Source organism: Rhipicephalus sanguineus, chromosome 11, assembly GCF_013339695.2.
Source record: "Rhipicephalus sanguineus isolate Rsan-2018 chromosome 11, BIME_Rsan_1.4, whole genome shotgun sequence".
In the NCBI taxonomy this organism is placed as follows: domain Eukaryota; kingdom Metazoa; phylum Arthropoda; class Arachnida; order Ixodida; family Ixodidae; genus Rhipicephalus; species Rhipicephalus sanguineus.
Window position 1 is genome coordinate 142,431,964 of NC_051186.1, and position 72,089 is coordinate 142,504,052.

Here is a 72,089-nt window from a genome sequence, read left to right on the forward strand (position 1 = left end):
TGCTTTATTTCGTAGCATGGCACAATTTAGAAGAGGTGCTCTGCTGTGGGGCGTTAGAGGCACACAAAGTGTGACAGTAGCCTTCTGGCGACGAGGGCCCTTGGAAAAAGTGGGCTGCCTTTCATCTCATGCAAGCTATTGTTTTGCAGAGCATTCTAGACTGTGCTTGGCACATTTTATTACAGCTAAAATTTTTATGACATCAAAGCAGCTGCCGATTTTGGCGCCGTAGTTGTCCGCTCCACCGCCGGTGTCCGTAACTGATATAGCGCGAAAAAAGAAACAACCGAAATGAAAAAAAAATTCAATGATCGGATGGAATTTGAACCCGGCGCTCTGCGTGGCAATCGAGTATTCGACCACAGAGACATACTGTTTCTTTTTGTTTGTTTTTTGTTTTGTTTTTATTTGCGGTTGTACGTCACACCAACGGGGACAGCACAAGACATGACAAACACGCAAACACGGATCTGCCGCAAATCACTGCATGAACAACATTGCCATTTAAAATTCCTTCGTAGTAAGCAGGGGTTCTACCCTGGCCAACCACGAAGGAACACAATATTTTGTTTTTTCCACCTAGATAAACCTCGAATCTCTCTTGAAAATACGGTATGCTGGTCTTCTATCGGGGTCACAGAGCCACGCAGGTGCTTGAAACTCCTTCACAAAAAGACCCTCTACAGGCGTCACGTCGGGTGAGGAATGGGGTTAACATATGCAATATAGCGTGGTAGCAGAGTAAAATAACAACCAGACGTCACGCAATATGAATAGCGCAACGAGTCGCTCGTTGAATGCTTCCAACCCATTACAAAGGGCTCAGCCATAATTCTTCATCGTCATCAGCCACAGCACGAAAAAGTGCACGTAATGCCTTACAGATGTATAGCGGGTACCACGTTTCTCCGCAGAATGACGAATAATGGCATAGTGGGTGCTTCCCTACTCCATAAAAATTACGATTATTATTGCGTAGTGGGTACCTTGCATGTGTACTTGAATTAGTTGCCCCAAGACAGTCTACATTGGCTCTAGAAAGGACGCTCTTTCAGCTTTCGCTGTAACTGTAGTGTGCGTTACGCACATGTCTGGTGATTTTTGATATGTATTGCAAATTAAGCCTTGCATGTGATTTCGCTGTAGGCACTGCGGAATGCTGCGAGCCTGATACTGGTGCAGCCCACGAATTTGGACGATCGCAAGGCAACCTGTGGCCAGCTCTATTTTTAATGTGTAAACAGTCACGTATAGCAGAAATTTTCCAGAACTACGGTCACCTCTTTCATACGCACGCTAAAAGAGCTAAATAAAAATACACTTCAAACTTGTTTGAAAAAAATTTGCAGTCGCTTAGCTCGGCTATGCCTGGATATACGTAGCGTTAGCAAAGGTTCAGCTGATTATTCTTAGCTTTCCAGATTGTCTAGGATTATTAGTCTTGTTGTGTTCATTCTTCGTACGCTGAACCGCTAATTGCCAGGCAACTACTTCGGCATTCAATGAGATAAGCTGCTCGGCTCTTCTGCGCCGCTGAGCAGCATTTGCGCTCTCCTTCTCCATGGCGTTGCCCACCTGCAAACGCCAGTCAGAGGCGCTATCAAACGGCTCCAGCGCAGTGTCAGACGGCGACTGCACAGCGAAGGCGAATAGCTGCGCGCGCGCCGGCGCCAGTGTGTCTGCCATGGCTACGACGTCACTCCTCTCGAATGCGCAGACCAGCAGCGGCGAGCCGCGCGCGGCGGTGGCAGAGAGCACGTGAGATGCCGGCTCCGGTGAGCCAGCTGTGTGACATCACTGATCCTCGCGCATGCGCGGCACGGCTCATGAGGATCCACGCGAAATCTTCTCGAAATTTTGCACGCTCGCGAGCCTCCTTTTGTTTCCGGGATGGAGTCCTTTATAAGAAGAACTTCGACCATACGCAAGCTACTTACCTGCTAGTTGCGCCGACCTCACTTCGTGACGATATTTTACATGCTTGTCACGACGAACCATCGTCCGGACACCTTGGCTGCACGCGCACATTGCAACGAATTCGCCGCTCCTACTACTGGCCACGTCTCACGAAGACTGTCAAGCACTACGTTCGCACATGTCGCGACTGCCAACGTCGTAAGACTCCACCTGTCCGACCAGCGGGACTGTTACAACCAATTGCCACACCGAAAGCACCCTTTCATCAGGTTGGTATGGACTTGCTGGGATCATTCCCCACGTCTGCGTCTGGAAATCGGTGGATTGTGGTCGCCACCGATTATTTAACACGATACTGCGAAACAAAGGCCCTGCCCAAAGCTACCGCAGCTGACATCGCCCACTTTTTCGTCAACAATATCGTCCTCCGTCACGGAGCGCCAGCTGTCATAATTACTGATCGTGGAACAGCTTTCACTGCAGAGATGCTACAGGAAGTCTTGAGGCTCAGTGGCACAGAACATCGCAAAACCACGGCTTATCACCCCCAAACAAACGGACTCACTGAACGGCTGAACAAGACCATTGCAGACATGCTGTCAATGTATGTGGCCATTGACCACAAGAACTGGGATAATATCCTCCCTTACGTAACTTTTGCTTACAACACTGCGGTGCAAGAAAGTACAGGTTTCACCCCTTTTCGCTTGGTACATGGTCGAGAGGTCACTACAATGCTCGACGCAATGCTCCTCCCCGACAACCAGGGACTGTTTAACACGGACGCTGCCACGTTCGCTCAACGCGCCGAGGAGGCCCGTCAACTCGCCCGACGCCGTATTGACAGTCGCCAAACTGCAGACGCACGCCGCTACAATCTTCGGCACCGAGATGTTACGTTCAGACCAGGCGATGAAGTCTGGGTGTGGACCCCCATCCGACAGCGCGGCCGGTCAGAGAAGTTACTGCGGCGCTACTTCGGCCCCTACAAGGTTCTACGCCGACTCAGCGACGTAACCAACGCTACAAAAATAACCGTATTGTTTATCACATGTGCAACCATACGATATAAACTGCAGTTACTATTGTTTACAGCATGCTGGAGAGATAGAGAGAGAGAGGGTGAAACTTTATTCAAGAGAAAGGGGAAAGGGGATCTTGGAGCTTCTATGGCTGGGGCCCTACGTCCAAGACCCCACTGGCCTTAGCTGCCCGCCCGACTTGAACCAGGAGCGTGAGCTGCACTTCTGGGTCCGAGCTGGCGAGTTGTGCCTCCCACTGCTCCGTACTAGGTGTTAAAGGCTTGCTGAGAAAACAGGCTAAGGCGCTTGGTTTACTATCGCACCCCCACGAGATCTGGTATAGAGTTGGTCTACCCCCGCACCAACGGGCACACGGCCGGGTAAAGCGTTGGATGTATCGCGGAAGATCCTTGTAACTTCATAAGAGCTGTGCAATGTGTTCAAAGGCAGTTACGTATATATGCTATGCATTAAGCTTCTGTGCCGCCCACGTTCAGAAGCTTGAACATGGGGGGCACAGTATGGATTGGATTGGGCTACTAAAATCTTCGGGTAATTGTAGTTAAAAATCAGTGGATGAACACGAGCTCTGCTATCCCCGCTCATTTTCAGTACTCCAAGAAGAACATGCAATTTGAAAATTTTTAGGTCGTCACAATTTTGTTTACTGTGGTTTATGTTTCACTGTTTTCAGCGATATATGTGGTTTTAGGGATGTAGTCCGGAATTGTATTGGCATATTTAACCTCCAGGCAGCTGAAAGAGTCTGGCAGTTAAAACGGCTAAAAGAGCTGTGTAATTGTGCCCACTATTTTCATCCAATTTTGTGTCAACAAACCACCACAAAGCTTCACGTTTTGACATATTTAACTGTGCTAAATGAAGTCCATTTTAGTTCATTTCAATCCTGATTTGCGCCATTCCTTTGTGCATAAGATGAAAGTTGTAGAACAAGGTTTTTGCAGTATGATACTGCTTAAGTATAGTGTGTTTCGACCTGCGGTGCATAAGCTAAGCGTTATATTTGAATGGCAATCAGGACACGTAACAGTCTCTGAGATACATTTTCAGAAGACCCCTTCTCTGCTGTACCATTTTCCTAAGTTCAGCAGGTTTGTATTTACCTCTATAATTATAACCGCCGCTTTCAAATGACAAAACCACGTGAATAGGAAAAGTCTCCTCGTTTTTTATTGCCAAACAAAATACTTGTGAAAGCTTGCTTGAACGCACCTATAGTAGCAGCAAAATACAAGGGGTACTGCACTGCGGGAACATATTTTCAGGAGGTGACCTAGAAATCACCTAACAGATTTTTCTTATTAGTAGTATGTCATAAAATTTCATACAATAACCTGGAGAAGAAACTGGCGCTGCGATCGTTCAACCACCATGGGAATGATGGGCAGTACAGGCTTCGGATTGGATTCCGTTAACTAGCGAACTGTCTACGGATATTTTTCTACAGTTTCAGTTTCGTTCATTGCGAGGCGTGGGCAGTGGGGTACGTTGCAAAGCACTCACGCAGTGCCTTTGTTGTTTAAAGAGGCTGGCTAAGTTTCTTCGTTTGCTGCGATGTTGCACTTTACAGGTTGTATTTGACCGTTTGAGTAAAGCGTCGTGTATTCACCGCTGCGCATAGGTGCAGCGTCCCGTGCCAGTGCAGAAAATTGCATAGAGCTCAGGTTTTGTGATGAGCGCTACTTGTCAAAACTATTGCAAATCGACTGCAAAACGACGGCGAAGCTAAGTAGACGCACGGTCACGCTCCTCTGACTTCACAAAAAAACGAGAGAGGCGTTGGGGGCGGACCACCTGGTCAGACGCACCTGGCATCGCAGCAGATGATACGTTGTTGCTCACTCAATATGCTGCTGTTATTTCCATAAATAGATAATGCGTACTTTCGGGGGAAAGACAAGCGCGTTTGTTTTAATTGTTGTAAAGAAAATAATTCATTACATTGTGATGCCAAATCAGGAACACAATTGCAGAGCAATGCATACCCTGGTAGTTGAAATTGTCCAGGTTTCAGTTCCATCTCGTGGTCACGCAAACTTTTACAGCGAAAGCTGTTATGAGATCATTTCACCGGCTTTTTGGCGCCGTAGTTGTCCGCCGCCGCCGCCGCCGCCGCCGCCGCCGGTGTCCGTAACCAGTATCGCTCGAAATAAGAAAAAAAACGAAATAAGAAAAAATTTGCAGGATGGAACGAGGTTCGAAGCTGGGCCCTCTGCGTGGGAGCCCAGTATTCAACCTCTGAGCCATGCCGGTGCTTGAAACTGCTTTGCAAAAAGGTCCTATACAGGCTTCATGTCGGGAAGGAACCACACTAGCACATGCAATATAGCGTCGTTGAAGAGTAAAATAAGCACCAAGCGTCGCACAACGCGAATTCTGTAACCAGGCGTCACACAATGCGAATTGCGCAACGAGTAGGTTGTTGAATGCTTCCAACCCATTACAAAGGGCTCTGCCATAATTCTTCATCGTCATCAGGCACAGCATCAACAAAGTGCGCATAATGCCTTACATGCGTTTAGCAGGTACCAATGCTCTCCGTAGAATGACGAAAACTGGCACAGTGCCTGCTGCCCTACTTCTCAAAAATTACAATGGTTTATAGCGTAGTGGGTTCCTCGCAAGTGCATTTGTATTGGTTGCCAACATGGAGGAAAGAAAAAATATAGGAGGGAGCGCGCCTAGCGTTCACAAGCCAACCTCCGCTGAAGCCGCGCCATCCTCCTTTGAAACCGCGCCAACCTCCTCTGAAGCCGCTGGCTCCTCGCGTTCGAGGCTCATTTCAAATGATGCCCCTGTTTCATTTCCTTTTTTTGGTGGGCTCATGAACAAAAAACAAAAATTGACGAGCGCGCGCGTCTAGCGTCCACAAGCCAACCTCCTTGGACGCCGCTCCCCACCTCTCACCGCTTGCCTATCACGTGAGGGTGCTCATTTCCCAGCATGCCCCTGTTTCATTTCTTTTGGCTGGGCTTCAAAAATGTCACGTGACGCTCCCTCCTGGTTTTTTTTTTCTCCATGGTTGCCAAGGAAGCCCATAAGCGCATGATCCACTTCCTCGGGTTCTCAGTAAAATTACAATGATTTATAGCATAGTGGGTTCCTCGCAAGTGAACTTGTATTGGTTGCCAAGGAAGCCCATAAGCGCATGATCCATTTCCTCGGGGTCTCAGTAAAGTTCTTCGCCCCCCCCCCGTCTCTCTCCCACGTCAACGTATGGTATACAGCATGACGGGAGAAGGACATAGCGACCGGGCGTCACCCAATGCAAATTACATAATTGGTTGGCCGTTTAAAGCTTCCAACCAATTACAAAGGGCTGAGCCATAATTCTTCATCGTCATCAGTCGTCGCGTCAACAAAGTGCACATAATGCCTTACAGACGTGTAGCTGGTGCCTCGCTTCTCCGCAGAATGACGAATAATGGCTTAGTAGGTGCTTCCCAACTTCAGAAAAATTGTGGCTTATGGCGTAGTGGGTACCTTTCTAGTGTACTTGTATTGTCGCCCCAAGAGAGCTTACAACGGGCTCTAGAAACGCCGCTCTTCCAGCTTTCGCTGTGACTGTGCTGCGGTTTCATCGCAGGCCTGGCGTTTTTTTGGAATAAGTTCTACGTACAAAAGAATGAAGCAAAACGAGAGAAATTCGGCCTTGTTGGTAAGACATTGGGAAAAAATTTTTAGCGCAAAATGACTCAAGGACGAGAAGGGAGGACACAACACGTGCGCTAACTTTCAACAAAATTGTTTATTTCAACCGAAGCACAAATATATACAGTGGTGATGCTCAAACGCTACAGCCAGATGGCATGCGCAGAGAAGTACTTTTTGTCATTCTGATTTTAACAGGAGACGTGCAGAGCAGTGATATTTTCTTATGATAATCTTTTATACAAGATATGCGCACCACCACAAAACTAATGCATGCTCAAAAAATGCAATTCTTTTTCTGACAGGGACAGGGACGCCGTGCTTACACAATCGCTACCCAACTTTGCGATTTTGGCGGCTTCTACTATTGGTCTCGTTAGTTCATCACCGTTAGTCAATAACACCTTGGTGTTCTCATAAACCGGAGCACGCCCACAAGCTCTACAGTGCATCGCGAGCCAGCCATCGTTACCCTTCTTTACAAGGTTGAAGTGCTCTCGTAACCTGTCATCAAAGCAGTACGTCGGACAGACGGGGCGCTGTCTGTCAGATGTGCTAGCTGTCTGTTAGCTGGCAGTTAGATGTGTGCTTATTTTCCACAGCTTAATATTTAGATAGGCTTCTGCGAATTAAACCGTGTATTTTCTATTGCCGTTCAGGAGATGCACCACGAATTTACACTTTGGATAAAGAAATACCTCTGTCGCATTGTTGTTGCAAACTAGAAGCGTTTCATTCTAAAAAAAGAGACAGGGCGTGCAAACACGGACACAAGAAAGAAGTCAGGACACCACAAACGCCGACTAACAACTGAAGAGACGCACAACGGCTGAAAAGAAAGAAGGCACGAAAACCTATCTGCGCATGCTCATGCAACAGGTGAACCTATCAATCCGGCACGCGTGGCGGTCTACGTGGAAGATAACTGTTAAGGCATTTGATTTGATCTTTATGCAAGTTAATCGACGGTTGGCTCACGCATGCGCTACCACTATTCTCGATATGTCATGCTTCAATCATCAGGCGCGTTTCTTCATTTCTATGCCGGTACAGCACCGCGCATTCATCGAATTTTAGCGTGCACTTACAATCTCGACAATGTAAAGATAGATTAGAAGGTGAGCCTCCTGTTAGCGATCTCTTATGTTCTAATAATCTCTGGTTAATGCATCGGCCCGTCTGTCCTACGTAGAAGCGGCCGCAGCTGAAAGGGACCTTATACACCACACTCGTACGGCAATCAGTGAATTTGTTGGTGTGTTTTACGAAACAAATATCGGTCCGCTTCTTGTCTTTTACTCGCTCATTCTTCCTCTGCACCGCGGCACAAATCTTACCTAGCTTATTGGCAGCCGTGAAAACAACATTAACGCCGTATCTAGTTCCTACTTTCTTTAGCCTGTGACATATGCAATGAATGTACGGAATACCTACGACACGTTTCTTCCTATCGCTTTCTGCAACCATGTTCGGACTTAACACAACAGACTTCTTTAAACGTTCAGCAACCGTGGCCACTGCATCACGAGGATACCCTACATCTAAAAGACGCGCAACCTGTGCGCTAAAGTTATCACCCATTTTGTGCTCACACGACTTGGTGAGGGCTGACTTAAGGCAAGACATGGCGATGCCGTTTTTTACAACCTTCGAGTGCTTCGACGAAAAATTTAACAGCGGTTTCGAAGATCTAGGAGAATACTGCCAGCACACGTGGTTTTTCTGGAACGTTAAGGAAATGTCTAGAAATTGTATTCCATTATTCCGAGGCACCTCTTTAGTAAAGCTCAGCCCTCCTCCATTTAATTCAAATTTTTCGCTCACGGATGTTACCACCATTTCAATGTCCTCACCACTGCAAAAAATCAAGTAATCGTCCACATAACGAAAAACCTTAATAACCGAATTACCTAAGGCGCCTTCCAAAAGATTGTCAATCTTGCTAAGGTATAAATCACAAAGAACCGGAGCAACCTTAGAACCAATACATATCCCTGATTTCTGCACATAAACGCCTTCCTTCCAACCTACCAGCGTCGACTTTAAATACATGGAAAGGATTTCTAGAAATGCCCCGGTAGAAACACCACATTTATCGGTGAAAACCGTGTGGTGCCCTTGTTCGGTAATGCATTCATTAACACATTTTAACAAGTCCTTATGCGGCAAAGAATAATACAGGTCTTCAATATCCATACTAAAAGCTTTACAACAGCCGGGGTTCTCCTCTGAGAGGAACTGAACTAGCGCCTGGGAATTACGCATACGAAAAGGGTCTGAAAAACTCAAAGAGGTTAAGCAGTTCTGCAAATAACTAGATACGGCGACTTGCCAGGTGCCTTGCTCTGAAACGATTGCTCGAAACGGAATCTCGTTCTTATGTGTTTTGGCTGAAAAAACAATTCTAAAGTAAGTGATTTAGCCTTCTTGACATTACAAGCTATTCTCTCAAGGTTATGTCTTAACAAAAGGTCGACAGCACGCTGCCTAACTACCGATTGCTTAAGTTTTACCGTCCTAAAATTCTTTTCTGTGGCTGTTAATGCTTTTTCTGAGAACAAGCTGTCCGGCATAATTACAAAATACCCTTCCTTATCTGAAATTACTGGCCTGAGTTTCTTCTCGACACAGTAATTAACCAAAGGCCGGATAGGATCAGAACACTTGAGATGCATATTAGAACCCTTGACGCTAGCAACGCAGTCTGAAATGCAGTGGGAACGCTCTTATTCAGGAACAAGTCTAGTGATAGTACGCGGCAAACTTAAAACGTCTATTGGTTTCAGGTTCGGCTTAAAACAGTATTTAGGACCTAAGGCTAGGGTTTTGCAGTGACTATCATCTAAGGCAGCTCCTCCAAGGACTCCGCCCTGTCTCTTTTTTTAGAATGAATACGTACCAACTAGCTCAGCTCTCTGTTATTAGAAGCGTTTCTGTACCTGAAGTTGACTGGACGCAGGAATTCTGCGTTTGAATTTAGTGTTTGGAGCGTGATGTGCTAGTATGTCGGGCCTCTATGCCTTTCTAGAGAAGCATCAGCTGTATCTTTTGCTTCTCGTGCTGATACTGTATTGCATACTAAGTTTATGCATTTGACGCCTGCTTCTACTGGTGCAGGATCTCGAGACGCTGCGGAATCTGCCAGTTGCTGTTGTGTTTCCAGTCATGACATAGCACGTGAACGCAACAGGCATTTTTACTTGTGATGGTCTCATTCTGGATGGTTTCTAAGTGAAAAGCAACTTTTCTAAAGAAGGGATAACGTATGGGCGTGTTTGTTGCTCATCGTTCTTCAGAAACCAAAGCGCAATAAAGAACACGGGACAAGAAAGAGACCAGGACAAGCGCTCATGCAGCGCTTGTCCTGGTCTCTTTCTTGTCCCGTGTTCTTTATTGCGCTATGGTTTCTGAAGAACTTTGCTAAAGTTCATATTGAACAGCGCAACAAACGAGACTCAAAGAGACGGCACGAGCGCAGTCTCTTCTTTGTGTCTCGTTTTTTGCGCTGTTCAATATGAACCCCAACCAACTAGCCCAACTCTCCCTTTTGCTGCAGCTTGCTAAAGTTTTCATGGATATTTAGGCTCGTAGTCAACTGCAAAACTTGCAATCCCCTTGCACATACCCGTTCATGATGATAGTTTTCGGACACGACCACACGTTGTACGCCGAGGTAGAGCAGCTTTGCTGTTAAAATACTGCTCTAATTCAATGATTAATTCATTTCTTATTTCAAGTTCTCTTAGTACGTGAAAATGCACAACACTGGTTAGACCCATGGCCACTGGCTATTAGGGGGCCAAAATAAATATGTATTTAAAGAAACAGATTGTTTTCACAAAGCAGATAATTTATCGGTACACTTCAATCATAACAATAAAAAGAAAAAATATGGAGCAAAATATAAAAAAGAAACATATTTATGATAGTACAATTGCAGTATCGTACAACATCTCACATGCATGCAACGGAGTGTGTGTATACTATACATCAAAAATACAGCGAAGTACGTAAACCATGTCAGGTATGACATGGCTCATCAATATGTAATGAAGCAGAGATGACAGAGAGAGTGTGTGCTAATGTTACTGTTCACTTTTCTGAAGAAAGTATCTTTTAAGCGCACAGGGAAAACTTTTGCTTTCTTTTATTTGACACGGTATATCATTCCAAGTCTTAACGCCTGCAAATTGTACTAATAGTTCTCCATAAGCATTCTTAGTATGTGGAAGATTGGAATTGTGTAATGTGGCGCGTCTCCTAGGCGGGAAGAGGATGAAAATAGTGATATATGAAAGGGCAGGTTAAATTCAATGACATCGTGGACGGCAAGTGCAATTTCTTGCTGTCGTAAATTATCGAAAGGTATTATTACCGTTTCATGAAACAATGGCGCGCTATGGTTATCATATCTAGCATTGTTTATTATTAGAAGTGCTCGCTTTTCCAGTATACCTATTGCTTCTAGATATGTTTTAAAAGTTCATCCCCATGAATCTATGCAAGATGATAAGTGACAATGAAAAAAAGCGAAAGAAATAAGTCTGAGAGTATTACTTTTAAAATAATGTCTAGCGGTTATTAGCGTACTGACCTAGTTTAGCGCATACAGTTAATATGGCTTTGCCAGTTTAAATGGCTATCGAACGTTACACCCAAATATTTTAAATATTTCGTCTGCTCAAGCGCGCAGTTTATTTATTTATTTATTTATTTATTTATTTATTTATTTATTTATTTATTTATTATTTATTTATTATTTATTTATTTATTTATTTATTTAAAAGTACCTTACGGGCCCCTGGAGGCATTGCGTAAGGGGGGTAATGCAAAAAAAAATGTTACGTTTGAACAGTGTACAAAATGAACGCGTATAATGCAAATGGACTAATTACTTATATCTAGATTTCATTAGTAGTATATCATGGTCATCCGTATCGAATGCTTTCTTTAAATGAGGAAAAACTACTGCTACAAGGAGGTTATTGCAACGTTACTTTTTTGTGATAAGATAGAACAGCAGTGGAGGTGGAGTGGTGCGACCTGAATCCATGTTGCTTGTAGAATATTCCACGATAGTTTTCTAGGAGGACGCGCATTCGTTTGGCAAGAATTCTTTCAAATATGCTATTTATTACGCTTAAAACAAATACAGGCCTACAACTCGAAGGGCCCGTTCCATCCTGTATATTTTTTCTTATTTCGTTTTTTAACACGAAAGTGTTTTATTCCGGCGTCCACCACGGCTCCACTGACGTATTTCGGTCACGGATATGACATTGTAAAATGTACACTAACCGAAGGTGTAAGGTCCGGCGTGTCGAGAACGGGGGGGCATGGTTGTGTCTTTCCCCAAAAGGCGGCTTCCAAGAAGCCAGCCTCGGAGTCGAGGCTCGAAGCGCAGCGACGCTCGGTTCGAGTGTAAGAAGCGCGGGGACAAAAGAACACTTGCCAGCTGCCCATACCGTTCGAACAAAAAGACGCGCCCTATTGACCATCGGTTTAACGACCAACGCAGCGGCCCGCAGCCCGCGGGGGGTCCGGGAAGCAGTGCGAAGGGAGCCAAGACTGGGACGTCAATAAATCTCGCATAGGATCCGTGAACGCCTGTCAACAGAGACGAGATGTCGCCGAGGACGGTGCACGTGGCACAGATAAATCTCGCAAAGTGTCTGTTAAAAGCCTGTCAACGGATGCGAGATGTTTCCGAGGAGGGATGGCATGGCTCCGCTAGTTAACCGGCCGCACAGTGTATGAACACGGTCAGGGTAGTTGAACGACGCCACCATCGTGTATGTTTTTCTGAGTGCACTTCTGAGAATGTCGTTTGCCGGACGTCTTCCACGTCTCTCTCTCAGGCTGGTGGCTCAAAAGGCTTCAGAGAGAGAGAGGGGGTGGAGGCCTCCGGCAGACCAATTTACGGTTGGCCCAATAAGCGGGCTGAGTTGTTTTGATTTGCCGTGGGGAGAATTGGGAGGAGCAATCAGGGGGTTAAAACCTGGCTCCCGGCTCCTCACGAGGGTTCTTGTCGCAGGAGTAGTGCTATGCACTTGTCGGCTCTGCCGAGTTATATTGCGAAAGTTCCAATGTACATAGCTGCCATGTAACCTTGTATATACCCTGTATATAAATGTCGTGTTGTTTTGCTGTAAGAAAAGGAGTCGTCTCCATTCTTGAGAGATAGCGGACAACCACGACGAGGCAAGGCAGCTAGGCCAACCTTCCACTCCCTTCTGCAACTGACAGCGGCTACACAGCTGAGAGAGCTCTGCTCTGGAATCAAGAGGGAGTGGGGAGAAGGTTGGAAATTACTAATTTCCAACCTTCTCCCCACTCCTGCCTGAGAGAGAGACGTGGAAGACGTCCGGCAAACGACATTCTCAGAAGTGCACTCAGAAAAACATACACGATGGTGGCGTCGTTCAACTACCCTGACCGTGTTCATACACTGTGCGGCCGGTTAACTAGCGGAGCCATGCCATCCCTCCTCGGAAACATCTCGCATCCGTTGACAGGCTTTTAACAGACACTTTGCGAGATTTATCTGTGCCACGTGCACCGTCCTCGGCGACATCCCGTCTCTGTCGACAGGCGTTCACGGATCCTATGCGAGATTTATTGACGTCCCAGTCTTGGCTCCCTTCGCACTGCTTCCCGGACCCCCCGCGGGCTGCGGGCCGCTGCGTTGGTCGTTAAACCGATGGTCAATAGGGCGCGTCTTTTTGTTCGAACGGTATGGGCAGCTGGCAAGTGTTCTTTTGTCCCCGCGCTTCCTACACTCGAACCGAGCGTCGCTGCGCTTCGAGCCTCGACTCCGAGGCTGGCTTCTTGGAAGCCGCCTTTTGGGGAAAGACACAACCATGCCCCCCCGTTCTCGACACGCCGGACCTTACACGCCCTTCCTAAGATTTACGTACGCGCTCCAATGTAGCTACGTGAATAACACAAAAAAAAGGGACGGCGCTAACACGTCACCCGAGCCCGCGGCCGCACTTCGCGGTTCTCTGAACGCCGGAGGCGTTTCCGCGAGACACACAGCATTTCCTCGGCTGCGCCCCCTAAGCAGTGCTGAACGGACGCCATCATCACGAAACAAACCAAAAATAACCCGGTCACTGAATACACAAGTAAATCAAAAGAAACACAAGCAAATCAAAACAAAAAGAACTTGCGAACGCTTGGGAAATCACCAAAAACATAAAAATAATATACACTTCCACTGAAACACACACACTTCAACACATAGTGCTCATCAAATGTCTCAAGTGTCCCCGCACGACTCATTACACGAGTGTCCACCACGTGCCTAGTCCTCCGGTGTCTCAACCTCCGGAGCACCGCTGCCTACTTCCCAGCACTCGTTAGGCACTCTCGAAAGTGCGTCGGCGTTGCCGTGCTCGACTCCCCTCCGGTGCTGCACTACTACATGATACCGTTGCAGCGCCAAGGCCCAACGGGTGAGCTTAGCCCCCGGCAGAGTGCTTTGCGTGAGAAACGCTAGCGGGTTGTGGTCTGATACCACGGTAACCTGTGCGCCGAAGAGCCAGAAATCAAACTTTCCCAGACCCCAGATGACTGCAAAAGCTTCTCGCTCAATAGTCGACCAACGGGTTTGCGTAGGAGAGAACTTGTGGCTCGCAAATGCGATCGGTGTCTCGGTGCCATCCTCCGCGCGCTGCGACAGGCAGGCTCCAGCACCGACCGCAGACGCGTCGGTAAACAGCCAATACGGCTTTCCAGGGTCCGGGATCGACAGTGCTGCTGCTTCACACAGTGTGGTCTTAAGCCGCCGAAACGCCCCATCAGCTTCCGCGGACCACGGAATCCTGTTCGGAATTCGCTTCCCCGTTAGCTCGGTGAGGGGCCTCGCTACCTCCGCGTAATCTTTTACATAGCTTCGGTAGTAGCCACACAGGCCCAGTACACTACGAAGTTCTGTTTTAGTCTTCGGTGCCTTTAATCCTTCTATCGCCGCAAGCTTCTCGGGGTCAGGTGCGTGACGTCCGGAGCCTACCACATGCCCTAAATATCGTATCGACGGACGAGCTACCTGGCACTTGTCCATCTTGACACTCAGGTTAACCCGCTCTAGGGTTTCAAATACCCGCCCAAGGTGTTCCACGTGCTCCTCGAGCGTCTCGCTAAAAACGGCTATATCGTCCAGGTACGCACAGCAGTACTCGCTGTGCGGCCTTAGCAGCTCGTTCATTGCTCTCTGGAACGTTTGAGCAGCGTTTTTGAGCCCGAAGGGCATTACCGTCCAGGCGAACTGTCCGCGATGGCATGCAAATGCTGTCAGTAAACGCGAAGAAGGCTCAAGTGGTACCTGCCAATAACCCCTCCTCAGATCGAGCAGCGTTATGTATTTCGCCTTCCCTACGCTCATAATGAGCTCTTGCTGAAGGGCCATGGGGAATGCGTCCGCTACTGTCCCCGCGTTCAACGCCCGAAAATCGACACAGAGTCGTACGCTGCCGTCTTTCTTCGGGACGCACACTAGCGGATGGGCGTAAGGGCTTTCGCACGGAAAGATCAACCCCAAGTCGAGAAGCTCGTCTACCTGCCTCCCCACTTCCGGCTGTAAGCTCTTGGGTACCCTGTACGGATGCGGACTCCTGCGGACGAACCCGTCTTGCAACACAATCTCGTGTGGTCTTACTGACGCTACAGTCGGTCGCCCGCCAAACCTCCCTCCGTGCCTCTTGAAAACTCCGCAGATTAACTTGCGCTCCCGTTCTCCTAAATGGGTGACCATATCTTGCGGCGGAAAAACTTCTGCGACATGCGTTGCCGCCGGTTGCGGGGCGCACTCCACCTCACCGAAAGCACCGTCCTCCTCGAACATCACTCCTACCGACATCACCCTCGAGTAATACGGGCGCAGCTTACTCGCGTGCACTAGTTTTCGGTTACCTGCCGGCATCTGCACGAAATATGAATGCTCGCGGTGTCTCTCGGCTATGCTGCCCGGCCCTTCCCATTTCGGAAACATTTTTCCTGGTCGTTGGTCGTCGAAGACCAGCACCAACTCGCCTACCTCGAACTTCTTTGCCTTCGCTCTTTTGTTGAATTGCGCGGCGTAGGCGTTTTGCGATTTCGCGCCGACCACCTCCGCGACTTCTGCCGCGCGCCTCAGCCGCCCCCGCAACTCCTCCATGTACGCTGCTGGCGACGCTCCCAACTCCCCCGGCACTGCAGTTTCCCCCGTCCAAGCCTTCCTAAGTATACTTAATGGGCCGGTCGGTTGCCTTCCATAGAGCATCTCGAAGGGTGCTACTCCGGTCGTGTCGTGCGGAACTTCCCTATACCCCCAAAGCAAGAAGGGCACAAACTGATCCCAATTCCTACCCTCCTTCTCTATTACGTGGTATAACATGTTCTTAAATGTCTTGTTCCAGCGTTCGACCGCCCCGTTGCTTTCTGGGTGTCCCGGCGTGGAAAATCGGGGGGAGCAACCTAGCTTCGCCAAAAACTCTCTCGTCAGTGCCGCCGTGAAATTTGTGCCGCAGTCCGACGCTATAACCTCTGGTATGCCCGTCCTGCTGAATATTGCTAGTAAGGCATCGCAGGTCGCTCTAGCGCTCAACGAACGCAAACACACTACTTCGGGCCAGCGCGTGCACAAGTCGATGACGCACAAGCAGTACTTGTGTCCTCGGCCCGACACTGGCTCTAGCGGCCCGATAACGTCCACGTTAACCTGCTGAAAAGGATATCTGGGTCTCGTCAGAGGCTCTATCGGGATGCCATCCGCGCGACGCAAGTATGATCTTGTCTGGCAACCGTGACAGCTGTTGCAGTGCTGCCGTACGTCGTTTTCTACGCCTGGCCAATAAAAACTGTACTTGACCCTACAGCTTGTTTTACGGCAACCCAAATGCCCTGCCCAGCACGACTCGTGCGCTAGCTGCAAAACCTCCGCTCTGCGGCATTCGGGGAGTACCAGCTGGGTTACCGTCTGTCCTAACATCTTATCCCGGTGATAAAGTAACCCGTCGATTACCAGCATGCCGCCCTTTCCCGTCGCCGCTCTTCCCCACGCTTCCTGCAAGGTTGGGTCCCCCCGCTGTTTCTCGCGGAATTCTTCGGACGCGGACTTCTCCTTCACGCTGTCAGTTAGGGTTCCGTCAGGCGACGCGGTGCTACCCTGCTGATCCCCCTCGTCGAGGCCCGTTACAGCTACCTCGCTGATCAACGTCCCCTCTGTCGCGTGTCGCTCTACTGACTGCGCACGAGTGTTCGCCTCGTCCTGCTGCTGCACAACCACGGCGTTCAGAGGTTCGTGTTCGAGCTCTAGCTGCGCGCCTCCTACTTCTGCATTACCTACCACTACCCCTTCGAAGGCGCCCTCCTCGCTCAGCAACTTCCATGCTTCTTCGGAAAGCAGGCAATCCGTTCGTGCCGTCAGACGATCAGTTAATGCGCACAGCACTGGAACCGGCTCCCTAACGTCGGAAAAAACCCCGCACTCGCGCGACATAGTCAGCGGTATAACTGCGAGCCTGGCCTGTACCTTTTCCCCGAACGCTGAGGTTAGGTTGACCGTTCCATGCGGCTGCACCATATCTGGCGGGATCACGCTCTCACGGACCACTGTAATTTCCGCCCCCGTGTCCAATACCGCTTCTATATGTTTGTCTCTGCAGCCTAGCGACACCGGAATTAACTCACTGTGCGTGGCCACGGGCCCTTCCATTGAAACGCGCGCAGCTAAGCTGTCACCCTTACCGCCTGGGACCCCTTCGGTCGGCTGTTTCGGACGCCGCGGGCAATTCCACTTTTGGTGCCCAGTACTGCCGCAACTGTAGCAAGCCCTGGGCTTGGGCTTTCCTTCCGTACCTAGGCTTTTTCCAGCGCTACGGCCCTTCGTTGTCTCGTTGCCGGGTCTAGCACTGCTCGCGCTTTGCGATTCCGCCGCCTTTAGCTTCGTCTGTCTAGCCGCGCTGTTCGCCCCCTGCGCCTCTTCGAACGTTCTTAGCAACGCGGCCATCTCTGGGGCACTCATCCACTTTCTCCCTTCTTGGAGCGTCACATACCGCGCGGCCTCCTCCGACAAATTCTTCTTTAATTGGTCGGCAACCAAAAGTTTCACCAGGCCCTCGAACGTCGACACCCCCCTTGCGTCAAGGTAAAAGTGGAGGTAGCTCTCTAGACGTGTTGCAAAAGGTCTCCACCCTTCGTTCGCACGCTTTCCTGACCCCGAAAATCTTTTGAGGTACTCTCCTGCCGAAAGCTTGAGTTCGTCGAGCACCGTTTGCTTGATTACCTGGTAATCCTTATGCTCTGTTGGGCTAAGCCGCGTGGACAAAAATGGGACCCTCTCCGCTACCAACGGAAAAACCAATCGTCCCCAAAACTCCCCCGGTACCTCGTACGCTTCTAGGGCACTCTCCACGGACTCGAACCACACCGGTGCCTCAGCTTCTGTCGGAAATTTGGGTAACACCCCGCTGAGGACCTTAGAATAGCGCCTCAGTTCGCTACACGGATCCCGCCTGCCAACCGCAAGTTCGCTCCCCCGAGAGCTCCCGCTCATCATCTGCGACAGTCTCTCCATCTCAAACCGCAACTCCTGCAGTCTGCGTTCTGGCGTAAGATTTCCGAAACGGTCCTCTCTCTGGCTCTGAATATCGTGGGTACAGCGCAACATCAGAAGGAAAAGAAAACGACACACAGGAAAGAGCGCTGACTTTCAACTAGACTTTATTGAAGGTGCTTCGGCCGCTTTTATACATGGTGCAGGTACCGTGCGCATGCTCTATAACACGTGTGATAGTATGTATGATTACGCTAACTAAGAAAAGAATATTCTATATCGGATAAGTGAAGAGAAGGTGTACTAATGCACTGATCCGAGGCCTTCCTGATAAAAAACGCTGCTATAATTTCTCTTTCATGCTTCGTTTTTGCTTTTTTCAGAAACCTTGTCTTATGGAATACAGGACTGCACTTGCATTCCTTGCAATGTATGGCCATATGGCTACCATACCCATTCTTGACGTTGTACGCATGCTGCCTAGCTCGATCGTTAAAACATTGCCCTGTTTGACCTATATATAATTTTCCACAGGTTAACGGTATCTCATAGACAACATTTGATTGGCATTCTGTGAAGCTGTGCTCATGACGTATATTACATGCTCGATCATTCTTCTTGCAATTCAGGACACACACTTTTGAAAGCTTGCACGGGGCGGAAAACAACAAATTGATATCATATCTGGTTGCTATTTTCTTTAAGCTGTGGGACACCTTATGTACATAGGGTATGACATGCAATGGTCTTTGATCCTTTTGTTTTCCCTTTGGTCCCGTGTTCTGGCGCTTTAATTTCTGTAGGAGGCTTTCGCAAACGGGTACGACGACGCTGTTGGGGTAGCCAGCAGCTTTTAGTTTATCAATCTGCGTAGTGAGACTAGCCTCAGCCTTGTGCTCACACGATTTATGAAGGGCGGCCTGAATACACGTGGTGGCAATGCCTCTTTTGATTACCTTTGAATGGCCACTGTCAAAAGGGAGGACATTCTTAGCGCTCCTAGGTTGATAGCACCAGCAAGTATGCCTATTGTCAGAGAATGAAATGAGAACGTCTAAATATTGTATGCACTTGTCTTTTGGCAATTCAAATGTGAAATTGAGCCCCCATGAGTGCTCTTTGAAGACATTGAGCACGGCCGTAACTTTATCATTAAAACACATTTGTCCGCTCTCTTCAACAAGCACAAGGTAGTCGTCAACATAACGATACACTCGGCGTACAGGCACACATGCAAGGCTCGCAGAAATGCGGTTGTCTATTACGGATAAAAAGATGTCACAAAGAAGTGGGGCTAGTGATGAACCTATACATATGCCGTTGCGTTGGATTAAGAATTGCCCATCGTGGTTGATGGTTGTCGAACTAAGGTAAAATTCTAGGAGCGTGATAAAATTGTCAGAGTTCAAGCCTATAGCGTTCTGAAACTGCGGCTCCTGTTCTTCAAAACACTTCCGCACTGCACAAAGAAGGCCATCACGTGGAACTGAGTAATAAAGGTCCTCAATGTCTATTGAAAATCCCACGACGTTGGAATGGTACCCCATCTGTAGTTCCTGGACCAGTTCAGTGGAGCTTCTTATTAGGAACGGATCTTCATAAGTCAGCTTTTTCAATTTGTCCTGAAGAAACTGTCCTACATGTTTCTGCCATGACGATCTCTCCGAAACTATCACTCTGAAAGAATGCTCCGGCTTGTGCGTTTTGCAAGAGAAAAAGGCCTCCAAGTAGCCTCTTTCAGACTTGCCCACTAGTTTTCTTAGTGCCTCCAAATTCATGTCCTTGGTCAGCTTCAGCGCTTTTCTTTTCTGCTGTTTGGGGTCAAATTTTATGGGCTCGAAATGTTTGCTAATAGCCGTGGCTGCTTTTGCCTGAAATAATTCTTGCGGAAGCACCACGAATCCGCCTTCTTTATCGGCTTGTATCACTTCCAAATTGTTATCTTTCATATAGGTGGCAATCTTCTTCAGCGGCAGTCGTGGGGATTTCTTGTAGTTAGTTATGGCACATTCAACACTCTCCGCTATGAGATGACTTCTTGCATCATCGCTAGCTCTTTGTCCCAAGCTGCGTGCCATGGCCAGCTGCTGGTAAGGTTCCAGTCTTGGTTGAAAACTGTACTTCGGCCCTTTTTCTAACACCTTTTCAACTTCGTTTGGTAACGTTGCTCCACCCAACTTCGTTACTTTGCTCAGCGACATGTTTTTGTTTCTATTTTTTGGCAAAAATAGCAGGGTACGTCTCCAAAGGAATTCGGCAGTATTACTTGCTAGGCCTTTGTAGTGACGCAGTCTTGCCTTCTCGTACGGAGGATCCTTTCCTTCAAGAACTAGGACATTAAGCCAATCGTAGTACATCCTAGCAAGTAATACTGCCGAATTCCTTTGGAGACGTACCCTGCTATTTTTGCCAAAAAATAGAAACAAAAACATGTCGCTGAGCAAAGTAACGAAGTTGGGTGGAGCAACGTTACCAAACGAAGTTGAAAAGATGTTAGAAAAAGGGCCGAAGTACAGTTTTCAACCAAGACTGGAACCTTACCAGCAGCTGGCCATGGCACGCAGCTTGGGACAAAGAGCTAGCGATGATGCAAGAAGTCATCTCATAGCGGAGAGTGTTGAATGTGCCATAACTAACTACAAGAAATCCCCACGACTGCCGCTGAAGAAGATTGCCACCTATATGAAAGATAACAATTCGGAAGTGATACAAGCCGATAAAGAAGGCGGATTCGTGGTGCTTCCGCAAGAATTATTTCAGGCAAAAGCAGCCACGGCTATTAGCAAACATTTCGAGCCCATAAAATTTGACCCCAAACAGCAGAAAAGAAAAGCGCTGAAGCTGACCAAGGACATGAATTTGGAGGCACTAAGAAAACTAGTGGGCAAGTCTGAAAGAGGCTACTTGGAGGCCTTTTTCTCTTGCAAAACGCACAAGCCGGAGCATTCTTTCAGAGTGATAGTTTCGGAGAGATCGTCATGGCAGAAACATGTAGGACAGTTTCTTCAGGACAAATTGAAAAAGCTGACTTATGAAGATCCGTTCCTAATAAGAAGCTCCACTGAACTGGTCCAGGAACTACAGATGGGGTACCATTCCAACGTCGTGGGATTTTCAATAGACATTGAGGACCTTTATTACTCAGTTCCACGTGATGGCCTTCTTTGTGCAGTGCGGAAGTGTTTTGAAGAACAGGAGCCGCAGTTTCAGAACGCTATAGGCTTGAACTCTGACAATTTTATCACGCTCCTAGAATTTTATCTTAGTTCGACAACCATCAACCACGATGGGCAATTCTTAATCCAACGCAACGGCATATGTATAGGTTCATCACTAGCCCCACTTCTTTGTGACATCTTTTTATCCGTAATAGACAACCGCATTTCTGCGAGCCTTGCATGTGTGCCTGTACGCCGAGTGTATCGTTATGTTGACGACTACCTTGTGCTTGTTGAAGAGAGCGGACAAATGTGTTTTAATGATAAAGTTACGGCCGTGCTCAATGTCTTCAAAGAGCACTCATGGGGGCTCAATTTCACATTTGAATTGCCAAAAGACAAGTGCATACAATATTTAGACGTTCTCATTTCATTCTCTGACAATAGGCATACTTGCTGGTGCTATCAACCTAGGAGCGCTAAGAATGTCCTCCCTTTTGACAGTGGCCATTCAAAGGTAATCAAAAGAGGCATTGCCACCACGTGTATTCAGGCCGCCCTTCATAAATCGTGTGAGCACAAGGCTGAGGCTAGTCTCACTACGCAGATTGATAAACTAAAAGCTGCTGGCTACCCCAACAGCGTCGTCGTACCCGTTTGCGAAAGCCTCCTACAGAAATTAAAGCGCCAAAACACGGGACCAAAGGGAAAACAAAAGGATCAAAGACCATTGCATGTCATACCCTATGTACATAAGGTGTCCCACAGCTTAAAGAAAATAGCAACCAGATATGATATCAATTTGTTGTTTTCCGCCCCGTGCAAGCTTTCAAAAGTGTGTGTCCTGAATTGCAAGAAGAATGATCGAGCATGTAATATACGTCATGAGCACAGCTTCACAGAATGCCAATCAAATGTTGTCTATGAGATACCGTTAACCTGTGGAAAATTATATATAGGTCAAACAGGGCAATGTTTTAACGATCGAGCTAGGCAGCATGCGTACAACGTCAAGAATGGGTATGGTAGCCATATGGCCATACATTGCAAGGAATGCAAGTGCAGTCCTGTATTCCATAAGACAAGGTTTCTGAAAAAAGCAAAAACGAAGCATGAAAGAGAAATTATAGAAGCGTTTTTTATCAGGAAGGCCTCGGATCAGTGCATTAGTACACCTTCTCTTCACTTATCCGATATAGAATATTCTTTTCTTAGTTAGCGTAATCATACATACTATCACACGTGTTATAGAGCATGCGCACGGTACCTGCACCATGTATAAAAGCGGCCGAAGCACCTTCAATAAAGTCTAGTTGAAAGTCAGCGCTCTTTCCTGTGTGTCGTTTTCTTTTCCTTCTGATGTTGCGCTGTACCCACGATATTCAGCATGAACCAACTCGCCAAATCAAGCTCTTGCTCTGGCTCTCTTGCGCACTACCCTCTTCCGGGTTTGACGCGCCGCTCTCGTCTCCCGACTCGCGACTCATGCCTAGCGCTCGCCTGTCCGGGTTCAAGTGGGCAAACCTCGTGTTCATAACACTCACAACGACTCAAGAAAGGCAGCGATACCCCAGAGGTGTAAGAACACTAGAGGACTCACCGCTTGAGACGCTGCTGCTTCCTGCTGCCTCGCCTTGCCCGCCGTCAGGCCCTCGCCGTCGCCCGATGCCGCTTGGGGAGTCGCCGAACCGTTGACTTGGGTCGACAGCTGCCCGGCCGGTGCCTCTTCGCCTCGGTGGCCTGCTCGCTCGTTGTTTCAGGCCGCCGCTTTGACGTCTTGGCTGCCTCCTCAATTGCGTCTCCTCGCAGCACGACGAGCTCCTCGGTACGCAGAGCGTTCCTGGTCGTCGTTGTCTCGATCCTGTCGACTGCGCCAGTAAATTTCCAACCTTCTCCCCACTCCCTCTTGATTCCAGAGCAGAGCTCTCTCAGCTGTGTAGCCGCTGTCAGTTGCAGAAGGGAGTGGAAGGTTGGCCTAGCTGCCTTGCCTCGTCGTGGTTGTCCGCTATCTCTCAAGAATGGAGACGACTCCTTTTCTTACAGCAAAACAACACGACATTTATATACAGGGTATATACAAGGTTACATGGCAGCTATGTACATTGGAACTTTCGCAATATAACTCGGCAGAGCCGACAAGTGCATAGCACTACTCCTGCGACAAGAACCCTCGTGAGGAGCCGGGAGCCAGGTTTTAACCCCCTGATTGCTCCTCCCAATTCTCCCCACGGCAAATCAAAACAACTCAGCCCGCTTATTGGGCCAACCGTAAATTGGTCTGCCGGAGGCATCCACCCCCTCTCTCTCTCTGAAGCCTTTTGAGCCACCAGCCTGAGAGAGAGACGTGGAAGACGTCCGGCAAACGACATTCTCAGAAGTGCACTCAGAAAAACATACACGATGGTGGCGTCGTTCAACTACCCTGACCGTGTTCATACACTGTGCGGCCGGTTAACTAGCGGAGCCATGCCATCCCTCCTCGGAAACATCTCGCATCCGTTGACAGGCTTTTAACAGACACTTTGCGAGATTTATCTGTGCCACGTGCACCGTCCTCGGCGACATCTCGTCTCTGTCGACAGGCGTTCACGGATCCTATGCGAGATTTATTGACGTCCCAGTCTTGGCTCCCTTCGCACTGCTTCCCGGACCCCCCGCGGGCTGCGGGCCGCTGCGTTGGTCGTTAAACCGATGGTCAATAGGGCGCGTCTTTTTGTTCGAACGGTATGGGCAGCTGGCAAGTGTTCTTTTGTCCCCGCGCTTCCTACACTCGAACCGAGCGTCGCTGCGCTTCGAGCCTCGACTCCGAGGCTGGCTTCTTGGAAGCCGCCTTTTGGGGAAAGACACAACCATGCCCCCCCCGTTCTCGACACGCCGGACCTTACAGAAGGCAAAGAAAAAATTACAAGAAAAGGTTCCGGTGGTGGGAATCAAACCTACGACCCCTCGCTCCGCAGAGCGCGGCGCGAACCAACTCGGCCACAGACGGCACGTTCTCCAGCATACTAACGGCGAGCTATTTATATACACCATAGAGTTTCATACAATAACCTAGAGAGGAAACTGACGCTGCGATCGTTCAACCACCGTGGGAATGATGGGAACTACAGGCTTCGGACTGGATAGCGTTAGCTAGCGAACTGTCTACGAATCTTTCTCTACAGTTTCAGTTTCGTTCTTCGCGAGTCGTGGGTAGTGGGGTGCGTTTCGAAGCACTCAAGCAGCACCTTTGTCATTCAAAGATGCTGAAGACCGCTAGATCTCTTGATTTGCTGTTTCGTTGCAGCTTTACATGTTGTATATGACAGTTTTAGTGAAGTGTCGTGCACTCACCGCTGCGCATAGATGTAGCGTGCCATGCCAGTGCAGGAAATTGAATAGAGTTCACGTTTTTTATAAGCACGTCTTGCCAAAACTCGTTCAAATCGGCTGCAAAACGACGGCGCAGCTAAGTAGCCGCACCGTCACGCTCCTCTGACTCGACTTCACCAAAAAACGAGAGATGCCTTGGAGGCAGACCACTTGCACAGACGCACCTGGCATCGCAACAGAACATACATTAAGTGTTTCTCACTCAGTATAGTGCTGTTATTTCCATAAATAGATAATGCGTACTTTCGAGGGAAAAGCAAGCGCGTTTGTTTCAACTGTTATGAAGAAAACAATTCATAATATTGTGAATTGTTGCAGAGCAATGCATACCCTGGTGGACAAATTTGTCCAGGCTTCAGTTCTATCTCGCGGTCGCGCAAACTTTTTGCAATAAGTTTTACGTACAAAAGAATGAAGCAAGTATAATAAAAACACTGGGGGCCGGGAGTGTCCGAGCAGGGACAGCAAGATCTACAGGCGCAGGCAGCGTTTCAGCAAACACAGGCAGGGCAGCTCCAGCTCGTGCCTCGAGCAGAGCTGGCGATGTGGCTGCAGCGCTGGGCATTCCTCTTCGCTACAATCGTTCCCCGTCGAAAAAGGAGCCATCTTGGCGACTCACGGTGAACACAGTACAAGCGGATCGTAGTAGGGCTTCAGGCGCTGTACGTGGACGGTTTCACGGCCACGAAAGCGTTGGTCTGTAGGCGCTGTAACCGGTTCAACGATGTAGTTTACAGGTGACGTCTGCGCAACGACACGGTAGGGTCCCTGATATTTCGAAGCAAGCTTCGAGGAGAGGCCAGTAGGGACAGCTGGAACCCAAAGCCACACAATGGATCCTGAAAGAAAGTGAGGATCAGGGTACGGGTGGTCATCGGCACGACGAGATTTTTGTTTCCATTGGTCTACGGTTGTAAACGAGCGGGCGAGCTGACGGCACTCCTCGGCGCGGCGGGCAACTTGAGAGATGGGCGTAGGGTTCGGATGAATCGGGTCGGTATGGCAGAATGGTGTCGAGGGTGGTAGAAGGTTCGCGGCCATATAAGAGGAAAAATGGTGAAAAGCCTGTAGTCGCCTGTGGAGCCGTGTTGTAAGCGTACGTCACGAAGGGCAAAATTAGGTCCCAGTCAGAGTGATCAGAGGCAACGTATTTGGAGATCATGTCTCCTAGGGTGCGGTTGAATCTTTCTGTCAAGCCATTGGTCTGAGGATGGTAGGCGGTAGTAGTGCGATGAACGATATGGCATTCGGCAAGGAGTGCGGTTACAACCTCGGAAAGGAACACACGTCCTCTGTCGCTCAGAAGTTCGCGGGGTGCGCCGTGACGGAGAATGAAGTTCCGCAGGAGGAAAGATGCTACGTCACGGGCGGTGGCAGCAGGCAGAGCGGCTGTTTCTGCGTATCGTGTCAAGTGGTCGACGGCGACGACTACCCAGCGGTTTCCGGAAGTCGTGAATGGAAGAGGTCCATACAAGTCAATGCCAATGCGATCGAAGGGCCTGGCCGGGCACGGTATTGGCTGGAGCGTACCAGAGACGTGCGGGGTAGGAGCTTTGCGTCGTTGGCACTGTGGGCATGACCGAATGTACTTGCGCACAAAGGTGTACATGCCTCGCCAATAGAACCTTGAGGAAAGTCGGGTGTATGTTTTGAAGACGCCCGCATGTGCACACTGTGGGTCAGCGTGAAAGGCTGAACATATTTTAGCCCGAAGATGTCGAGGTATCACCAGCAACCACTTGCGGCCGTCAGACATGTAGTTCCTGCGATAGAGGAGGCCATCACGGATCTCAAAGTGAGTAGCTTGACGACGCAAGGCTCTAGGAGCTGAAGGAAAAGTCGACGGGTTGGAAAGGAATCGGAACAGAGCGCTGATCCAGGCATCCTTTCGTTGCTCCGACGCGATGTCGCAGTCAGCTGGGAACGAAAGTACTTTGTCCACGGCAGATAGGCAGGCAGTGCTGTCGGTTGACACAGGCGAGCGTGATAGGGCGTCGGCATCGGTGTGGCGGCGGCCCGACCTGTAGACAACGCGCATGTCGAAATCCTGCAACCGCAAAGCCCAGCGAGCTAATCGGCCGGAGGGGTCCTTCAACGTGGATAACCAACAAAGCGCATGGTGGTCTGTGACTACGTCGAAGGGGTGGCCATACAGATAAGGTCGAAATTTACCAAGAGCCCAAATTATGGCCAAGCATTCCTTCTCTGTAACAGAATAATTGGACTCTGCTTTAGTGAGGGTGCGGCTTGCGTATGCGACGACGTACTCTTGGAATCCAGATTTACGCTGCGCGAGCACGGCGCCGAGTCCAACACCGCTGGCGTCGGTGTGGACCTCAGTCGGAGCAGTAGGGTCGAAATGACGCAGGATTGGCAGTGAGGTGAGCAGATGGCGCAACTCTTGAAAAGCATCATCACAAGCGGGCGTCTAAGCGTAACTTTTCGAGTCGCTTCGTAGGAGCTGATTCAAGGCAGCGGTGATGGTTGCAAAATTCCGGATGAAGCGGCGAAAATAGGAACAGAGGCCAAGGAAGCTACGGAGTTCTTTGAGAGACGCAGGTTTAGGAAAGTCAGCAACTGCCCGAAGCTTGGCGGTGTCGGGAAGAATACCGTCTTTGGATACAACATGGCCAAGGATGGTGAGCTGCCTTGCGCCAAAGCGGCATTTCTTCAGGTTGAGCTGAAGGCCAGCGTCAGTTAGGCACTGAAGCACTTCCTCTAGCCTACGGAGGTGCGTAGGAAAATCTGCTGAAAATACAACCACGTCGTCTAGGTAGCAGAGGCATGTTTTCCACTTAAGACCTCGCAAAATGTTGTCCATCATGCGCTCGAATGTTGCGGGCGCGTTGCAAAGACCGAACGGCATGACATGGAATTCATAAAGGCCATCGGGTGTGATGAAGGCCGTTCTAGGTTGGTCGTCAGGAGCCACGGGGACTTGCCAATAGCCGCTGCGTAAATCAATAGAAGAGAAGAACTCCGCGCCTTGAAGGCAGTCAAGGGCATCGTCAATTCTCGGTAAGGGATAAACGTCTTTTCGAGTGATTTTGTTGAGACGGCGGTAATCAACACAGAAGCGAATCGACCCATCCTTTTTCTTAACGAGGACAACTGGGTAGGGTACGAATTTGGGCTGGTTGGTGCATGACTTCAAGTAGAAAACAGCGCTACGAGACGGGACAAAGAGCGCCGTTTCAGCGCCGTGTTTGTGCCCTTTCTTTGTCCCGTCTCGTAGCGCTGTTTTCTACTTGGAGGACAACTGGAGATGCCCATGGGCTATTCGAAGGCTGGATGACGCCACGCTTCAGCATGTCAGCTACTTGGTCGTCGATGACCTGGCGCTCTGTTGTAGACACACGATGCGGTCTTTGTCGCAGTGGCGCGCTGGTACCTGTGTCGATGCGGTGACTCACAGCTGACGTACGACCGAGGGAAGCATGCTGGCAGTCAAAGGACGAACGGAATCTGTCGAGGAGACGTAGGAGCTGGGCGCGTTGAGGAACAGTCAACGTGTCGGCAACGGAGCTGCTCAGGACATCAGGCGTAGGCGTCTGCTGCAAGGAGTCACAGGTCACTCCGACAACTTCGTGTTCGGCGGAGGAAGCAGTTTGCATGTTAGTGATGGTCGAAGGGTCGATACCGTGGACACGTCCGACGCACTCTCCGTGAAGCAGTGTTAGAGGCCATGACAAACGGTTGGAGACAAGCAGTGTGCTGACACCGTCACAAATTTCCAAAAGGGCAAAATGCAGCGGTGAACATTGCGGCGGACGAAGATAGGAGATGACGTAAAAAGTGCGCTTGACTTGGCGATACTGTTTCAGGACACCGTGGCCAGGGCAAAGGAGTGCGGCGGTATTGTAACGTCTTCTGCAACAAATAGCTTGTCCTCGGCTTCACGAGCGTCAAATAACGGAGCATCGCAAAGCGCTTCAAATGCCACTTCAGCGCGAGAACAGTCGATGACGGCTTTATTAGCGGATAGAAAGTCCCAGCCCAAAATGACGTCATGTGAACAAGAATGCAGGACTAAAAATTCGACGACGTAGAGGAGATCGTTAATTACGACGCGAGCAGAACATGCAGCAGCCGGCGTGACGCGGTCTGCGCTGGCGGTGCGAAGCGATATGTTGGACAGCGGCGTCGTAACGTTTTTGAGCAAGCGGCAGAGTTTGGCACTGATAACTGAAACTGCTGCACCTGTATCGACAAGGGCGAGTGCAGCGACGCCATCCACATACACGTCAATAACGTTCATCGGTGAAGGGAGAGGCCTTGGTCTTTTCGTGAGTGACGCAGTTCCTGCCTCTGGAACAGCGGCAATTAGTTTTCCCGCTCCGGCGTAGAGGGACGACGGCGCATCGGCGATAGCGAGCGGCGTCGAGGCGATGGCGAGCGGCGGTTGGCAGGAGGATGGTGGTCGATATATGAAGACATCTGGACGGGGTTCCGAGACGCTGAGAACGATGGCCGCGGTGACACATACGGGTCAGGTTCGAAGGTCTGGTGGTAGGGACGTACTCGACGACGGCAATATCGGGCGACGTGGCCAGGTATTTTGAGGAAAAACTGTAATGACGCAAAGAAGACGGGGACAAAGCGAAGACACGAACAGACAGACACGGGCGCCAACTTCCAACTGTTTATTATCAGAAACCGCGCCGATTTATATACATAACAGAAATTGAGACATCGCAGAACTAACAATTCATCATGTGCCATAAATACAGAGACAAGGCATGCGCCGGAACTGCACTAACGCGATCGAACTACGAAAACATGCCAGCACCTATGAACACGTGCCAACCCTAGTGAGAGGCAAAATGAATATCGCACATTCTAAACTCTACATGTCTAAATGCTATCTTTCAAAAAGATAGCTTCTTTCTCGCTTAGATCGAGTGATGGGGCACTAACGCAGACCACTGCAAGCGCTGTGGTTGTGCGCCACACTTCAGCCAAACCACGTTTCTTAGGAGAGCAAACAGCCGCACTGAAAGGGAGACAGTTGAAGCGTTTCTAATAAAGAGGGCAGGTAGCCAGTGCGTTAGTGCCCCATCACTCGATCTAAGCGAGAAAGAAGCTACCTTTGTGAAAGATAGCATTTAGACATGTAGAGTTTAGAATGTGCGATATTCATTTTGCCTCTCACTAGGGTTGGCACGTGTTCATAGGTGCTGGCATGTTTTCATAGTTCGATCGCGTTAGTGCAGTTCCGGCGCATGCCTTGTCTCTGTATTTATGGCACATGATGAATTGTTAGTTCTGCGATGTCTCAATTTCTGTTATGGGATTACCTTGTTCGGCAGCGTATATAAATCGGCGCGGTTTCTGATAATAAACAGTTGGAAGTTGGCGCCCGTGTCTGTCTGTTCGTGTCTTCTCTTCGTCCCCGTCTTCTTTGCGTCATTACAGTTTTTCCTCAAGCCATGAACCAACTAGCTCAGCAACAAGCCCTGTTGGCCAGGTAGCCCACACGCAAAGCATATTGGCCGGTTGTCGAAAGTGCGCCATAGACCGCTACCCTGGAGGTACGTGTTGGTCGCAGGGGCACGGCAGATGGTAATGGTGCAAAGGACTGAGGCGGCGACCGTGCGGCAACTTCGGCGTAGCTTAGGGGAGCATTTACCTCGGCACAGGCAACAGGGGTCGGCGCCGGTGGAGTGTCGCGGGCAGAAGGCAGAGCCGCGCAAACTTGCTCCTGTATCACCTGGCGTATGTTTGCTGGCAAAGGCGATGGTGGTTGGCCGGCTGTGGATACCAGCGAAAGCTGACGAGCGACCTCAGCACGGACAAACTCCTTTATCTGGGATAACAGTGACTCGAGATGAGGAGCGGCAGCCACGCTCGAGATGGCTTCGTCAGATACGTGTTGGCGGCGCGTGAGAAGACGCTGTCTTTGGAGCTCGTCGAAACTCTGGCAAAGCTTGATGAGTTCAGAGACAGTGCCAGGGTTCTTAGAGAGCAGCATTTGAAAGGCATCATCGGAAATGCCCTTCATGATGTGGCGCACCTTGTCTGCTTCCGCCATCGTCGGGTTGACCCGGCGGCAGAGGTCGAGAATGTCCTCGATGTAGCTGGTGAACGTTTCACCTGCTTGCTGGGACCGGCTTCGTAGGCGTTGTTCTGCCCGAAGTTTGCGCACTCCAGGACGTCCAAAAACTGCTGCGATGTTGGTTTTGAAGGTCGTCCAAGTGGGGATATCAGCCTCGTGGTTTTTATACCACAGCTTGGCGACATCCGTTAAATAAAACATTACGGTGCCGAGCTTCATAGCATCGTCCCATTTGTTGGTAGCGCTGGCTCGTTCGTAAGATTCAAGCCAATCGTCCACGTCTTTCTCATCGGTGCCGCTGAAGATCTCAGGTTCGCGCAGAAGTTGGGCACCGGGACATACCATGGGCGGTGAAGCCGTGGGTGGTGTCGAGTTGGCGTTGTCAGGCATGACGGACGGCAACTTTCGACTGCGTAATTCCAGGGCCGGGGAAAACCGCAGCAACCTCCACCAAAAATATAATACAAACACTGGGCCGGGAGTGTCCGAGCAGGGACAGCAAGATCTACAGGCGCAGGCAGCGTTTCAGCAAACACAGGCAGGGCAGCTCCAGCTCGTGCCTCGAGCAGAGCTGGCGATGTGGCTGCAGCGCTGGGCATTCCTCTTCGCTACACAAGTTTTAATTGGAAATAACTTCATATCGCTTTGTTTTACATTCGGCAAACAAGCGTCGCGAATCTCAAGAACCTAATCCATCCGAAGCAAATCCGAAGCCTGTACTTCCCATCATTCCTATGGTGGTTGAAGCGCCGCTCAAGGAGTCCGCGTAAAGTCCCTCTATCTTTCAAAAGAAGCGAAAAGTCTTGATCCAGCCGCCGCGCCCTGCGATAGGCCGGTTAGCGACACATGACCTTTTCGCCTTCGCGCCCCGTCCAAAGGGTCCACGCGGCAACGCTGTGAGGGCGATAGGTACGCATCACTGTGTTTTCAAGCGTGGAGTGGGGCTATTTTAGCAAGTAGAGATTACTTCCCGCGCCTCTGTCGCATTGTTGTTGCAAACTAGAAGCGTTTCTGTACCTGAAGTTGACTGGACGCAGGAATTCTGCGTTTTAATTTAATGTTTGGAGCGTGACGTGCAGGTATGTTGGGCCTCTATGCCTTCGGTTGCCTCACCGCGCGGAGGACAGAAAAAAGCTTTGCTTTTTTTCCGTTCCTCGCGGTGACAAAAATATATGCTCAAGAAAGGTATGGCCCAACAAAATCAGTCGCGAGAAATTTGTGCCCACAGAAAACACCCCGCTATGAGAAGTAAGTGATTTTGTAATGGTTAAAGCTTCAAGCAGCCTTTCACCTGGCCGGCCTGCTTGTGTTCGCGCATATCCATGAGCATTATCTCAGATACTCTATTATTGCTTCGGCATTCTTTATGCTGTAGATTTGTGCGTAGTATAGTCAATGGACAGTCACACCCCATAACTCTAACATTAAATTGCTCGGAACCCAATACAGCTGCCTTTGTTTTTCTCACCGTGGTGGCTTCAATACTACAAGCGAACAGGGAAATGACTATTTGGGATTAGTTCTTTGCCACACCTTGCCGTGTTTTGCCGCACTGCTGTGTGCGATATCGATCAAGGCTTCTTCGTTGAAGCATTCCGCGTGACGTTTTCCCTAGAGGACCACAATGTTTTTGGCAAGTTCGAATAAATAATACTGCAAGACACTGGGAGGGAAAAAAATTCGGCAGATCCCACGTACCGTGGGAATTGATGTTATGCGAAGCATGCGCGGGATGGTGACTGTGGCGTAATTTTTCGCATTGAGCGAAACGTTACGGAATGACGCTGGAGAAATATGGAAGTGGTATACGCACACTCATATCTTGAAGAGTCGCATATCTATTATATAACCATTTGTTTACAGTTGTCTAACGATGGCAACAGCAACATGGGTGTTACCAACACCAGACTCTGTAAGCTGATATGTAGTGCTTATATTCTTCAATACTGGATAGCGCGAATCTGAACAGGACAAAGAAGGAACACAGATGCACAGGACAGGCGTTACTCGCAACTAAGCTTCATTCAGGAAAGTTTCCCTAGATATATACACAGCCGAGTGGCACGCGCAGGCGCACTGCACGTACGTTACAGTCACAGTTACAATTCCTATGCTTATACTTGTCCGTTATGACGGAGAACGTACGCACATTTCACGAACCCGTGTGTATGTGTAGAAGGGGTTCTTGACAGTTCTTGAACAAGGTCATCATCACCGTGATCAGTGAGCACCAGCAGCTGGACCGGACTTGTTAATCGGATCTGTTCGTGATCGCGGCTATGAGGAGTCTAAGTGTAGTGAAGCGCGAGGTGTAGTGCAGCTGGTGGAAATCCTGGATACCGCTTACGATGAAGTGATCTATGATGTCTCCTGTCGTGGACTTGGCAGCGAAGTCTTTTGATGCCCTCTCCACATCCAATCCGTCTTTCACGCAGTAGAAGTACCAAGCGTTGTTGGGTCTTGATAAATCAATGTTGAAGGCACCGGTAATGATGAGAGGCCTGGTTCTCTCAGCAAATTTATTGGAGGAAGCATTGACGCCGGTTTTTGCGTAATCCACGTTGCTGACCACGTGGACGAGTGGATGGTAGTTGAGCGTCTTCCAGGGGTGTTCTGTCTTCAGTTTCCTTACTTTTCATGCGTCTGCTACGGTGGTGTAGTGGTTAGGGTGCTCGGCTGCTGACCCGAAGGTCGTGGGTTCGATCCCGGCTGCAGCGGTCGCACTTCGATGGAGACAAAATGCTAGATGCTTGTGTTCTGTGCGATGTCGGTACACGTTAAAGAGTACCCGATGGTCAAAATTTCCAGAGCCCTTCGCTACAGCGTCTCTCATATCATATCGCGGTTTTCGGACATAACCCCCCACAATTATTATTCTTATCGCTTTCCTCGCGTGTCAATGGGTGTGTTCGCGGTTACTGTGTTGGTTGAGACTTTGTATCAGCTACGGCACATACCCGCATAACATTAACTCTGGTATATTAGGCATTTTTCCCGGGCCGATTGCCACCACCTTGCAACATTGCCTTCAGAAAGACCACGGGCATCGTATTGTGCAACGATTGCGAACCATTCTGCCCACCTTCCGTCAGGCTTCAGCCCCGCATCTAAGCCAGTGATACCTCCTTGGTGCTTCATTAAACCTGAAGTGCACCTCAACGTCCCGGGAATCAGAAAAAATCTGAGCTCTCATCTCCAGTGCTGAAACAGCTGTCTCTGATTCTTTTACACGAGAAGTACACTGATCACGCGCATGTTTATACTGATGGGTCAACTACCCTCCAGTGTTCGTCCGGAGCAGTGGTCGTCCCAGCGAAAGCTATCAGCGTCACTTTCAAGACAGACCACCCACCGACATCAACAGCAGCAGAACTTGCCGCTCTTCGCGCTGCACTTTGTGTAGTCAACCGTGAACAGCCCCAACGATGGTCAGTCTTTTGCGATTCGAAGGCAGCCCTACAATCTTTGCTATCAGCCCTGCGACACGGACCATACGAGCAGTTGGTCTTCGAGGTTAGATATCTCCTCCATGCTTCGTTAGAGAAAGGACACCACGTGACATTTCAATGGCTGCCAAGTCACTGCGGCATGATAGGCAATGAACACGCCGACAATGCTGCTCGATCAGCTCTTCAAGGTGACAGGATCGAGACGATACCCCTATCAAGGACCGATGCTGCTAGCCAACTTCGAGTGGCTGCACAAGAAATGACTTCCTCCACTTGTAATACGGCAAGCAGACTGCACAACCACCACCGCCACTGCCCGACCAATCTGCGTCTTCAGACACCTACAGGACTACGCCGAAATGATGCCACTCTGCTTTGCCGTTTATGGCTAGGAGTACCTTTCACAGTCATTCTCCTTTCGAATCCAAATGGCTGACAACCCGTTTTGTGACAACTGTGGTAGCGAGGAGACACTACAGCACATCTTCTGCGACTGTCCTCGCTACAATGCGCAGAGAAAATCCCTCGCAGTCGCTCTTGCTCGCATAGATCCCAGACCGATGACGGCAGGAACCATTCTGGAATGTCGTCCTGATAGGTCATCGCGGGTGAAGGCGACGAAGGCAGTACTCAACTTCTTGAAGGCATCAGACCTGCACCGTCGGTTATAGACTAACGTCGTTATGATGACCGTGAGATGTGTGTGACTTTTTGTGCGTGCGTGCTCTCCTTCTCTCTCTCTTTCTCTATCTTTATATCTCCCCCATCCCTTCCCCCAGTGTAGGGTAGCATACCGGTCCTTCTAGACTGGTTAACATCCCTGAATTTCCTTTCTCTCCTTCTATTCCTCCTGGTTTATGGGTATGTGCCACACGTGACTGAGAGAAAGGGTTTCATGACGTAATCGACAGGTATTTTGCGTTATTCATGCCGTGATCAGTGAATCGTGTTCGTCATACAATGATCCCCTGCCACAGGCATATCTACCGGGGGGGGGGGGGCAAGGGGGGCACAAGCCCCCGCACTGAGAAATGTAGGGGGGCGGAGCCCCCCCCACTTTCGACAGTGGTTATTGTCAGCTGCAGACTGGGAAACTAACAAGTCAGCAAAACTTTACTTGAACGCAGCAATAACGTAATTTTGTAATGAAATTTGTCCTACGATTCTGCTGTGACGACTGTCCCCCGTGTTTCATGACCACGCACTGTAGGCTGCCTGAGGTGCGGACTGCCTCTTCCACGCTTGTGCGTCTTGCGCTCGAGCATTGCACAGGAGGCTATCGCTCAGCAGGGGCTCTATAACATTACAGCAATCTCTCATGGTCTTATTTTGTCCTGCCTGGCCTGAAATTTAAGTAATCCGCGACGCAAATATGGGCGGGAACCAGTAAACGTTTTATAGACCGATCAAACGCTCTCCTTTTTCAGGAAATTCAGATTTTTTTTCTTTGAACACGAATAGCATCGCCGCTGCTCCATATTCAAGCTGCTGTGAGTTGGTGAGTGTGCGGAAGTGTCCAGTATTTTAGTTGTGCCTAGCCAGGACAGCTAAAATAGAATCCCACTTTAGTCTCCGATTAGCCTTCTTCACTTGGCTTATCATATGGTAGCCTGCAGCGATCGTGGCGGCTTGTAACAAGGCAGTGGACTCGAGCACATTGAGAAGCTTAGCTTTCAATTTGCCACGTTTCTTGATCTACCTCACCAGGAAGATAATCAGCGTCCACGGTTTTCTGGACTTTAAGAAGGCTGCCTACCTACAAAGGATTGTGTATTTTGAATTATGTTTATTCACAACAAGGTTGCGAGGATGTCTCTTCCTAATAATGTTTATTTCTCCCTCTACCTCTTTGTCAGCAACGATGAGTTCATAGAGAGTTGTATACGTGCAAAAACAGCTCGACATCATTATTCTACAATTGAAATATACATTCTACATGTATGGATCCATCTCGCCAGCTGCTATAAGTAGCCGCTGCCAATGTGATTGGCGGGCAGCCTTCTTAAGTTGCGTCCAGAAAGAGACACTGTCTGGCTATTCCGAAAAAGAAAAATGAGTTATTGTTCAGCACAGTAATGTGCTGCTTATTGTGCACACTTCATTTTAACGCCGCGAGTTTTCGCAGACTTGTGACGTCGCCTAAGACGGAGGCGATTTTATGGCACATTGAAAATTTTGACGAATAGCGAAGAACAAATCACAAACAATAGAAAAATAGTTCATTATCATTATTTTTTACGCAGTCATGCGTACGTGGTAATTACGCGGTGGATCGCTTACGCGTCATATGTTGCGTCGTTTTACGAGAAGGTGCTGTGAGCATGACCCTAAAAATTTCGACTAATCATTAACCGCTAACGACCTATACGGAAGGAAACAGTGTGGGATAGTTTAACGTTATAATCGCCCACATTTTTCAAGGACAATTTGAGCTTACACAGTTTACGTAGGCTATTTACTTGAAGGAACCGGAGGGGATGAGTACAGGGCGACTTCACCGCTTTCCCATCCAACCCCCCCCCCCCCCGAGATGGGAAAAGTACGAGGGCAAGGAACGACACCTAGTATATAAATTCGTAGTCATTTATAACCTCACAACTATAACCAGCTCAACGTGGTTTGCTTAAGTATTAATCAACTGAACTTGGTCTTCTTCTTAAGAAAGACTTTATATTAGAGGGTTCTAAGAGTAATGGCACTCCGCTTATCCTGAAGACTTCTGCGAAGTACCTTGCTTTGTCAGCCACATATTTTGTTTAATAACTGAGAATTTAAGTTACTAGAGTCCATAACAGGTTCTTCATACTCATTGTATATCTGCAACGCCAAACTAAGACTGGGAAGATTGCTGATGCAATGTTCAGATGATCAGGTTAAATTTGGGTTTACTTTTTAAACTTCACGGTAATATTTCCAAAATGTTATTGAACACTGCCGTGTTGTCGCGATAGAGGGCTGCCCAGCCTGCAGAATCTGTTTGTGCAGATTCTTCCTTGATTTAAAAACAGTTTTGAAAAGCACGTCAACTGATCTGCTCTATGAATATAAAAAATCACCTCAAATCACATATAATGTTAAATCGAAATATATATATATATATATATATATATATATATATATATATATATATATATATATATATATATATATATATATATATATAGGTGTAACTTTGACTAAGTCTGGACGACCAGACAAAACGTTAGTGGAAATATACAGTGCCGAACCAACGAAAGTTGTAGTTTCTTTCTTCATTCCATATTCTATCGGGGTCCGCGTGATTCTTTTCCCACTACTATATATATATATACGGCGGACAGAGTGAGCGACGCCTGCCCCCCCACTCGCGAACGAGTTGGTACGCCACTGCTCACCTTGATGCTGATGCGCAGGCGGAAATACAGGCGGTGTTCCAAAGACATTGTACACTCTTTGACGGCACCCCGGGCATAGCGAAGGTAGACGAACATAAGATAGAAATAGAACCAGGCCACCAGCCAAAAAAGGCGTTTCCTTATCGGGTGTCGGAACTATTAAAGAACGAAGTCAGCCGGCAAGTTGACGAACTTTTGACTTGGAAGTTGATCTACCCTACGGAAAGTGAGTTCGCACACCCGGTGGTATGCGTCCGAAAAAAGGATGGGACTATCCGCATGTGTGTGGACTACAGGGCGTTAAATGCCGTCACCAAAGCGGATGCGTTCCCTATGATGAATCCTCAGAAATTGATTTTCCGAGTAGGCAGAGCGCAGTTCATTACGGTAGTGGACCTTAGGCGCGGGTACTGGCAGGTACCGATGGAAGAGAAGAGTCAGAAATTCACCGCGTTTGTAACGCACGAGGGTCAGTACGCATGGAAAGTGACGCCTTTCGGGCTAAAAAATTCCGCGGCCTCCTTTCAAAGAATGGTGAATAAACTTTTGTCGCAACATCAAATGTATGCCACGGCATACCTTGATGATATTGCTATTTTTTCTAGCACTTGGGAGGAGCACTTAAAGCATCTCGACATTATTCTTAAGGTCTTAGAGAAGGCGGGACTGAAAGCCAGTCCGGAGAAGTGTCAGATTGCGCAATCCCACATACATTACCTGGGGCATATTGTCGGTTCAGGGACACATGCACCAGACCCTGAAAAAATAGCAGCCATTAAGAGCCTGGTACCGCCGCGCACCAAAAAGGAACTACGCAGCCTGTTAGGACTTTGCGGCTACTATCGTGAGTACGTCCGAGGGTATGCAGAGGTGACGAGCCCGCTCACGCTGTTAACAAAGAAAGCGGTACCTAATAAGATACCCTGGCCGGAGGAAGCTCAGGCGGCATTTGAGATTCTCAAACAATCTTTGTGCGAGGCCGTGGCGCTAAACACTCCAGAGCCATCTCAGCCCTACTGGCTTTTCACGGACGCATCAGCTACGGCGGCGGGAGCATGTTTGGCACAAATGTCAGCCGAGGGGGAAGAGAAGCCTATCGCCTTTGCAAGCCACCGCTTCTCACCGACCCAGATGCGTTGGTCGACAATTGAGAGGGAAATGTTCGCAATAATATGGACCTTAAAGAAGTTTGACTACTGGCTTTTCGGTGCCATAGTAAACGTCGTTTCCGACCACAATCCGCTGTCGTACTTTACAACTTCGACTCCGCACGGGGCGAAATTGACAAGATAGGCACTGGCTTTACAGCGATCTCATGTGTCAGTACAACATCGGAAGGGCATATGTAACGGTAATGCGGATGCATTATCTAGACTCCAGAATAGTTTATGGAAGCCATCAGAATAACAGTGCCATGCCAACTGGGGGGGACGTGAATGTTCCTGCCCACTTGCTGCTGTATATTGTGGACTGTGGGATTGTCAATTCAAGAAACAGACATTAGTAATCTTACTGCGTGAAACAGCAATGGTGTGCTTGATTGTTTAGCATGTACTTGTTTACGTTTCTTGTATTCTCCTGTCTTGTTGTCTTGCAATTGTGTTTGGTGTTTGTGGAGATTGTTGTATGGTTAGAAAGTCCAGCGAACGAATCGCGGCAGTGCTTTATCGTATCACTGAGCGTAAAACAGCCCAGCGTACTCTTTAGGGGGGACGTGTTATGTTTTACCGCTCATAAGTCGATCGTGCAGAAGGGACGGCGCGGCACTGTACATTGTACAAAGCTTCTTTCTCGGCTCTCTCTCCGCGCGGTCTTTGGCTGTGCAATTATCAATGGAAAGCAAACGGCTTCCTTTGAGCAGCTTGTCTACCCCGCTGGCCCTCAGGGGTTGCGGTTGAGCGACGTCCCCTTCTCAGAGGCCGGCTTGGGAAAGAGAGGCCCGAACGCGTGGGAAGATGAGGCGGGCAGACATCTCCTGCTCTCTGCCGTCGCTCGAGGGGACACTTTAACGACCAACATGTGCTTTCGCAGCAATACAAGGTCCGAATGCGACGGCGGAAAGGACACGCAAACGCCTTTTTTTTACCGGAACCGTTTAAAGACCGGCTCCATGGGTTCAACTCAATGAGTGTGGGAAAATGACGTGAATGCACCAGGGCTACAATACCGATGTATTTCGACCGTGAGAATCCCTGAACGTCTGGGTTAAGGAGATGGAGAGCCATGATGGGAAAGAGTGCCAAAACGCCTGTCTACACCGTAAAGACACTGCTGTCGAGATTAGGGACAACCCAGTAGGGAGTGGCTTAATCTGAGAGTAAACGGATTGGATAAGGGAATGTTGAGGCGGACCACCAGTGGCCACCTCCCCTTTTCTTTGTCTACCGCAAGGTACTTAAGACTGGACGGAATTCGTTTCCCTTCAGTCTAGGCTGCAATCACTTAAAGGGGTACTGACACAAAATTTCGCGGCCGAGATAGCCTGCTGGGTCGATTCCCGTGTACGTGCGTGTACCATCTGCAAAATATCGGCAGCGAATAAAGATTGGAAGGTGTTTTATGTGAATTTTGAAGTTCGCGAGCGCAATCCAGCATTACAGGCCGCACCTGGTGCATTGACACCCTCGGAGGTGACCCGAGGTGACCCCCCTACTTCCCCTACGTAACCTTTGCAGCCGGTACAAGTTACGATGACGTCGTAGCCGCCATTTCTGTTTTGACGCGCTTCCCGACGAATCGCCCCTCGCCAGCGGGTCAAACCTGAAGTGATTCGCCACGTCGAAAATTCCTTCCATCCCCGCCGCAAGAAAATTAAGGTGGCTAGAATGGGGAGGTGTGCTGAGCGCCGCGCGTTTCCCTTGCCAGAGAGGGTCCCTCTGCGCGCCGATGCCGCCAGGGGTGCTGCTGCAGGGGGCGCGGGTACAGCCGCCGCTGTCGCAGATTGCCCGTTCGAAGGCTATTACAAGGAAACGCGGCGTGATTTTTTTTTCTTTTCACCATTTACGCATTCTTTATTGTACACTAGTCATGCATTAGTGAGCTGTGGTGAAAATGCCCTATAAAACGAAGAGAACTGAACGCTGGTGCTTCGTTCCTGGCTGCTACGAAAACTCTGAAACCAAAGAACTGAATTGCGAAGAAATACAATGATAATGATTAACAAAATGTATGTTCGCCCTATCCCGGTATAGGGCGCCGTTTTCTTGTTGTTGTTCTTTTTCTCTGGCAACGCAGCTTAAAAAATGCAACCTCTAATACTATAAGAAAGGAATGATTTGCGCTTGTGCCTCGGACTTCTAATGTTCGTTGCAAACAACGTGTCAGATATGGAAGCGCGATTACCATGGTCGGTAATTAGATCAGAGACACCAACAGTTAAAGCGTACATTTTTAAAGATATACAGTTCGCATCAGAGACAATCATTATATGTTTTCATTTAAAAACCTAGTTTATTCTTGAAGCGCATTGGTCGTGAGTGAACACCCCTCAGATTCGCATTAGCGCTGCTAGAACTACTCAATGTAAAAATATAGCATATTGGCTCTTCAAGTAAGCTCAGTTCGATCCTTCGCACAAAATGTCGTGATATTTTTTTTTCTCCTAATGCTAAACAAATGCCATTTCTGTATTTAAATTGCCAGTACACAATTACTTTGCTCACATGACAATTAGCAATACAACTCATTATGTCAATAAAAAACCCGCGACTTATGCATCGGTAGAGGGTAAGGTTAGGACAACGTCACTAGACTAGTTTGCTAACCTAGTTTAGTAACGTTGGGTTAGGCATCATCTCTCGTTCTTTTCAGTGGTCTTTTTCAATTCGACTTCCCAATCATACACCTAAGGTGCTTAGCCGTGCTCCCTATTGGGTTGCAGAAATTAGCGCTTTTTTTCCGTCTTCCTCTTATCATCCTATATATACACCTATATTAATTACAGAAATACTGGCTGTTGTTTTAGCAGGCTCCCGTCAAATTCGCTATGTTCAGCACTTCCAATATACGGCAGAGAATTCAACACTCCTGAGCATGTTTCGTTATCTAATACCTGCAAACTTACAAAAAATTTGGTTGCTGAGGGTACTGGGCCACCGCGGATTGTATCTAAATGAAATGGTGGATTCATGAGCCTCAGTATCTCTATGTGGAGCTCTGATTCATAATTTACCAGATACGGCTTATGCGACAGCTTTAAGGTATAGAAATGCTTGTTTGCAAAGCGACACTGCCAAATTATCACTGGATAAATTTAAAAACTTCGTATATGTGCTCAGCTCGGACCTGGAGCAACAACTCTGGGCCGTCCAGCGAGCCGACGAAGCCGCCAAGGGCCAGCAAGCCTTTTCCGAAGCCTAGGCGGGATCCAGGCCCATCCCACCAATTCGCAGGGCAATTAATAAAGTTAATTGATGTGATGTAAGGTATTGCTGGAATAAACAGCGGTGTGTTTCTTACAGCAGATTACGCGGTCAAATTCCACGAGTGAATTTTTATTTGTATAATGCTGGTCTCATGGCGTCCCCGGCCGTTGTGCAAATTTTGCAATCAATTGAAACAACGGACCACTTCCTTTTATTCTGTCGCCGATATTACAATTAGAAAAATACATGGCTGATCCCTCCATCATAGGAATCGGTATAACAGGAAAGTGAAACGTGTCTTCACAGAAGTAGTGCTTATTGTGTAGTGATATATGAGAGCTTGTACAATGTCTATTCGTGTTTGGCAGCACCGTTTGACGTGGATGCACCCATGTTGACAGCATGTCTCTATCGCGACGACTAACGCTCATGATCATGATTAAACCGTTGTGGTAGCTGACGGTGTGAACATATATTTGGACACAGCGAATCGTGAATCCCGCGTAAAGATGATACTAACAAGCTCATAATCAACACTGGTACCCGGTATGCACTTCTTCAAAGCGTCGTCAATTAAGGAGAGAAACGGCACGGTGTGCGCTTTCTAGTAATGGGTAGCCGACGCCTGTGCTCATGCATACATAACACACACTGCGCTTCAGCAACACGGGAGGTAGAGGTTCGTAGCCTGAGCCGCAAACACGTGCGTCCCGCTGGCCTCTGTCTCGCAGGCGCTGCTCTCGCTCCACCAAGGCACGACATTCGCCCGTCGAAATCGCGTCCTTTCTGCAACGCATATTGCAGCAGTTTTGTTAGTCGGTGCTCTCGCAATTGAAGCAGTCGGCGGCGGAGAAATCCCGTTCGTGCACGTGGAAGCTGCGCTACTCCGATGAGCCGACGCACGCTAACACGAAGCCAAAGGCAAAGAACGTAACTGCGTCAAGGGTGCCTCGGCGACGCCACCGTGGCCAGTCTACCTCTCTGGTATCGAGACGCTTTAACCATGACCTTCGATATCGCGTGCACTCTCGGAGTAAACGCTAGTAAGTGTCGATCGTGAAGTATTACTTCTTTTCACATCTCACAGACGGCGGCACTGCCCCTGCTCCGCCTGAGCTCCGCTCGCCGCGAAAGAGAATGTGTGAAAGATATAGGGCGCGTTCTCGCCGTGTCTAGCATCTCCCGAGTTAGCTTATTCTGTAGGGCGTTGGGCGCTTGCCTTCGCGGCTGCAACGTCGTGGGTTCGATTCCCAGCAGGGTATCTTTTTAGGGGCGTAGCTCCTCTTAGTCTAACCTTGTCACGTCTCCGTTGTCCGGCGTCAACGGCAGTATCTTTGTCCTGGCGTAAACGGCAGATGGCGCTGTCTCATAAAAGTACATACAAACTGCAGTTCAGGGACGATATTCTAGATGGCGCTGTACACAATCCGTGTCGTCATCACCATTTCTCGTCTCATTTCCTAGATGGCGTTGGTCCAAGAGAATTGTATGCAATATGGCGTTTGTGTGAATCGACACTAGATGGCGCTAGAAGTGCCGCTGCTCTCCGATTGGCTGCTGCGCGGGCTGCGCGAGGATGCACGGGGAGCGAGCGCCTCTCTCATTCTCCTGGATCGTCGCCGTACGTGTCGGGTCGTTGGTGGAGCATGAACGATGCGCAGCGGCGGGCGCTCGCTTGGCGGCAGCCGGCCGGATCCCGAGACGGTGCGCGCCAAGGACGCCGCTGCGAAACGGGCTCGACGAGAAGCCGATTCCGAGACTATGATTGCTTCAGGAGCTTCGCCCAAGCTCTTCATCATTCACCCGTGGATATGCTGTAATTTTTTCTTGGTTTTTTTCTTTCTCACCCGCTGGCGTCCATTTTATCAGCGTCATATCCGTGACGGATGTACTTGGTGGACCCCGGCATAAAACACTTTCGTGTTTAAAAAGGTACCTCGTAGCTCCACTTCAGAAGATATGATTAACAATAAGTTACTGTTCTTATATTCAGAGGGACGTCTGTTATGCTGTATTCGGTTATATAAATATGACGAAAAGATTACCGCGATGGTTTATTTTTCTTTCCCTTTTCTTTGTTCCAAATCCATTTTGTCTAGATCAATCTTTCGCATTACTTCAGATCTAGATATTTACTACCGCGTCTCTTTCATAAATTGCATCTGACAGTATGACCGCTTGCTCATTTATCATTTTCATTTACTCGATGTTTACTTTTTAATCTAACTTTCTAGTTACCCTTGGCTTCATGTGTGTTTTTTTTTAAATTATCCATATTGTGTGTAACGAATTTTTTTCTTTCAAGGAAGTAACACCAATCGACATTTGCTGGTTGGTGCGCACCGCATGTCACTCCGATATATTCTTTCTCGCGTGCATTCTTTTACGAAAATCAGTAAAGAAGGAGAGGAAGATGAGAAGCGTACGAACTTGAGCTTGTTGGTACACATTCATGGTAAAAAACAGCGCGAAAACTACAAGGACGAGACAGCGCTAGTCCTGTTTCATCTGTCTCGTCTTCGTAGTTTTCGCGCTGTTTTAAATGCGAAGCATTTCTTAGCGAACCTTTGGCACTTTGAGCGTTTCTATCTACGTATCTATCTATCTATCTATCTATCTATCTATCTATCTATCTATCTATCTATCTATCTAGCCGCCTACGTCTGGGTGCTCTCATGGTCGCCTACTTAACTTAGTGTCGACCAAAATTGGCATGGGAGGGTAGGAAGATGTGGCGAATATGACTGTTGGGTCATGATATGAATAACGCGAAAATCCCGTCGCGTACGTCGTCAAACCCGTTCCTCCAGACACGTGTGGCACATACCCGTTTAACCCGTGCCGTGGTGTACGGGTATGCGCCACAGCTGATTGAAAGTTTATATCTACCCAGGAACGGCGAGAACAGACATTAGTAATTTAAATGCGAGAGCGTTAAGAAAAACCGTGATCGGCAGCGGTGACCCGACGAATGGAAAGAACAAAAATTAGTATCCTAGCAGGAATCGAACCCAAGCATTGTGCGTGGCAATCACGTATTTTACCACAGAGCCACGCCAGGTCTATAAACTGGTTTAGAAAAACAGCCTATGCAGGTGTAATGTCGGTGCAACGTCAATTGTGGTTATGGTGCTGGCTATCTAATTTTGCAAGAAAGCAATAAACCCTACGTGATACTCCTACATGATACCCCACGTGTACTCCTACAATACAGGCGTCATATCAGATTAACGTCTGTGGTTCCGCTTTTATAGCAGTGTAATAAACATTACATTTGTTTTCCTATGATTCAGCAAGCTATATTGACGCATTGCTCGACCCCGGAGGAATGCATTAACGAAAGTTACGTGTGATATTCACATCATCGATACGTGAAGTGCACTTAGTCCGCTAGAACGATGTAGTGTCCTCTTCATTTCTCACGAGGCTGGGCGATGGCCTCATGCTGACCTAGAATGATGCCAGATTGACTGACCTCCGCTTTGTAGACTAGGCAACGTAGGCCACATACGCCCAGGTAGTCTACGAATACGACAAGCGTCATCCACTGATGTTGGTTTACGTAGCACTATCCAGACCTTCCAGCCTCGACGGCTTAAAGCTCACCAACGCGAAGGGTGACTTCAGGTTCCGACATGTCGCCGCCTCTATCGAAAGACAATTTGTCGACGAAATGACCGAGGCATGCACGATTTCCAACAGCTCTACTATACCTCACACTTCACTACACCTGGACCCTTCGTCACCGCGATCACGACCGGATCCGATAACAAGCCATGACAAGCTGCTGGTGCCCACTGACCACGGTGATGATGACCTTGTTCAAGAACTGTCAAGAACCTCTTCCACACGTGCACACTGGTTCGTGAAACGTGCGTGCGTTCTCCATCATAACGGACAAGTGTAAGCACTGCATATCAGCTTACCGCTTCTGTTGTCGGTAATAACCACGTTGCCCTTGGCAGCGTTACCCAACTGTAAACAACTGGTTATATAACACATATGCGGCTATGCAACATGTATGTGTGCGTATAAAATTTATACAAATCTTTAGCGTCACATTGTAACGTTTCGCTCAGCAAAAAGATTACGCCACAGTCACCTTCCCGCCGCATGCTTCGCATAACATCGACTCCCACGGTACGTGGGATCTGCCGAATTTTTTACTAGGAGAGGAATATGTTACAGTGTGCCCTTTTTTACTGCACCCGCTGAAAGAGAAAAGGAAAAAAGACTGTTGCAAACTAATAGCGCGAGACAGGTTTGCCGTACATGAGCGGCGCTACGCGGCACGTCGTCTGCTCGACTCCCCGCGCCTCTGCGTACAGCGCCCCTTGCGGCATCGGCGCGATTTGGGGACCGGTTTTTGCGGCCGCTTTTCACGCACGAGACTAAAAAGTCACCAAAACATCGCCCAATGTTAGCGGTGTAAGCACATTTCCCTGTGCCATCGAGCAAAACTAGCGTCTTCGTGTATTAGAACTGTATTGCATTAGAACGTTTAACTGGGCAAGTTGGTGTGATTCCACCTCGAATGAATAAACCGCGCGAAAGAACGAGGACGAACAGAAGAAGCAACAGACCACAGCGCTGACTCGCAACTAAAACTTCGTGTAATGTCTTCGTGTACCCAGAAATTCCCTAGGGAAGTCGCCAGTGGGGTGAAACTTGGGGCACTCGAGAGCGCGCGCTGCGTTAAAATTTTTGTGTATGTCCTGCTTTATGTTACATAGCGAGTGTTCGCTTGAATTGATGCAGATTGTTAAGACTATCAGCAGCGCTAAGAAATCCATCATCTGCACATTTATTATTTGACCTGAAATGTAGCACCTGGCGTTTCCGTAGCGGTTCGTCGCAATTGTGCAGCAATTTCACGATGCGATCATGCTTAAGGCCACCTCATTCATTGGTATCTTGTAATAATCTCTGTTGGCATAATTAAGTTTCTCCGTGACACTATTCCAAGAAGTGGCTTGGTCTGTTCTCTAATGAAGAGGGTTGCAGCTAATTCGTTTGCGTGGCAGGTAGAAGAATTGAAGAAACCTTTGCTGTGCACTTGCGCATTTATTAGACGTTTGGGTGCTCGTACGGCGACTAGAGACTGCGTGGGCGCCTATTTTGTAATTAAAGAAGACAAAGCATCAGGTAACGTATGTGGCAGTTACGATTTCCCCTGCTGGTGGGCTTCGCTGCACAGCGAATCGTCGATACCGTAATGCACAGTACATGCTTTGTGGCATAACACAGCTGCAATGCCATAAAGCTGACAATAGTGAATATGTCATCTTGTAGCACGTATATATAATGTAAATATATAGTGCATTGAATCCAAAGGGCAGTGCAAGCATGGCGTAAACAAGCAGGGTATGAGTCAAAATATGGGCGGCGTGCGCAGCACAGATTTCTTTGCGCTCAACAATGAAGGAATTGCTTTGTGAGTTTTACCGCTGCACAGGAGTGTAATGCGACGAAAACTAAATTCCACGCTGTGAAGCTTGCTACCTGTGGCTGCATTGCCGGAAAGAGTATCGCCAGGTTGCTTCAGTGGTGCAAAGTGTTCTCTGGTCACGTACACGTTTCACACGACCAGGTTGATGAAAAATAAGTAATAGGAAAACTTTAACGCAGCTTTATAACGAACAATTGTCTCGAGGAACAGCCCGAGACGCCCATCAACGGATCCTTCTAGAATGAATATTTAAGCTTCAGACAGGCATTTTATGCATTTTTAATTAAGGGTATATCGAAATATTTAGCGATGCCCTTTGATTCCGCGGTGTGTGCGAGTTGTGTGCATTCGTAACATATTGGTCGGTTCAGCGAAGCATTATGTGGTGAGGAGCATTGATTTTCCGGGCGCAAACAAATACTTTTTTTTACTTTTTTATTATTACTGATGATAGGATATGTCAAAAGCACAGGCATTAAAAAAAGATATTTCATAAAGAACAGCTAGGGAGAGCTCATATGAGTCCGTATACACCAGAAAAAGTTATTCACAATATATCTGCTTGATACCGCACGCATGCGATGGGAGCCATATGTATGCATATGCGACATATACCGGTCGAGGATGGCCTAGATCCATCACCACGATGTGTTCGGTAGGCACCGGGAACTCCACTGATCTGATGAGGAAATAAGCAATCTGCATCGCTGCGCCTCCTAGTACACACATGCTGTGCTCCAAGTAGGGAGGCCAGCTTCGGCGTGATGACGCTCGTTCGCGTGGTGGCTCGATCGCCACAAGCATTTGTTTAAAACAAGCGATAATATTGATTATTCGGTGACCATCACGGAATATTAGAGCTAAACGTTTTTCAAGGTACCTTTCGGGAAAAGCTGGCTTTTATATGGAACTAAAACAATTAAGGCCCAAACAGCAGCTCATATGAATATATATAGCATGCTAGCTGTTCCGATGATGTCTCAAACTTCGTCGTCCAAAAAGAATCAGCTTCGTAAACTAATGCGCTTGATACGCCAGCAGCGTTAACACAAAAATGAAACGTAATGCACTGTGTGCCTGCACTCGCAGAGTGCATGATTGATCTCATTGAGCTGAAACAAAACTGATTCCCCTCCTTGCGAACTGCTTGCCCTTTAGTCAAAAAGTGGCCCGTCCCAAAGAAAGCAGCAAGTATGCACCTTTATCGTGCGTCCATTAAATCAAGCCACCTGCATTTCCATGGTTAAATCGCATGATCAACGTCTCGCACGCACGTAGAGCCACGGGACTAGGCTAGGTACATCTCGCTTGGAATTTCCTAGGGACAGCACCAAAAAGTGGTCTGGCAACGCGGGCATGTTTTGGTGGCTTTTTAGTCGCTCCCGCTTTGCACACCTCCCCATCTAGCCACCCTAAGAAAATAGTCGCCATCAGACGACGATGAGCCCGGCAACGACAGACTGTTTGCGTCACTGTTTGCGTCACTGTTTTGTGTGCTCACGTGACCGAGCGTTTCACTCGCTAAGTGGTGATAGTTGCACCCGGCGGCTTGTCGTTTTTGGAGCTCTGTCAAACCGAAACTGAGGCTGTGTCGGTAATGAGGAGCTTGTAATTAATTATCTGTTGCGCGCTGCAGCAAACGATGTGCCGTGTTATGACTAACAGGCCACCAGCAACACATTGCAGCAAAAAACGCGGGGCGAAAATTTTTGTGTCAGGATCTCCTTTAACTGATCGATCAGTAAGACTCCGTAAGATGTAACTTTTGTCTGGGCCGTAACCACTTGGTGGTCGAACAGTGAGACTCGGTTCTTCGTATGTTGTAACAGTGTTCTAGGCTCTAACTTAAGAAAAGTTAAGTAGAAGAGTAAGACGCTGTTAATGTCTATGTTATCATCAGTGTGCTTCGGCAAGATGTACATATGACTGTATAAATACATAACTTGCAAGTGACGTCAGTTCCTGTCTTCCGTCCGCCATCACCGAGCACATATGTCTCAGTGACCGCGCTGTGCTTACGTTCGTGCGCGGATCGCTCGGCGTAGTGCGCGTGTTTTGATCGTTTGCCTTGCGCTTATGACGAACGAGAATCATTCAGGACATTATGCAGCCTGCAGTGTCGTCAGTGGTGTCGCACGTAATAGTTGAAACAACTTCGCACGAGTCACCTACAGCAGCGCTCTTCGCCGCCTGCATTTTGCGGCGCTCAAGCTGCACAGATTTCGTCGCTGATTGCTGCATAAAACAATGGCCCAATAACATGTTTGGCGCCCAGCCGGGGTTCGTTTCACCGAAGAGCTAAGAGGGACTCCCGAAAGCCAAGGCGCGATCGCTGTGCTCGATTCGGTGCTTCATGTTTCGACAAAAATTGACCTTGCGCATAACTCCGTGGCGATACACTCGCCAAAAGGTGAGGAGATTCGGAAGCATAACTTGCCTGTTATGAAGTGACACCCGCACACAGAAACGTTGTACAACGTCTGAGGTCCTTCCTGTTTGCGTGCGCATAAGCCATGTGCTCCGCTTCTCGGACAGCTCTTTCGTGCGGTTGCACGGGCTTGTGATCACGTTTGGCAAACAGTACGTCCCCGCGTCTGGTCTTTTTTTTTTTAATATTGATTTACACTTCTCGTGCAGCAGCCAAATATTGCACAAATCGCCGTTGCGATGTGCAGCGCTGACGGGAAATGCGAGAGCCGCACAGCTTGAGTCGGTGTCGTCTGCTGCCATGTGCTCGGTAATGGCGGCGCATGCCGCGAAACCGTATCCCAGAGTTCCGCGGTGTGACGTAGTTGCAAGTTATGTATATTTCGCTGCAGTATACCTTCAAGTTTTTATTACCTCCAACCTGCCTCCTGCTTCATCGACGCCGATCATCTCCTTGACGGGACTTCAACCCGCATCAAGGAGAAAACGAACAAGGAAAAACATAACTCCCCCTATTCTAAGTAAACATCTGAGAGTGTAAACAAAACAAGCTTAGTTAAAAATACCGTGTGACCGTGGAAAGACTTCCGAACGCTGAAAAACACAGTCAAATCAATAATAGCACATATTTTGCGCTACGCACTACAAGAGCGCTAGGTGCCCGATGAGGTTTCCGAAAGTAGCAGCGCGCTCATCATCTGCCTATTTTATTCGAACTAGAAAACAAGCACTTTTAGCTCATCCAAATACCACCTGTACTTCAAGTTACACTGAATGTCAAAACATGGAAAGAAAAAAAAAAGTACCCTCCATGACAGCTGCTGTGGGGAAGCCGCTCGGAACCTGCTTCGGAAACGCACGCGTTTTATTTCAACGTTTAACGTGCCCGCTAAAGCTATTGTCCCTGTTGTTCGATAACTGATGAGCACCTTAGGCCACAAATGTTAATAATTTAACGGTTCAAGTGAGCACTGAGTTCGGTTTCAGGCGCCCGCAATATGCATGGTAGCGAGCGGCGCGTCGTCTGCTTCTGCTCCTTGGACCCCTCGAGAGGGCGCGCGTGTAGTTGTCGCTACCTTTAAAAATACAGGGACCTTAAGTCCGCGTAGACACTAGCGCCATATTCCCCTCTAGGTATTATTAACTCTATGATATACACCATGTACCATTGGCGGTACTCGGAGATCAGTGGCACTTTAGCTTGTTTTCATTATCACTAGCGAGATGGCGCGAAGGGCTCGAAGGGCGCGCTTTAAAGGTCGTCGCCCCGCGCATTCTGATGGGCGCGCGCCTCTACTGGGCGTGGTCGCTCGTGCACGGGTGCTTATCTCGTGATGACGGCGGTTTGTACGTCTAGTGCTCTCACCGCAAGTTTGCGTAGAAGTTACAGAGCGCACGAAGGTCACTTCGCTCACTGCAGCGGCAGCTTTTGCGAAAGGAGCGCGCTGCTCACACATAAGTACGTTACAACTGTGACAGTTAGTTCACACTCATCCTTTCCGTTTGAGCAGCGCGCTTTGACTGTCGAGCTGTGAGAGTTAGTTCGCGCTCATCCTGTGCATGTTCTTTCCGTGCGTCCTTTCTGCTCGAGCAGCGCTTTGCGAGTTTCGAGCTGCTTGCCGTTGTTCGAGGGACGTTACAATTTGTTGCTATAGCATTCATTCATTCGCCCTTGTGGCGAAACAATGCACAACGAACGCTCAACTGCGTCGAACTATATTCAGCGTTTCTGGCGGCGTTTTCCCGGCGTTTCCTCCCCCGGCATCACTCGGCGTCGACGCTATAGGTGACGATAGCCAAAACATCCACCTCAGGACGGTCCAGACATCACCGGCGTCAGCGTCGGCGCCGGAAGCAGTTCGATGGACGCAGAACCAATCAGCGTGCGGCTAGCAGGGACCTCTGCTACGTAACGGCGTCGTCGCTGCTGCAAAAATGGCTGCCGCCTGCCTCGATCTAATAAGTCGTCGCCGTGCACTGTGTCGCGCTGAGTGTCGTGTGTGTTCCTCGGGTGGATGAGTGAGTGTTTGTGTGAGTGTTTGCGGAAGTCAAGGTTGCGCTGATCATCCTACACTATGTCGAATAACCAACTAGCCCAACAAAAAGTTTTATTGTGCACTGTGTGGCCCTTAAGTTCTCAACTGATGCTTGTATTTGACTTAGCGTGTTCCCTAGACGCTTCGAGAGCAAAGCTCTCGTGATATCTTTGAACTCTTTCCTAGAGCTGCACTCAATTTCATCGGTAGGCTTAGCAGGAATGAGTGTATTGGCCGAATACGTGGCCTCAAAGATATGCGACAACCTGAAGCTCAGAGGCCATATATTACAAGTTTTCGGTTCTTCTTAACGCCAATAGCTGGCGCTACAAGTCAAATACAAAAAATAGAACTTTCGGCGGCACTGTGACTCGTTTATTGCACCACAAAACTGCAAATGAGACATAAAAGCTATAATACTGAGTATATCTTGTGGGTCCGGTGACGGAAACTGTACAGTGATTTGCGAGGTGTCAGGTTCATTCCCTCACAACCTGGCAAGCAGGGTGTCGGAACGAAATGTTTTTCGTTTCGGTTTTAGTTTCGTTCCACCGCAAAAAGTTCCGTTTCTGTTCCGGAACGAAAAAAAATGTTCCGTAACGGTTCGTAACGGTTTTTTATGCAGAAATTTGAACTTAAGGTAATCATAAAGAACATTGGATTTGTAATGTAGTTACTTGCCCTCCTCTTAGGAAAGTGGGACAAGGCTAAAACACATGCTTCATAGGAGCGGAAGTAACTGTACCACGAATTCCTACCAACTAGCACAAACCAGTAATAATTTCAAAGTGATAGTATTTATTAAGTGCGAAGCATTTTTTAGCGAGCCTCAGGCACTTTGGCCGTTTCTATCTACGTATCTATCTATCTATCTAGCCGCCTACGTCGCGGGGCTCTCATGGTCGTCTCCATAACTTGTAATATACCAACATTGGCGTAGGAGGGGATCAATGTACGACGAACACGATTCACTGGTCAAGACATAAAAAATTCGGCAGATCCCACGTACCGTGGGAGTCGATGTTATGCGAAGCACGAGGCGGGAGGGTGAACACGTGGCGTAATTTTTTTTACTGGCGAAACGTTACAAAATGACGCTAAAGATTTATATAAATTTTATACGCACACATATACGTTGAAGAGCCACATATGTGTTATATAATCAGTTGTTTACAGTTGGGTACCGCTGCCAACGGCAGCGTGAGTATTTCCAACACTAGAAGCGGTAAGCTGATTTGAAGTGCTTATACTTGTCCCATAGATGGAGAACACACGCACGTTTCACAAACCTGTGTGAAAGCTTGTGCGAGAACAAGGTCATCAACACCGGTATCAGTGCGCACGAGCAGCTGGTCATGACTTGTTATCGGATCTGGTCATGACCGCGATGACGAGGGGTCCATGTGTAATGAAGTAGGAGGTATAGTACAGGTGTTGGAATTCGTGGATGCCTCGGTCATTTCGTCGACATATTGTCTGTCGATAGAGCTGGCGACATGTCGGAACCTGAAGTCTTCTTTTGCGTTGGTGAGGTATAGGCCATCGAGGCTGGTAAGCCTGGATAGTGCTACGTAGACCAACATCAGTGGATGGCGCTTGTCGTATTCGTAGACTACCTGGGCGTATGTGGCCTACTAGCCTAGTCTACAAAGCGGTTGTCAGTTAGTCTTCCATCATGCTCAGTCATCATGAGGCCATCGCCCAGCTTCGCAAGAAATGAAGAAGACACTGCGTCGTTCTGGAGGACTAAGTGCACTTTACGGTGCGGTGATGTGAAGATCATACGTAACTTTCGTTAATGTATCCATCCGGGGTCGAGCAATGCTTCGATAGAGCTTGCTGAATCATAAGAATACAAATGTATTGTTTATTAGAGTGCTATAAAAGCGGAGTCAACACTGGAACCACAGAGGTTAATCTGACATGACGCCTGTATCGTAGGAGTACAGATCGTAGGAATATCATATAGTGTTTATTGCTTGCATGTAAAATTAGAAAGCAAGCACCGCAACCACAATTGACGTTGCACCGATATTCCGCCTGCATAGGCTGTTTTTCCAAAGCAGTTTAGAGCCATGGCGTGGCTCTGTGGTAGAATACCTGATTGCCACGCAGAATGCTTGGGTTCGATTCCTGCTGGGATCCCAATTTTCAATCTTTCCATTTGTCGGGTCAACGCTGCCGATGTCGGTTTTTATTAACGCTCTCGCATTTAGGTTACCAATGTCTGTTCTCGCCGTTCCTGGTTAGATATAAACTGTCAATCACCTGTGGCGCATACCTGTACACTAGGGCCCATGGTAAACGGGTATGTGCCACACGTCTGGAGGAAAGGGTTTGACGACATACGCGACAGGCTTTTCACGTTATTCATGTCATGACCAGACAGTAATATTCGCCAAATCCTCTTACCCTCCCACGCCAATTTTGGTCTACACCAAGTTAAAGAGGCGATCATGAGAGCACCCAGACGTAGGCGGCTAGATAGATAGATAGATAGATAGATAGATAGATACGTAGATAGAAACGCTCAAAGTGCCAGAGGTTCGCTAAGAAATGCTTCGCATTTAATAACGCAAAATACCTGTCGCGTACGTCATGAAACCCTTTCTCTCAGTCATGTGTGGCACATACCCGCACACCAGAGTTCATGTTATGCGGGTATGTGCCACAGGTGTTACAGAATCTCAACCAACACAGTCACGCCGAACACACACATTGACACTCAAGGAGAATGATAATAATAATTGTTGGCGTTTTATGTCCCAAAACCCCGATATGAATATGTGAGACGCCATAACGAAGAGCTGCGGAAATTTTGACCATCTGGCATTCATTAACGTGCGCCGAGATCGCACAGTGCACGGGCATCTAGCATTTTGCCTCCATCGAAATGTGACCACCGCGGCCGGGATCGAACCCGTGACCTTTGGGTCAGCAGCCGCGCACCGTAACCACTACACCACCGCAGCGGACGCAAGGAGAGTGAGGGAGCTGAAGACAGAACACCCCTGGAAGACTCTCAACTACCATCCACTAATCCAGGTGGTCCACAACGTGGACCACGTCGATTACAAAAAAAAACGGGGTCAATGCTTCCCTACAATAATTCAGCCGAGAGAACCAGGCCTCTCATTATTACTGTTGACTTGAACACTGACTTATCAAGAACCAACAAGGCCTGGTCCTTATACTGGGTGAAAGATGGCTTGTATGTGGACAGGGCACTAAAAGACCTCGTTGCCACATCCAGGACAGGAGGCATCATACATCATTTCGTAGTAAGGTGCATCCAGGATTTCCACCAGCTGCACTATACCTCGAACTTCACTATACTTAGACCCCTCGTAGCCGCGATCACGAACAGATCCGATAACAAGTCCAGTCCAGTTGCAGGTACTTACAGATCACGGTGATGATCACCTTGTTCAAGAACTGCAAAGAACTCCTTCTACACATTCTCACAGGTTCGTGAAACGTGCGTGCGTTCTCCGTCATAACGGACAACTATAAGCATAACAACTGTAACGCAACTGTAACAATTGCAACTGTGACTGTAACGTACGTGCACCGCGCCTGCGCGTGCTACTCGGCTGTGTATACATCTAGAGAAACTTTAGTGAATGAAGCTTAGTTGCGAGTAACGCCTGTCCTGTGCATCTGTGTTCCTTCTTTGTCCTGTTCAGATTCGCGCTATTCAGTGTTCAATAATATAAACACTACATATCAGCTTACCGCGTCTCGTGTTGGTAACACCCATGTTGCTGTTGACATCGTTACGCAACTGTAAAAACTGGTTATATAATACATATGCGACTCTTCAACATATGAGTGTGCATATAGCGCTTTCACATTTCTCTAGCGTCATACCGTAACGTTTCGCTCAATGTGGGAAATTACGCCACAGTCACCATCCCGCGCATGCTTCGCATAACATCGATTGCCACGGTACGTGGGATCTGCCGAATTTTTTTCTTAAAAGACAAATACGAATTTTTTTAGTGGGCTCAACGCTTTCTGTCAAGGGAGTGAGCACAATCTCCGAAGCAGCGCATCATTGAGTGTACTCTCTGATAGGCAAGACCGCTGTTCTGATAAAAAGATCGCCAGGCTTGCGCGGAACACGCAGCACAGTCACAGCGAAAGCTGGAAGAGCGGACTTTGTAGAGCCCGTAGGAGAGTCTCTTGGGGCAATAATACAAGTGAACATGCAAGGTACCTACTACGCCATAAATCATCCCAATTTTTCTGAAGTAGAGAGTTCCCACTATGCCATTTTTCATCATTCTTCGGAGTCTCGTGGTACACGCTACACATCTGTAAGGCATTATGTGCACTTTGTGCTGTGACTGATGATGATAAAGAATTATGGCTGAGCACATTGCAATGGGTGGGAAGCAGTGTTGCGGAATGGGCACCTCCATTCCATTTCACTCCCATTCCGGGGAATTAGAACTTGCCGGAATTCCATTCCTTTCAATTCTTCTGAATGAAAAAAACTTAGCCCATTCGCACTCTGGGAATGGTCGGGCAGTTCATTTCCAATCCTGTAATTCCTTGACGCAGGAAAGGCATCTTGATAGTTTTATTGAGTTAAGCCTCGGTTTCTAATAGGCGCGTTGCTTATAAATGTACCGTGCTTGTAATCAGCCAAGCCATTTTAAAAATACTGCTTTATTGTTAATTCGGAGGCTCTGGCTTACTCATACTTGAAGTTTGAAAAACGGCACGTAGGCGAAAACGTGCTCTATTTTCGGAAAAAGACGTAATTCCATTCCCATTACATTCCGTGCAAAAGGCGCTTAATTTCATTTCCATTCCATTCCTCCAAGCGTTGTCCCCATTCCACTCCGGGGTCGCGAAAATGTGGAATGATTCCGGAGTCATTCCAATTCTGGTGGGGCAACTCCGCAACACTGGTTGGAAGCATTAAACAACACACTCTTTGCGCTATTAGCATTGTGTAATGACTGGTTGTTATTTTACTCTTCTGCCACACTATATTACATATCAACCCGATTCCGTGCCCGACATGACGCCTTTATAGAGTATTTTTTCGAAGGAGTTACAAGCACCAGCGTGGCACTGTGGTGGAAGACCCGACTGCCACGCAGAGGGCGCGGGTTGAAATCCCATCCGATCCTAGATTTTTTTTCTCATTTAATTTTTCTTATATCACGTGATAGCGGTCACGGACACCGGCGGTGGCGGACAACTATGGCGCCAAAATCAGCTGTTGTGATCTCATAACAGCTTTCGCTGTAACAAACTTCAGCGCCGACAATGCCCTCTCTACGCTGGCCTGCGTGACAGGCGCACGAAAGTCTACTTGCGTTAATACTGTCACGTGGTCGTGACGTCGACGAAGACAGCAGTCAGCACATCCGAGATGAAAATGTTTATTTGGCCGAACTTGTGGCCGGGAAACTGAAGGTCACACACCAATACAGCAATACACTGATAGCGTCGAACAGAGCGTCGACCGTCGATCAACTGACAAGCGGTCAAGCGTGTCGGCTTTTATACAGGCGCTGTCGAATTTTCCAGCGATATCGCTGGTGGCGTTATCTCTCGACAAAGCTGGAACATTCGCGTGCGGCGCGCAATCTTAACAAAACGATCTACAATGATCGGGAAGCTTCGCGAACAATGTGGCGCGGTTTGCGCTGAGCGTTGCTGACAGTCTTGGGGAGTGTAGCTTCAACTCAAGAAACATAAGACACGCGGCAATGCCCCCCTCTGAAAAAGCATCGTCCCGATGCTTAAAAACAGAACATGCATACATGCAATACTAAAGAAAACTAATAAAGAAAGCAAACATTAGAGTCCTCTGGTGCGTTAACGTGCATAGTACGGTTTAAGGCGCACCACATGCACGACCTCGGGTCGAGCTCGGCGCCTCTGAGAGTTCGTGATGCCGTCGGGGACAACCTCGTAGTCGAGTGCGCCGAGGCGTCGAAGTACCCTGTACGGTCCGAAGTATCGTCGCAGAAGCTTCTCGCTCAGTCCGCGTCGTCGTATTGGTGTCCAGACCCAGACACGGTCGCCGGGCTGGTACTCCACGAAGCGTCGTCGAAGATTGTAGCGACGGCTGTCGGTGTTCTGCTGGGTCTTGATGCGCAGGCGGGCGAGCTGTCGAGCTTCTTCGGCACGTTGTAAGTAAGCGGCGGCGTCGAGATTTTCTTCGTCGGTGACGTTCGGTAGCATGGCGTCGAGCGTCGTCGCCGGGCTCCTTCCGTAGACCAACTTGTACGGCGTCATCTGCGTCGTTTCTTGGACGGCCGTGTTGTAAGCGAAGGTCACGTACGGAAGGACGGCGTCCCACGTCTTGTGCTCAACGTCGACGTACATGGCCAGCATGTCGGCGATGGTCTTATTTAGACGCTCGGTGAGGCCATTGGTCTGCGGGTGGTAGGCGGTGGTGCGACGGTGGCTCGTTTCGCTGTATTTGAAGATCGCCTGAGTGAGGTCCGCAGTAAAGGCGGTACCTCTGTCTGTGATGAGGACCTCTGGGGCGCCATGACGCAATACGATGTTCTCCACGAAGAACTTGGCTACCTCGGCCGCACTGCCTTTGGGCAAGGCCTTTGTCTCGGCGTAGCGGGTGAGGTAGTCAGTTGCTACGACGATCCACTTGTTGCCGGAAGTCGACGTCGGGAACGGCCCCAGCAGGTCCATCCCGATTAGCTGGAACGGCCGGTGAGGTGGTTCGATTGGCTGCAGAAGTCCCGCTGGCCTCGTCGGCGGTGTCTTCCGTCGCTGGCAATCTCGGCAAGTCTTAACGTAGTGGGTGACGTCGGCAGCAAGGCGTGGCCAGTAGTATTTTCCTGTATTCTGGCGAGCGTGCGGGAAACACCGAGGTGTCCAGCCGTCGGGTCGTCGTGTAGGGCCTGGAGGACTTCTGGTCGCAATGATGAGGGCACGACAAGAAGGCAGTCGGCTCGAAGTGGCGAGAAGTTCTTCTTCAGGAGAACGCCGTTCCGCAAGAAAAACGACGGCAGTCCTCGCTTGAATACCTTCGGAACATCGGCGGTCTTGCACTCGAGGTACTCCATAAGGCCCCCAAGTTCCGCGTCGGCTCGTTGCCTTTCGGCGAAGTCATCGGCACTTACAGTTCCGAGGAAGCAGTCATCGTCGTCGTCTTGCGGCGGCGCGTCGACGGGGGCACGAGACAGGCAGTCGGCGTCAGAGTGTTTTCGTCTGGACTTGTACACGACGGCAATGTCGAATTCTTGCAGTCGTAGGCTCCACCGTGCGAGGCGACCTGAAGGGTCCTTCACGTTAGCTAGCCAACACAAGGCATGGTGGTCGCTCACAACTTTGAAGGGCCGGCCGTAGAGATAGGGGCGAAACTTCGATGTAGCCCAGATGATGGCCGGGCACTCCTTTGCTGTTGTGGAATAGTTGATTTCTGCCTTTGATAGCGACCGGCTAGCATAACTGATGACCCTTTCCAGCCCGTCAGTCTTCTGCACGAGGACGGCGCCGAGTCCTACGCAGCTTCCGTCGGTGTGAATTTCCATACCGGCGTCTTCGTCGAAATGCGCCAGTATCGGAGGCATCTGAAGGCGTCGTTTATGTTCTTGAAATGCTTCGATTTGCGCCGTTTCCCACTTGAATGGCACGTCGGTCTTCGTGAGGTGCGTTAGTGGCTCGGCTATTCGTGAAAATTCCTTGACGAAGCGTCTGTAGTAGGCGCACAAGCCGAGAAAACGGCGTACGGCCTTCTTATCGGTGGGTGGCGGGAAGGCAGCGATGGCAGCTATTTTGCACGGGTCCGGGCGAACACCATCTTTGCAGATCACGTGACCCAAAAACAAGAGCTCCTCGTACGCGAAGCGGCACTTTTCAGGCTTCAGGGTGAGTCCGGAGGTCCTGACTGCTTGAAGTACAGCTTCAAGGCGCCGAAGGTGTTCGTCGAAGTTTGAGGAAAACACAACGACGTCGTCCAAGTACACGAGGCACGTCTGCCACTTCAAGCCGGCCAGTGCTGTATCCATAACGCGTTGAAATGTCGCCAGTGCCGAGCAAAGACCAAAGGGCATGACCTTGAACTCCAACAGGCCGTCTGGTGTTTTAAAGGCAGTCTTTTCTCTGTCTCTCTCGTCGACTTCGATTTGCCAGTAACCGGTCTTCAGGTCCATCGACGAAAAGTACTTTGCGTTGTGTAATCGATCCAGGGCGTCGTCTATCCGGGGAATGGGATACACGTCCTTCTTCGTCACTTTGTTCAGGCGACGATAATCGACGCAAAAACGTAGAGTTCCATCCTTCTTCACTAGCACCACGGGGGATGCCCACGGACTCTTCGACGGCTGGATGATGTCGTCGCGTAGCATTTCGTCGACCTGTTTCTTAACAGCCTCGCGTTCTCGCGTCGAAACTAGGTACAGGCTCTGACGGATTGGTCGGGCACCTTCTTCTGTTATGATGCGATGTTTCGCGACTGGGGTCTGTCGAATTCTTGACGACGACGAAAAGCAGTCCTTGAATTGCAGGAGCAGGGCTTGAAGCTGGTCTTGCTTGTGCTTCGGGAGGCTCGGGTTGACGTCGAAATCTGTTTGGGGATCTCGATCCTTCGAAGCAGTTTCGGTAGCATCGAAGAAGGCGAAAGCATTGCTGGCGTTCACGAATTCGTCGATGTAGGCGACCGTCGTACCAATGTTGAGGTGCCTATATTCGTGGCTGAAGATTGTCAGCACTACCTTTCCTTTACCATCGCGCAGCTCGGCTATGCCTCTTGCGACGCAAATCTGACGGTTCAGAAGCAGGTGCTGATCGCCCTCGACGGCACCTTCCAGGTCTGCTGATTTCTGAGTGCCGACGGAAATGATGACGCTGGAGCGAGGGGGAATGGTGACCTGGTCTTCCAACACATTCAAGGCGTGTTTTTCTGGCGGCGTGTACGGCGGTAGTGCTTTTTCTGTGGATAGTGTTATCGACTTGGATCTCAGATCGAAGACTGCACCATGAAGGCTTAAGAAGTCCATACCAAGAATGACCTAGCTCTCTCGAGCAACGCTGCAGGACTACGAAGTTCGCCGGATAAATCCGGTTGTTAATGGTGAGTCTCGCTGTGCAGATTCCCTCCGGTGTTACTAGATGACCTCCGGCTGTCCGGATTTCGGGGCCTTCCCAGGCTGTCCTAACTTTCTTCAGCTTCGCGGCGAACGGTGCCACTGATGACAGAATAGTCGGCTCCGGTGTCAACGAGAGCTGTGACGCTGTGGCCGTCGATAAGGACGTCGAGGTCGCTAGTTCGTCGTCTTGCATTGCAGTTAGGTCGTGGCGTCGGGTCACGGCTACGTCGGTTTGTTCCGCTGCTTCCCCGTTGCGTTGTCAGGTCTACTTCGGTCCGCGAGGCTTCGTCGTGTGATGAGTTTTATTGGTGTAATGAAGTTGCAACGAGGTCGCAACGAAAAAGGACCGTACGGCAACGCAGTGCAAGGCTGACGAAGGCGGTACAGGCTCTCGTGCAATCAGAGCGCGGGTGGTCTTTCGTCCGCGTTCACAGGCGCATACTCGTTCGTGCATCTGCACCACTACAATACCCCCGGGGTGAAGCGTAGCCATCCTGGCGACTCAGGGAGTACGCAGAATGAGGGGGTCGTAGTAGGGCTTGAGACGGTCGATGTGTACAGTCTCGCGCCCTCGACAGCGCAAATCTGGCGACTGTGTGAGGGGCTCGACGATGTAGTTCACCGGCGAGGTGGCATGAATGACACGGTACGGACCATGGTACCGCGCCAGAAGTTTAGAGGATAGGCCAGGGACGTGGGGGGGTACCCAAAGCCAAACAAGGGAGCCAGCAGGAAACGTAGGAACTCGGTGATGAACGTCGTCATGTTGCGTCTTTTGTCGACCTTGAGCTTCAGCTGTAAGGGAACGAGCCAACTGACGGCAGTCTTCGGCGTATCTGGCGACTTCAGAAACTGGAGTGCACTCAGAGGCATCAGGGCGGTACGGGAGTATGGTGTCCAGTAGGTGGGAAGGTTCGCGGCCGTACAAGAGAAAGAACGGGGAAAAGCCGGTAGTCGCTTGCGTCGCGGTGTTGTAAGCGAACGTAACAAAAGGTAGTACAGTGTCCCAGTTGGTGTGGTCAGAGGAGATATACATCCTCAACATGTCGCCGAGTGTGCGGTTGAACCGCTCGGTGAGACCATTTGTCTGTGGATGGTAGGCGGTGGATTTCCGGTGAATGATGTTGCATTCAGCGAGGAGGGCTTGGATGACCTCTGACAGGAACACGCGACCCCTATAACTGAGTAGTTCCCGCGGAGCACCATGGCGTAGAATGAAGCTGCGAAGAATGAAAAGTGCAACTTCGCGGGCGGTTGCTGCCGGGAGAGCTGCAGTCTCAGCGTAGCGCGTGAGATGATCGACGCCGACAATAATCCACCGGTTTCCACAGCCACTATACGGGAGGGGGCCGTAGAGGTCAATACCCACGCGGTCAAATGGGCGAGCCGGGCACGGGAGCGGCTGCAACGTGCCAGTAAGGTGTCGCGGAGGTGTCTTGCTTTGTTGACATGTAGGGCAGGACTGAACGTATTTCTGCACAAAGCGATACATTCCTCGCCAGTAATATCGCTGACACAGCCTTTCGTAGGTTTTCAAGACGCCGGCGTGAGCACTTTGGGGATCTACATGGAAATTCGCGCAGATGTCAGAGCGCATATGACTAGGGACAGCAAGGAGCCACTGTCGACCACCTGGCATGTAGTTGCGGCGGTACAGAATGTTGTCTCGCACGGAAAAGTGGACTGCTTGACGGCGTAGCGCTCTCGTCGGAGGGACAGCAGACGGGTCGGTAAGGTAGTCGAGCAACAAGGCAAGGTATGCGTCTTTACGCTGCTCCGAAAGCATGTCAGTGGTGTCGAGTGGTGACAAGGTGTTAAAGAGGGGTGACAGAGAAGCCACATCTGGTGTTATTGGCGAGCGGGAGAGTGCATCAGCATCCGTATGCTTGCGACCGGAACGATATACGACACGAATGTCGTATTCCTGCAATCGAAGTGCCCAACGGCCCAGGCGTCCCGACGGGTCTTTCAAGGTGGAAAGCCAACAGAGAGCGTGGTGGTCTGTAACCACGTCGAAAGGACGGCCGTAAAGGTACGGGCGAAACTTCGTCAATGACCAGATTATCGCCAAGCACTCCTTCTCTGTCACGGAGTAGTTTAATTCAGCCTTCTTGAGAGCATGACTTGCATAAGCCACAACGTATTCACCTCGGGTGCCTTTCCGTTGTGCCAAAACTGCACCAAGACCGACGCCACTTGCATCGGTGTGAATTTCTGTGGGAGCAGTGGGGTCGTAGTGACGAAGGATAGGTGGTGAGGTCAACCGGCGGCGCAACTGGCGAAATGCGGCATCACATGCAGGTGACCATGCAGAGATACCTTTGCTGTTGGCAAGCAGACTCGTCAAAGGTGCGATGATGGACGCGAAGTTGCGCACGAAGCGGCGAAAATAGGAGCAGAGGCCGACAAAACTTCTGAGGGCTTTCATCGATGTGGGCTTTGGGAATTCGGCGACAGCTCGAAGCTTATCGGGATCCGGAAGAACGCCATCTTTTGAGATGACATGTCCCAAGATGGTGAGCTTCCGTGCTGCGAAGTGCCACTTCTTGGTGTTAAGTTGTAGGCCTGCAGAAGTTAGGCACTGAGAATTTCGTGCAGACGAGCAAGGTGTGTCGGGAAATCTGCTGAAAAGACTACTATGTCGTCCAGGTAACACAAGCAAGTCTTCCACTTGTGGCCTCGAAGGATGGTATCGATCATGCGCTCAAATGTTGCAGGCGCGTTGCAGAGCCCAAATGGCATGACGTTGAACTCATATAGGCCATCGGGCGTTACAAAGGCTGCTTTAGGGCGATCACACTCAGCCATGGGCACCTGCCAATACCCAGAACGCAGATCCAAGGATGTAAAGTACTCGGCGCCTTGTAAACAGTCAAGAGCATCGTCTATTCGCGGTAACGGGTAGACGTCTTTTTTCGTAATCTTGTTTAAGCGGCGATAGTCAACGCAAAATCGAATGGTGCCATCTTTTTTTCTTGACCAATACCACAGGTGATGACCAAGGACTTTGAGAAGGCTGTATGACTCCACGTTGAAGCATGTCATCCACTTGCTCCTTAATGACGCGGCGCTCTTCGGCGGAAACGCGGTAAGGCCGTTGTCGCAGGGGCGAGTGGGAGCCGGTGTCGATAGTATGACTGCCCAATGGACAACGAATATCCTGACGACGTCCGAAGAAGAGCCTAACGTCCGCGTCCCAGAACGGCGGTTCACGGGGCGTGCAGCGGACGTCGCGTTTTGGATGTCCAAAAATGGTCTTCCGACAGACGTCCAAGAATATATAGCACGTGGACGTTTTCAATAATCCAGGCGTGGATATCAAGAGGACGTCGACAGGAGATGGCCGTGCGGACATTTCAAAGCTGTTTGGATGCAAACCGCTACACGCTAGTTCATCTGACAATGTGTGAAACTGATTTTGCAACATATGGAAACCGCCGCTAATTTTTATCTTTCGGAAAATATGTGATTGAGGAAATAATTCATGGATAATTGTGCGAGCATGTATGCATTGCATTCGTGGCATTTCTCGCGATTATTTACGTGCTTAGGAGAAAGGTGAATGGGTGACGCACATACGTAAACGTGACTGCACTTTCTTCCCACGAAACACAAAACCTCTAAAAAACGTCTTAGTTTACGAGAAGACCAAAAATATATGTATTTTTTAAATATAGCATTAATTCGCCCCTCAAATGTGCTTGCATACTCTTTATTAGCATTTTCAACAGCTACGGCATACCCAGAGTCTATTTTGCCAAAGAAGTTCATAACGCCTAGTTCGAGACATTTTTCAGACATTTTGTCTGAAAGTACGAGTGCACAACGACTATCTCAATGATTCTTCGAATGTTTTCTCGAGAAGGGCCAATATACAAAAACGGCATGTCAAAAGAGCGGTTACCGTCGGTTTTACTCAAACAAATGACGCAGACAACCATACCCCCAAAATAATTTGTTTCACAACGATGCCTCTAACAGCACGCTCGCACAGCAGCGACTGACAACAGTAGTAAAACCGGCAAAACGCGGGCACGCACGCTGCGCACCCGGCGCACCTTGCGGCGCACCGTGCAATCAGCTTCGGCGGCACTCATGTTGAAACGTGTCCTTCGCGATCGTGCTGTGCACCGGCGACTGCGGAGACGCCGTTGGCGTCGTCGCGTCGTTTTGCGTTGGCAGCAGCTCGGCTGTCATCGTTTCGCATTTTGTGTAGCGTGCCAGCTTTTCTGTACGGTTCACTGGCTGTTATCTGGCATGAAGTAACTGTGCTCATGCCATTTCCCGCATATTTTCCATCAGTGATTCGTGAAACAAGCTCTACTGTGTGTTTTCGCCGACGGTCCGTTACAACAATGGCCTGATCTGCTCGCCACCCTCGTTGCAGCTAGCAAGCAGCTATTCGGATAACCTACTTCTTTCGGTAAGTGAAATTAAGTGTGCCTGACTTTTCGTCATTACTGCTAGAACTTTTGACAGTTCTTGGTTGGTGGTTGAATCTTGGTCGAACGCGAAACTATATACGGAGGACGCGCCGTTGCGAATCGTAAGCCAGACTTACTCGCCCTATTCCAGGTCGGTCATCTTGTTCTTCTGCGGGTTACAGCTCGTGTGTGGGTGGGTGTATGCGTGCGAGCGAGCGTTTGCTTGCTTACAACCATGCCGGCCTGTCGCTGACAAATAGTGCAACGATTCTACAACAGGTGCCTCGCTTTGTGAGTAGTTATGATTGTCGTTAATAAATACATGACAGCATTAGTGCACATCTGTAATTGGAAATCTGTCTTTAGAATGACTTGATGCTCAATTATTTGTTGTAAATTATACCTAGCTTACTTGCTTCTTCTTGTATGCAGCTTTTCTTCACCGCTGTTTGTACAAGACATGAGGCCCGAGACCACGCCAGCTTGTGTGAAAGCCAGCGCAGTTTCTTTGACGGGACCTGGAGTGCATTCACGCAGAACTTGAATTTATGTTGCTGCTGCGTCAATCAGCTTCACCTTGGGCGGTCACCTTCTGTCGTATTTTGTGCCACATTCGGTGCGCTTTATTCATTAATAAAGCCGCTTTTACAAGATCATTGGATAATTTATTGTTTCTGATAAGCATGATTATTTGTGCGCCATACACTAAACGTCATTTATGAAGTGCGTGTTCATCCTCTGCATGTTCAGATTTATTATTTGTTCAGTAGTAAACCGATGTGAATTCTACATGGAAATTGGATATAAGTGGTGTGTAGAAGAAAAGTAAGGACACAAAGAAGCGCTTGTTTGTGTCCTTACTTTTATTGTCTGCGTCTCGATTTTTGAGCTGTATTTATAATGAGCCCATTGGTGCCCCGCTGGATATAGTGAGGCTTTTGGTCAATATCACGTCCAGAGCTGTACTTTCTGTGGATTTTTGGGCACCTTCAGGATATGATATCCTGAAGGTGCCAAAAGTACACAGAAAGTCCAGCTCTGCACGTGATAATGACCAAAAGCCTCACTGTGTCCAGCATATGGGTAATTCGACGGACGTTTTCTGGACGTCGGATAAGATTTTTACATGAATTTGCATACGTCCAAGCACGTCCGAATATCCGGTTTTGACGCCCGGTGAGATTAACTCGGGATGTTCAATTCCTTTGCGCCATATAGTCCTGCGGACGTCCCGTTGAACGTCCCACGGTATTTGTCGTGCATCCGCCGGATGTACGTAACGTCGAGTAAAGTGGTCCGATAGACGTCCCAAAGTTATTGGTTGCCCATTGGGTGATAGTCGTGGTGCGGCCTAACGAAGGTTGTTGAAAGTCGAAAGAAGAGATAAACTTGTTAAGGAGATCAGCAAGTTGGCGGCGATGAGAGGGGGAGAGGTTTGCGTCAATGGCGTTGTCGAACGCTGACGAACTTGATGGCTGAGATGCGGGGTGATTGTGGCGATGTGACAACATGTGGTGTCATCGGGAAGATCAAGATCATCGATGTGGTCGACAGGTTGTACAGATCCTAAACTTTCACCACGGAGTAAGGCAATGGGGTAGTTGCAGTGGTTTGTAATCAGCATTATGGTTGACCCAGACGCAATTGTGAGAACGGCAAATGGGAGAACGATGCCCTTGCGTTCAGTAAACAATGGAGATGGCGTAAACACAACCGTCGCGTCGGGTTGAGCAGTACACGAAAGGGTAATAGGGATGGAAGCCTCCGGAGGCAAGGTGGTGTCGGCATCAACGATGAGTTTGCAGGGCAGGAGAGAACGATCGGGAGATGAAAATTCACATGTTGACACAAGGGACACTTCCGCACGTGAACAATCGATGATAGCGTCATGACGTGAAAGGAAATCCCAACCCAGGATGACGTCATGAGAGCAAGATGGTAGGACAAAAAATTCGACGATGTACATAATGTCTTGGACGCGCGCCGTACACACAGCTGAGGGATGAATGCGTTGCGCGCTAGCCGTGGACAGCACCATGCCAGAGAGAGATGTCACTTTCTTGAGCCTCCGACAAATGTTCGCGTCCATCACAGAAACGGCGGCCCCGGTATCTACAAGTGCTAGTGCGGCGACTCCCTCAACTTCGACATCAATAACGCTTTGCGGCGAAAATGGAGGCCTTGAGAATTGCGCACAAGTTGCAGTTCTTGCCTCCGGAACTGCACTGATTAGTTTCCCTCATCAGGAGGTGGGCGACGACGCATAGGCGATGGCGACCGGCGACGAGGAGAAGGGAAACGAGCACTTGCTGAGCGGCGATCCGAGTCGGAGTGCCTCTGCTCGGATGCAGATGTGGTGGCATGTTGCGGCGCGTAGGTGTACGCAGGTGTGGGACGGCGGCGGCAGACGCGCGCAATATGGCCAGCGATACCACACGCGAAGCAGATAGGGCGGTTGTCATGAGTGCGCCACGCATCTGATGGACGGAAGTGTGGTGGGGACCTGTAAACTGGAGGCGAGGCGGGATGGGGTGGTGCCGATAAGGAGCTTGGATGCGGTGGGGCCCGCGCGACCACAGCTGCGTAGCTGAGAGGTGGAGATGGAGCAGGCGTTGCGTAGTCGGAACTCAAGAGGCGGGACGGCATGGAAGTGCGCGGGTAAGGGGCCGGAACTGCAGGGAGGGCGCCACAAATTTCGGTGCGTATGGCCTGCTGCAGTGTCGGAGGCAGGCTTGCGGTGGACGAGTCGCTATGAGGTAGCAGGGAGAGCTGTCGGGCCACTTCCTCTCTGATGAAGTCCTTGATCTGGTTGGTAAGTGTGCCCTGGCAAACGTTGCCGTTTGCGACTGCGACAGCCGAGATCGAATCTGGTGATGGGAGACTTTGCCGGGCGATGGAACGCTGACGACGCAATTCGTCAAAGCTCTGGCACAGGCTTACGAGCACTGCCACAGTGGTCGGGCTTTTCGCCAGCAACATCTGGAATGCGCCATCTTCGATACACTTGAGGATGTGTCTGATCTTCTCGTCTTCCGGCATAGATGGATTAACCCGCCTGCATAGGTCTAGCACATCCTCAATGTTGCTGGGAAATGTCTCTCCAGGCTGCTGTGCTCGGTGGCGTAGACGCTGGTCAGCGCGGAGCTTGCGGATTTCTGGTCGGCCAAATGCTTCAGTTACGAGGGTCTTGAAGGCTGACCAGGTGGAGATGGCGGATTCGCGGTTGGTAAACCAAAGTTTAGCGACGTCAGCCAAGTAAAAGATAACGTAGCCGAGCTTAGAGACGTCGTCCCACTTGTTGCTGGCACTTACGCGTTCGTATAAGGAGAGCCAGTCTTCGACGTCGTGCTCACCACTTCCGCTGAAGATGGGCGGGTCACGTTGACGTGTAGCGCCGGAGCAGGGGGACGGGACAGCCGGTGGTGCTGGCTGGGCCGTGACTGCGTCAGTCATGTTGTCCGGTGGTCTCTCGGCCAACTTGCGAGAGCGGAGCTCCAGGTCTGTTTGGGGATCTCAGCAACCTCCACCAAATGTGATGAGGTTTATTGGTGTAATGAAGTTGCAACGAGGTCGCAACGAAAAAGGACCGTACGGCAACGCAGTGCAAGGCTGACGGAGGCGGTACAGGCTCTCGTGCAATCAGAGCGCGGGTCGTCTTTCGTCCGCGTTCACAGGCGCATACTCGTTCGTGCATCTGCTCCACTAGTCGTCAGGGCTCTGTCTGGTTCGCGTCGGGTCTTCAAGGTTTCGTCGTGGCGTCGTCGTCGTCGGCGGAGGATCTTCGATGTTTCGTCGTACAGCAACCGCACCTCCATCGGTTGCTGCCCTTAGTTTTCCGGATACGGGCTAGGCGACCGACCCCGGAATGGGCCAGTGTACTGGCGGCGTTGGGGAGAGGCGTAGCGGCCTGGCGACGGCGATCGGGAAGGTCCTCGGGGGGTCCACTGCGCTCCTGCCAGATAGTCGGCGATGTCACGTAGTCGTTCACCCTGCTGTGGACGCGGCGCGTCGATGGCGAACCCGCGCAGTCCCATCCGTCGATAGTGGCAGCGGCGGTAGGTGTGGCCGGCTTCTCCGCAGTGGTAGCAGAGTGGACGATGGTCGGGGGCGCGCCAAACGTCGGTCTTCCTCGGCGTGTATCGCTGGCCGGTTGGCGGGCGGTATGGCGTCGGTGGTGGCGGCGGAATTGCTGGGGCGGCGCGGCGTCTTGACGCGGGCGAGGAGGGGGGGCGTTCCGTCGGGCTGCAGCAGCATAACTCATTGCTTGAAGCTGCGGCGGTGCCGGCTGAGGAACACCCAGTGACTCTTTGATTTCCTCGCGGACAATGTCTGCGATCGAATCCACTTGAGGCTGCGGCGAAGGTAACAGCTTGCGCAACTCCTCCCGCACGATCGCTCGGATGGTTTCGCGCAAGTCGTCGGTGGCTAGTGAGTGCACTTCGGAATAGGTTGCAGACAGCGGCGAGCGGTTGTACTGTTTCGTCCGCATGTCCAGTGTCTTTTCAATAGTCGTAGCCTCGGTGAGGAATTCGGCGACCGTCGTGGGCGGGTTGCGGACAAGTCCCGCGAAAAGTTCTTGTTTGACACCCCGCATGAGCAGGCGAACTTTTTTGTCTTCCGCCATCGCAGCGTCGGCCTGACGGAAAAGTCGAGTCATCTCTTCCGTGAAGATGGTGACGTTTTCGTTTGGCAGCTGCACCAGGGTCTCCAGCAAAGCAGCGGCCTACGATGCTCGCGAAGGTATTGAGGAACGTCGTCCGAAAGAGCTCCCAGGATTGAAGGCTCGATTCATGGTTTTCGAACCACGTCTTCGCGGCGTCTTCTAAGTAGGAGTAGACGTGGCGCAGCTTCTCTTCAGTGTCCCAGTGGTTGAAGGCGGCGACTCGCTCGTACGTCTCCAGCCAGCCTTCCGGGTCTTCAAACGACGATCCACGGAAAGTTGGTGGCTCCCTTGGCTGTTGCATCACTACCTTTGTAGGTGGCAGGGCGTCTGTCATCGTCTCGGCGGTAGATGTGACGGTCTTCGGTTGCCTGGCGTTTTCGGGAAGGAGCCCCTACTCTGGTTGTAGTCCCTTCTGCCGGCGGCTGGTTCGAGGATCCGGGTTGACCTTAGAGTCGTCTTCTTCGCGGCTTGGGCTTGGGTCAGCGTTCCGCGGTGGCGTCCGGATCATGAAGCAGCACCTCCACCAGATGTCACGTGGTCGTGACGTCGACGAAGACAGCAGTCAGCACGTCCGAGATGAAACTGTTTATTTGGCCGAACTTGTGGCCGGGAAACTGAAGGTCAAACTACAGCAATACACTGATAGCGTCGAATAGAGCGTCGACCGTCGATCAACTGACAAGCGGTCAAGCGTGTCGGATTTTATACAGGCGCTATCGAATTTTCCAGCGATATCGCTGGTGGCGGCGTTATCTCTCGAGAAAGCTGGAACATTCGCGTGCGGCGCGCAATCTTAACAAAACGATCTACAATGATCGGGAAGCTTCGCGAACAATGTGGCGCGGTTTGCGCTGAGCGTTGCTGACAGTGGGCCTATTCGATTTACCACTTCTGGCTACATCTGCCTACCCGCGGGCTGCCAGAGACAGCCAGAACGCATTCGTTTTTTCTCTGGTTGCTCCGCCCACCGCGCGCGCACTTCCGGTGGGCATTCGTTTTTCGCCCCAATGGACAACGAATATCCTGACGACGTCCGAAGAAGAGCCTAACGTCCGCGTCCCAGAACGGCGGTTCACGGGGCGTGCAGCGGACGTCGCGTTTTGGATGTCTAAAAAAGGTCTTCCGACAGACGTCCAAGAATATAGCACGTGGACGTTTTCAATAATCCAGGCGTGGATATCAAGAGGACGTCGACAGGAGATGGCCGTGGGGACATTTCAAAGCTGTTTGGATGCAAACCGCTACAAGCTAGTTCATCTGACAATGCGTGAAACTGATGTTGCAACATATGGAAACCGCCGCTAATTTTTATCTTTCGGAAAATATGTGATTGAGGAAATAATTCATGGATAATTGTGCGAGCATGTATGCATTGCATTCGTGGCATTTCTCGCGATTATTTACGTGCTTAGGAGAAAGGTGAATGGGTGACGCACATACGTAAACGTGACTGCACTTTCTTCCCACGAAACACAAAACCTCTAAAAAACGTCTTAGTTTACGAGAAGACCAAAAATATATGTATTTTTTAAATATAGCATTAATTCGCCCCTCAAATGTGCTTGCATACTCTTTATTAGCATTTTCAACAGCTACGGCATACCCAGAGTCTATTTTGCCAAAGAAGTTCATAACGCCTAGTTCGAGACATTTTTCAGACATTTTGTCTGAAAGTACGAGTGCACAACGACTATCTCATGATTCTTCGAATGTTTTCTCGAGAAGGGCCAATATACAAAAACGGCATGTCAAAAGAGCGGTTACCGTCGGTTTTACTCAAACAAATGACGCAGACAACCATACCCCCAAAATAATTTGTTTCACAACGATGCCTCTAACAGCACGCTCGCACAGCAGCGACTGACAACAGTAGTAAAACCGGCAAAACGCAGGCACGCACGCAGCGCACCCGGCGCACCATGCGGCGCACCGTGCAATCAGCTTCGGCGGCACCATGGCCTCCGAGATTAGCCGGCGGGGCGCGCCGCCGGCTAATCTCGGAGGCCATGGGCGGCACTCATGTTGAAACGTGTCCTTCGCGATCGTGCTGTGCACCGGCGACTGCGGAGACGCCGTTGGCGTCGTCGCGTC